At 42.2% G+C, this 72,089-nt stretch overlaps 1 long non-coding RNA gene across 1 annotated transcript; it reads right to left on the bottom strand.

Annotated features, from left to right (window-relative positions):
• Positions 1–50,936: 50,936 nt before the first annotated feature.
• Positions 50,937–52,022, bottom strand: LOC128127011 (uncharacterized). Its single transcript, XR_008224998.1, has 3 exons — positions 51,605–52,022; positions 51,455–51,510; positions 50,937–51,181 (listed from the first exon to the last, which is right to left on the bottom strand). It is a non-coding gene; the product is annotated as an uncharacterized LOC128127011 (long non-coding RNA).
• Positions 52,023–72,089: the final 20,067 nt, after the last annotated feature.

Here is a 72,089-nt window from a genome sequence, read left to right as displayed (position 1 = left end):
CCCATAACCATCAAACAAGCTCTAATGGAGTCGGACTGGATATCCGCAATGTAAGAGGAACTTTCAGAATTTGAAAGAAACAAAGTGTGGTACCTCGTTCCGAAGCCAAAAGGTCACATTGTTTGTTGGTACAAGATGGGTGTACAAGAATAAATTGGATGAATCCGGTACTAACGTCAGAAACAAAGCAAGACTAGTCGCTAAGGGGTATAGTCACCTTGAAGTTGCAGAATATTATGAAACCGTAACAACCCAAATTTTGAGTCCAAAAATTTCATTTTAATTAACTGATTATAAAAACATTCATAACGAAAGTACGTAACTATATATCATTTCGTAAATCAATGTATCATGTCTGTTTATGATGTGCTGCTACCGCGCCAGCTCCTTCCCATTCGCTGAAGAGTTAACTAAAACCAAAACTGTAAACTGTAAGCACGAAGCTTAGTGAGTTCCCCCCACCGTACAACATACCATAAAATATACTGTCAGGCAATTCTAGGGTGCCTGACTTACCTAGGTCAGAAAATTCTGGGGTGTTTGACGTACCCAGGTCAACCCATTCTCGGGTGCTTGACGTACCCTTCGGTCTATTTCACGCGACAACCAGGGACTATTTCACCCCTACTACTACCACATAAACACATAGCATAACATAATGTACTGTTAGACAATTTTAGGGTGTCTGACTTACCTAGGTCAGGCCATTCTGGGGTGCTTGACGTACCCGTCGGTCTATTTCTCCCAACTATCGGGGTCTATTTCACTGCCTACTACTACCACATAAACACATATCATGCTAGGATATAAACATATCAAGTAATAGTAATCCTAGGTGAATATCAAAAAGACAATCACTTAACACACGAATCCTACTGGTGGGCCAACATTGTGGCCTTAGACCCACCGCTATTGGAAGGTAACTCACCTCGTAAGGCTGAGTGCTAGAAAACTACTCGGCAACTATCTGACTGCTGCTCCGGTAACTCCCCGGCTGCAGTTCATATAGAAACACTTAGTCAAACACTGCTAACTAATCTTTGGGTAAAATGACTATTTTACCCCTGTTCAAAGTTAAAGTAAAAGTCGTCTTCCCATTGTCCTGACTCGCCGAGTTGGGTCACCAACTCGTCGAGTCCCTATCCTTTCATTGCCCTTATCCACGTCCCTACTCGTCGAGTTTAGCAATGACTCGACGAGTTCTCTGTTTGTACGAACACTGAATGGTCCTTCAACCGGCTCGCCGAGTCGTATGAACAGCTCGTCGAGTTCCTTGAAGATTGCCTTGGACTTATCGAGTCTCAGGGTCAGCTCGTCGAGTCCTATGAACTCCAGGTCTACAGCTTAGTCCCATACATTGGATCACTCCCTTGGACCCTCTAAAAACCCTTATAGCGCTCAACTGGGTTCCTCCAAACCCTAACAGAAAAGGGGAGTCTCGCTCGGACTTGCCGAGTCCTAAGAACGACTCGTCGAGTCGAGTATGTCCAAGTCTCATTTCTCGATTTCAAGCGCTCAACTCTTGACTAAAAGATAGATCTAAGCTCCTTCAATTGTTCTAGCATGTAAAGTTACAAAGTTTACGTGCATGCATGGGACTTTGAGCTCAAAAGGACATAAAATAAGCCCTCATGATGCATGGGACCTTACATGGGTGCAAAAGCAGCCCCTAATTGCCTTGTAACTCCCTTAATGACCTAATTCTGAAGCCTCAACCCCCAACCATGATTGCAATCATGGTTGGTCACCAAAACTGGCTTATAAAAGCCCTAAATCTCCCCAAAAAGGGATCTATCAAGTGATAGAGCAAGATAATAGCAAGGTCCACCAAACTGGTTTCCTCAAGTATCCACTTGCTTCCTCAAGTCTTTCACCTTCCTCCTTAAGGTCACAACTACCAAGTGATGGGTTTTGGCCATATGAACACTCCTATGTGCACATGCAAACCCTAATGCTTGGATATAGGTTTCTCTAATTAAACATGCTTTGAATCCAAGACTTCTAATGACTAATTAGGTATAAGAACAATACAAAATCAGATCTAGAAGTTTACCTTTGAATCTCTTGTTTGATCTTGTTGTCTTGGAGCTCTAGATTCATAATTGTCACTCCTCTAATGGCTTACAAACACCAACTAGCAAGGAGGATGATTTGAGAGAGAGGAGAGGGATTAGAAATCGGCAAGGGTTTCTTTGCTTTTGCAGAAATGCCAATTTCCCTTGCCCTAGGGGTCTATTTGTACTTGTAAGGCTCCTAGGGTTTCACCCTTAAACCCTAGTTGGACAATCTTTCCTTAAAGCAATCCAAATCCTTTCCATGATAAGCCTTGGACGAATTTGAGGCTATCCCAAGCCAGATAATTCGTCCAACCTCTATCCAAGAAGGATTTACAGCCCAAATTGTAACTATCAAACAATTGACAGTTTATACCCTCTTATTTAATTAATTTCTTCAAGTCACCAAATTAATACTAACTAATCTATGACTTATATATTAATCAAATAACAATATTATTATTCCTTATATTATTCTCATTATATATTAATAATATTTATTCTCTCATAATAAATCATCCTATCAAGTTGCTATGGTGAAGGCAACCCAAAAGGACCATGCACAATCGGGTCAAATACTTGCCTAATATAGTTGCAGCCTTAAACACTATTCCAACAAGCTCCCACTTGGATAATTCTAGTAACTATATGCACAAGTACAATTCGATTTGCAATCGTAGCTCTCAAAGACACTGTCAAACAGACACTGTCAAACTCTGATCTAATCAATCTTGTCCTTTAGATAAGGGATCGTACAGTCCTTTGTTAGATATCATTCTGACAATTCTATGGAATAATTAGTCTAGCATTTTGGTTTCTCGATCTCCGATTTATTTGACATAAAACTTAATCGAACACATCAATTCAGTTCTGACCGGGCCTGGCACATAAGTCAAATCAAGTCATCGAGCGGCCGAGATATCGCTTTTACCCTCTTAGGATAAAAGTTACAGATAAACTTCGACTTATATGCATTTACTTATTCATTAATCAACTATACACAACAATGCGTTTTATAACATCGAGTTACTGATGCGTTTTCGCATTATCAATGTACAACCAATTAACAAATAACAAACCATATATCTAGGTTTTAAGACTATATGATATTATCGTCTTGCGATCACCCTTTTATATCATATTCGATAAGGTGATTCCAGCAAGCGCGGGTTTGTTCCAATGCTCAAAACCAGTTCATAAGCACTCATGAATGTTGTAGCAAACCTTTGCTATGTCTATAACCATTTAGACAATCTACACACCAATTCATGACAATCTTCATTCATATCTACTTCCAAAATATGAACGATTGTGGACAATTTGCATAATTTGATTATTCTTAATAAACTCAATTATTCTGGAAGTCAAAACATGCAAAATGAAACAATAGTTAAACAATTAACATAAGACAGTAACATTACTCATAAATAATACTCCTTTATTTAATCAATGTTAATTACATTTATCTATGTAACACCGTAAATTTCAAGACAAAATTTTCATTTTAAATAATCATTTTATTCTTAGAACACTTGTTAAAAATCTCATTCATAATCAAATTACAAAACATAGCTCCATTTTCACTTGCATAGAAAACCAGGATCCTCCAAAATATGACTCTTGCTCTGGTGTGTACAATCAAGCCGGTGCCGTACCGTGATACTGAAAGAAACCTGAAAACAACAGAACACAAAACACTGTAAGCACGAAGCTTAGTGAGTTCCCCAAAATACCACACGCATAACACATATAAGCCACTCGAGGCTATAACTCTATGGGTCCGTGCACCCAAACTCTGTGAACCCTCAGGTTCTAACTCTGTGAACCTTCCGGTTCTAACTCTAGGAACCCTTCGGTTCCAACTCTGCAACATGCACAGCATAAATCACATAGAAATAATGCAGTACAACACATAACATACATAGCATACAAATACTCTGTCACATAACTCTGGTTACCTACTCAAGGTAAAGTATAGTGAGAAGACTCACCTGGCAAGCAAAAAGCAGATATCTCCATACTCGGATCTCGAACTCGCCACTGCCTAACACGTAAGGCAAAACTCTCATGACTATAACTCTCGAGACTAGAATCAATCCTCTCAATGCACCCTCTTAAGGGTAAAAGACTATTTTACCCCTCTCTTGGCCCAAAGGCCACATCGCTGACCAAACCCTAAAAGTCAACGGTCAACCCTCGGTCAAAATCAAAGTCCTCAGTCAAAGTCAACCCCTGACTGACCCTACTCGCCGAGTCAACTCTATGACTCGCCGAGTTTCTATAATCAGATCTTCACTCAATCCGCGACCTAACTCGCCGAGTCACTCCGAGACTCGCCGAGTCCAACAACTCTGAGTCCACTCGCACACAACTCACCGAGTCATCCCTTGACTCACCGATTCTCGACTCAACCAGGGAATATCGGGACTCTTCGACAAGACTCGCCGAGTCCAAGAACAGACTCGCCGAGTCCAAGACTATCATCAACCTACTCGCCGAGTTGTTCATACAACTCGCCGAGTTCCAGGCCATCTTCATCCAACTCGTCGAGTACACCCATGTGACTCGCCGAGTACCACCGGTCTGAATCCATTCAGAAGCATTCCAGGCCATGCAATTGCTCCAAAACATAGATCTAGCCTCCTACCACTCATCCATCACGTAAAGTGGCAAACTTTACGTGAATCCAAAGAGATCTAGGCCATTTGCACATTGGGCTAGGGTTTGGGACATTAAAGCTTCACTAAACACTCCAACACAGGGACTTTCATGCTCTCTGATTCTTCTCCCTTCCAGATCTGAGGTAGCAACCTCAGATCTAACCTCTAGACTTCCCATTACATCCATAGACAAGTTCCCACAAACCCCAAAATGAAGAAACACATAATAACAGCCCAAGAACGAGATATTACCTCCAAGAGATGCCCCAACTACAATGTAATTCGAATCCAAGCAAAGCCCCTTGCTCCAAGCCTTCAATCTCCCAAAATTCCTTCAACAATTACTTCTCCAAGCTCCAATCCACTCAACAATGGTGCTTCTCCGCGATTTAGGGTTTTCTGGGGCTCAAGGGGTGATAAGGAGGCTGGGAGGAAAACATAATGTTCTTTATATAAGGCTCAACCCCGAGAATTAGGGTTTTCTCCAATCAGCGCCTACTCGTCGAGTCCTCCTCACTGACTCGCCGAGTCGGCTACTTAGCACGCGACCCAGTCGCGACTCTACTCGCCGAGTCCATCCATGGACTCGCCGAGTCACTCTTTCACAACTTACTCTTTTAGCCCTTCAACTCTACTCTTGATATTTCGGGATGTTACAATTCTCCCCCACTTAAATTATGCTTCGTCCTCGAAGCCTATGGCAGCTCAACTCCAAAATACTCCCACGGCGCGCCACCTGGCCCTAACTGGACCAGGTTCATCAAAGCATAACCATCGAACTCGAACTCACTTCCTCTTTCCTTGCGGTGTCCTGACCACCGTCTCAAACCAGGCACCGGCTGTACCCTCTGATAATCACACTCAACAATCGAGAATTACCCGAGATGTATCACTGCTCCAAATATCAACAACCGATCGACCCATAAGGGCTAGAAAGCCATGAACCATCGGATCCCCGATCCGAATCCCACTTTATCCATTCCGGAACGACTGAGAGACCCATTCTCACTCTCAGAGCAACTCTCACGAGTTCTCCTCTTGCAATCACATACACATGCTGAACTAGCTCCAACACCCTCAGGTTGGAAAACTCGATACACTAATGATATCCTCAAACATCCCCCCAGGATGAACCACTGATACATACCCAATACTCTGATCAGAATCACACTGAGAGTCCAGGATTCTCTCCCTGGATCCCTTCCGAGCCTCCTGGCACTACACCTGCGGAATCCCTCCCGCGTCCTCAACAGACATCCCATCATGATGTCATTCCATACCACTGTAACAAACACCGCATTCAACCCTCATACTCTAAATCATCCATTCGCACTACTACCTTCACTTCCGTGAACCAACACTTCCCCCCCCCCCCCCCCCGGGGTTACATACCTTTCTCTGCCCTTACCTAGGGAAATCCACTTGACAACCTTGCCACTACTCCATGTATCGCACATGCTCTGGATCTGCTCGCAAGGACTCTCGGGTCCATGCGTTACCTCTCCTCAGCAAATGAGGGTCCGACACCTCCTCCTATACAACAGCTCAAAGGGCGGCATACCAATGCACTAATGATGGCTGTTAATATAGGACAACTCGACCAAGGATAATTACGTGCCGCAGCTTCCTCCGAAATCTAATACACATGCCCGAAGCATGACTTCGAGCGTCTGAATCGCTCACTCGCTCTGAAGTGTCCTCAGACAACCTCCTGATAAGCTCTAGCTCATTTCTCATATCCCTCTTCGAGACTGAGCACCAAGTCAGCTTTTGACTCCACAGCTGAGCCTCCAAAGGTCTCCCATAACATGATCCAAACATCTCACTAACCTTTTCCCCGTGACCACTATCACTGCCCAGTGACACGCAAGTCACGAAATCCTCTTTTCCTCATGCGAGAAAATACAATCCAACCGAGGATCGCCTAAACTCTAATCTCTGGTTTCTGCTGCGCATATCCCTTGCGCACCTCACCGCATCTCCCGATAGAGACGGTGACCCCAGTCTCGCCCCCGGTTCAACACCCAGGCTCCAGAACTCAATACTAGGGATACTCAAGCCCAAAACTCTTCCACATCATACACTGATCGGAGATCACTCCATCATCACATTCTCTTGCCATCTAGTGAGTACTACGGCTCCCCGCAGTATCACAACACCCTCTAACTAGTGAGTACTACGGCTCCCCGCAGTATCACAACACCCTCTGACTAGTGAGTACTACGGCTCCCCGCAGTATCACAACACCCTCTGACTAGTGAGTACTACGACTCCCCGCAGTATCACAACACTCTCTAACTAGTGAGTACTACGGCTCCCCGCAGTATCACAACACCCTCTGACTCCACTAGTTCATGCTCCGCAGACTATCACAGGTAGCTACCCATACTCGGCTCGAATACACATTCCAGACTCTGGAAGCAATCGACATATCAAAATGCCCACCCTTGCGAAGTTCCATTCTCTTAATAATCTCCCTGGATGCCCATACTCGAAGGGCTCCCACTAGATCCGTAGATACCTGATACACCACAAATCGTTTCAACTCAAGATTTACGAGTAACTCCGAAATAAAGGTATCATACCCGGATACCTCAGAATATCCCAACAGAACATCACAAGATCCTGCCACAACCACTGATTCCCTTACTCCCAATACCATACACTCACGACAATACATTTCCTTTGAATCCCATAATAATTTCTGATATCACACGATGCGCAACTTCAGTGCATCCAAACACTCAATTGGAATACAAGGAAGGCGCTAACCCTTCAGAACACACTGATGATCCTCCGAAACCCTTTCCACTACCACTCAAAATTCAAGCAAGAATACACATCCTAGCCCGGGAATTGGCTACTCGATAATCGGCTACCCATATCTCAACCCATAAGTTCTCAACTGCCCATACCATCATTACGAGCCTTCCACTTGAGACGACTCTGACCACCATCAGATTCCTGATCGTTGACCACCCGCCGTGGAGACACCCATCCTTCTCTTAGACATATATCACATGCATTATCTCGCCCTGCACCTTCCTTAATCACCCATGACCCTGATCTCATGAATTCAAGCCGCAGGTTCTGCATCCAACCCCTAACCGCTCTTGCACCAATCTCTGGTTCTCTCAATAAACCACCCAGTTCTCCCCCACTTAGGGTTCGAACCATCACTATCTGACACATCAACAACCTCACGAACTATTTCCACCAGCAATAACGCACCTGCCCCTGGAAAGTGCTACGCAACACCCGATAATCCCCTTTAAGGAAATTAATCGATCTCATAACTCTGATCCTCAGATGAACTCCTCAAGAACTTTTCGCCACGACTGCCTCTAGTCGTTCCAAATCTCGTACCAATCAAGTACCAAACAACTCAACTGCTCAATAACATCCCTGGCTCATAGACCGAACCACAAAATCATTGTACCCCTCACCTCAACTCATCAAACATCGCTCCAACACCGGGATCATCCCAAAAACAGGGACCCACTCCCATATTCAACACCCAACATAGATAGAAAACTCTCTGCACTGTTAAACTCGACTGAACTCCCCACTGATACCACTATAATACATCCTACTATACTCAAATAGGTGTAGTGTGGTCCTCGACTATCTCAGTCCCAACTGACTATCTGCTCATGACAAATCACTGCCTCGCGGCACACATGCTACCTGATACTCTGGAAGAAATCATCATCAACAACGACCTGCAGGGTTTACCCCCAAACCCAAACTAAAACATCAGGCCTTTCATGTTCCGCACACGAACATAAATAGCACCACTCACATAGAAGGTGACCTCTCCTCTATCGACTGATTGCCCAACTCAGACCAAAATTCTCCTCTCCCTCTAACTCCTTACCAAAATACTCTGATAGGCTCTCGCCTTCCCTCTCGAGGGACGCCTCTCCAAATTCAATCATGGCCTACAGGCCTAAAACCCATAGCGTTCGATCTCTACCTCATACATCGTGATCGGATAACCAGAGAATCACAAGCATCATTCACTACGAACCATGGTACTCATCCCATGACATCTCTTCTCAATATGCTCCGGTGTATGGTACCCGAACCATAGCATCACTCCTCCATCTGCTCCGATGTATGATACTCGAACCATAACATCACTCCTCAATCTGCTCCGATGTATGGTACTCAACCATATCATCACTCCTCAATCTGCTCCGATGTATGGTACTCAACCATAACATCACTCTTCAATCCGCTCCAATGTATGGTACTCGAACCATAACATCACTCCTCAATCTGCTCTGATGTATGGTACTCGAACCATACATCACTCCTTAATGCGCTCATTAGAATCTTCAGAATACTCCCTGTATCAAGTATGGGTCCTCTGCTTTCAGTAGTACGGGCCCATACTACCTTCCACATCTACCCATACTTTCCACACGGACTATCCCGTAGCTCCTAAGTAGCTGCTCGACCTTCTCGTTCACCAATTCCATCGCGCGCTCGCTCCCCAGCGAAATTCTCTACCCTGCCAGTGCACTCATCTGGCTAAGGTTACTCCCTAGGCTCTTCTCAGATTCCCACACTTCTCTACCATCAGCTGCTGAAGAGCTCCTAATGATGCCAGCCATCTACCTCCTGAATATCGTCATATTCGCTTGGTAGCTGACTCCCATCATCGAGAGTTCCACAAAGCACGAAGCAAGCAGCATTCGAGCATCGAAGAATATATATGACTCACTCTGGGTGATAACTACGCTTGCTCTGCTCATCCTCGGAAGTACCACCGAACTCTGCAACTCTTCCCCTCGCGGGCTCTAACTCTTCTTTCTCCAAGTACTACAGTACTCATCTAGGTATCTTCCCTAGATTACTCCACTACTCAAATCCCCTAAAGGATTCCAATCAAATATTCTCACTCATCACATACTCAAAAGCACAACGCATATTACAGCAATTCCTAGGCTAAGGCATCACAAATCAGGCCACTCTACTCCTAAGATATGGAATACCTAGCCTGTCTCTAGCATGCAATAATATCTCATAAAGTGCATCATAAATATCTCATAACACAAAAGTAAGGGTATTTTGGGAAATCACCGTTCGGGCTCTGGCTGATTGTACACACTGTTCTTTCTCGTTTTCTCTTTGAACTCTTATTCGCTTTAGAAAATTATTTCTTTGAAAACTTTTCTTACTTCCTCAGTTTGAGTCCAGAATTACCCGAAGGCGCATCCGAATCCCTCAAACCAAGGCTCTGATACCAACTTGTAACACCGTAAATTTCCAGACAAAATTTTCATTTTAAATAATCATTTTATTCTTAGAACACTTGTTAAAAATCTCATTCATAATCAAATTACAAAACATAGCTCCATTTTCACTTGCATAGAAAACCAGGATCCTCCAAAATATGACTCTTGCTCTGGTGTGTACAATCAAGCCGGTGCCGTACCGTGATACTGAAAGAAACCTGAAAACAACAGAACACAAAACACTGTAAGCACGAAGCTTAGTGAGTTCCCCAAAATACCACACGCATAACACATATAAGCCACTCGAGGCTATAACTCTATGGGTCCGTGCACCCAAACTCTGTGAACCCTCAGGTTCTAACTCTGTGAACCTTCCGGTTCTAACTCTAGGAACCCTTCGGTTCCAACTCTGCAACATGCACAGCATAAATCACATAGAAATAATGCAGTACAACACATAACATACATAGCATACAAATACTCTGTCACATAACTCTGGTTACCTACTCAAGGTAAAGTATAGTGAGAAGACTCACCTGGCAAGCAAAAAGCAGATATCTCCATACTCGGATCTCGAACTCGCCACTGCCTAACACGTAAGGCAAAACTCTCATGACTATAACTCTCGAGACTAGAATCAATCCTCTCAATGCACCCTCTTAAGGGAAAAAGACTATTTTACCCCTCTCTTGGCCCAAAGGCCACATCGCTGACCAAACCCTAAAAGTCAACGGTCAACCCTTGGTCAAAATCAAAGTCCTCAGTCAAAGTCAACCCCTGACTGACCCTACTCGCCGAGTCAACTCTATGACTCGCCGAGTTTCTATAATCAGATCTTCACTCAATCCGCGACCTAACTCGCCGAGTCACTCCGAGACTCGCCGAGTCCAACAACTCTGAGTCCACTCGCACACAACTCACCGAGTCATCCCTTGACTCACCGATTCTCGACTCAACCAGGGAATATCGGGACTCTTCGACAAGACTCGCCGAGTCCAAGAACAGACTCGCCGAGTCCAAGACTATCATCAACCTACTCGCCGAGTTGTTCATACAACTCGCTGAGTTCCAGGCCATCTTCATCCAACTCGTCGAGTACACCCATGTGACTCGCCGAGTACCACCGGTCTGAATCCATTCAGAAGCATTCCAGGCCATGCAATTGCTCCAAAACATAGATCTAGCCTCCTACCACTCATCCATCACGTAAAGTGGCAAACTTTACGTGAATCCAAAGAGATCTAGGCCATTTGCACATTGGGCTAGGGTTTGGGACATTAAAGCTTCACTAAACACTCCAACACAGGGACTTTCATGCTCTCTGATTCTTCTCCCTTCCAGATCTGAGGTAGCAACCTCAGATCTAACCTCTAGACTTCCCATTACATCCATAGACAAGTTCCCACAAACCCCAAAATGAAGAAACACATAATAACAGCCCAAGAACGAGATATTACCTCCAAGAGATGCCCCAACTACAATGTAATTCGAATCCAAGCAAAGCCCCTTGCTCCAAGCCTTCAATCTCCCAAAATTCCTTCAACAATTACTTCTCCAAGCTCCAATCCACTCAACAATGGTGCTTCTCCGCGATTTAGGGTTTTCTGGGGCTCAAGGGGTGATAAGAAGGCTGGGAGGAAAACATAATGTTCTTTATATAAGGCTCAACCCCGAGAATTAGGGTTTTCTCCAATCAGCGCCTACTCGTCGAGTCCTCCTCACTGACTCGCCGAGTCGGCTACTTAGCACGCGACCCAGTCGCGACTCTACTCGCCGAGTCCATCCATGGACTCGCCGAGTCACTCTTTCACAACTTACTCTTTTAGCCCTTCAACTCTACTCTTGATATTTCGGGATGTTACAATCTATTACACGTTTCTACTACTATCTAATCTATGCTAATATCATCCTTCAGCCCAATACTCCTAGCATGCTGCAAGTGCTTAAACATACTCAATCCCTTCGTAAGCGGATCTGTTGGGTTATGTTCTGATGATATCCTCTTCACTACGAGTTGTCCTTCTTCTACACGATGTCTAATAAAGTGATATTTTATGTTGATATGTCGAGATCTACCATGATCCCTTGGTTCCTTGGTCAAGGCAACCGCTCCTTCATTATCTCAGAAAATCTCCATAGGCACCTTTATGGCAGGTACAACTCCAAGATCACCAATGAAGTTCTTCAACCATATTGCCTCCTTTGAAGCTTCGCTCGCTGCATTGTACTCTGATTCGCATGATAAATCAGCTACGGTTTCCTGCTTGGAACTTTTCCAAGTCACTGCTCCTCCATTCAGGGTAAAGACCCAGCCCGACTGCGAACGGTAGTTGTCCCTGTTGTTCTGAAAGCTGGCGTCACTATACCCTCGCACCTTCAAGTCATCACTCCCTCCGAGGACTAAAAACCATTCCTGCGTCCTCCGAAAGTACTTAAGGATATTCTTCACCGCAATCCAATGGGCTCTGCTGGGGTTCCCTTGATATCTACTAACCATGCTCAAAGTAAAGGCTACATCAGGGCGAGTACAAGTCATAGCGTACATGATTGAGCCAACTGCAGAAGCGTATGGTACTCGACTCATTTTTGCTATTTCAGCTTCGGTACTTGGACTCTGAGTCTTACTCAACTTGGCATTAGTTTGTATCGGTAATTCTCCCTTCTTTGAGTTTTCCATACTAAAACGTTTTAGTACCTTCTCTAAGTAAGTGTTCTGACTAAGTCCTATTAGTCTCTTACTTCTTTCTCTTACTATCCTTATTCCCAGAATATAAGAAGCCTCTCCGAGGTCCTTCATAGCGAAGCACTTCCCGAGCCAGGACTTAACCTCCCGCAGAGTCGGGATGTCGTTTCCTTTGAGTAGTATTTCATCGACATACAAAACGAGAAAGCTAACTATGCTCCCACTGGCTTTGACATATACACATAATTCATCTTCGCTTCGTACAAATCCAAACTCTTTGACTTTCTCATCGAAGCAAAGATTCCATCTGCGAGATGCTTGCTTAAGTCCATAAATGGACTTCTCAAGCTTACACACTCTATTCGGATGCTTCGGATCCACAAACCCCTCTGGCAGAGCCATGTAAACATCCTCAGACAACTTCCCGTTGAGGAAAGCGGTCTTGACATCCATTTGCCAAATCTCATAATCATGAAATGCAGCAATAGCTAGCATCACTCTAATAGACTTTATCTTCGCAACTGGCGAGAAGGTCTCGTCATAGTCAACTCCAGGAGTTTGAGTAAAGCCCTTCGCGACCAATCGCGCTTTATATGTGTGTACGTTTCCATCTACGTTGGTCTTCTTCTTGAAGATCCATTTGCACCCAACGGTCTTACGTCCGGGCACATTATCAACCAAATTCCAAACTTGGTTATCGTACATGGATTGGATCTCGCTATCCATTGCCTCTTTCTATTTCGCAGACTCCGGGCCTATCATGGCTTCCTTATAGCTATTAGTTTCATCAAGGTTTATTAGTGTACCATCACTAATATACGTGTCCCCTTCGGTAGTAATATGAAAACCATAAAACTGGGGTTGAACTCTAACTCTTTCGGAATGTCTAAGAGGTAAGGACTCGTCAATTGGTTCAACCGGAGTTTCCTCCTCGGGTTGAGTGCCAGCGATAGAGGTTCCTTCATCTATCGACTCGTGAATCTCTTCAAGCTCGATTTGCCTCCCACTGTCTCCTTGGCTTATGAGTTCTCGCTCTCGGAAAACTCCTCTCCTCGCAACAAAGACAACATTGTCCTTCGGTCTATAGAAGAGATATCCAAAGGATTTCTACGGGTAGCCGATGAAAATACATCGCTCACTACGAGGTTCGAGTTTGTCGTGAGTATCTCGTCTTACGAAAGCCTCACAACCCCAAACCTTGATATGTGCCAACGAGGGAGCTTTCCCTGTCCACATCTCGTGAGGTGTTTTGGCAACCTTCTTAGTAGGGACTCGGTTAAGGATATGGGCGGCAGTCTCTAAGGCATACCCCCAAAAAGAGATAGGTGGTGAAGCACGACTCATCATAGAGCGAACCATGTCCAACAAGGTTCGATTACGCCTTTCTGCCACATCATTCAATTGTGGTGTCCTAGGAGGCGTCAATTGTGAAACTATTCCACACTCCTTGAGATAATCGTGGAATTCAAGACTTAGTTACTCTCCTCCTCGATCGGATCGAAGCATCTTGATTTTCCTGCCCAATTGATTCTCCACTTCATTCTTGAACTCTTTGAACTTTTCAAAAGTTTTTGACTTTTGCTTGATTAAATAGATATACCCATATATACTATAGTCATCAGTAAAAGTCACGTAGAAGCGGTTCCCATCCTTCGTGGTTGATCTAAACGGTCCACATACATCGGTATGTATTAGGTCCAATAGACCCTCACCCTTTTCGCAAGAACCAGTGAAGGGTGACTTAGTCATCTCTCCATGAAAACAAGACTCGCACGTGTCATCTTCCCTATGGTTGAATGATTCCAACACTCCATCCTTTTGGAGTTGGGCTATGCACTTCTTGTTGACATGTCCAAGACGACAATGCCACAAGGATGCTCTATCCATACTATTGGAAGAATCTATGCTCAAAACATCATTTCCTAAGTTATCAACAATCATAACAGTTTCATAAATTCCATTACATGGTATAGCTTCAAAATAAAAGACAACATTTAGATAAGCCAAAATAGAAACATTCTCATTAATAAAAGAAAATCTAAAACCTTGTCTAAGCAAACCATGAAATGAAATGATGTTTCTAGCCATTTCTGGCAAATAGCAACAATTGTTCAAATCTAAACTTAAACCATTCCTAAGCACTAAACAATACACTCCAATCTTGGTCACAGGCGACGATCTTCTGTTCCCTATGATTAGATTAATCCTTCCATGCTCCACATCCCTATTTCTTCTTAATCCCTGCATATTAGAACAAATGTGGTAACCACAACCGGTATCAAGAACCCAAGAAATAGCATGCGATTAATCGTTAGATTTAATTGTGTATATAGCTGCGAAAGATGGCTTGATCTTTCCTTCCTTGATGGCTTGCAGGTACTCTGGGCAGTTTCTCTTCCAATGTCCTATCGTGTGGCAGTGGTGGCACTCTGCCTCCTTTGGGTTAGGGCAGGGCTTAGCAGGATCAACTTTGGTCCCACTAGAAGAGGCACCATCTCGGGCTTTAACCTTGCGATAGTTCTTAGACGAAGCCTTCCTCTTCTTTCCCTTTCCTTGTCCAATAGCCAACACAGGAGCAACGGGTGGATTGGGAGTTCGTGCAACCGACTTCTCCTTGAAGTTGCTCTCAACAACCCTCAAGAGACTTTGGAGTTTGCTTAGGGTGACCTCCTCTTTGTTCATGTGGTAGGTCATCCTAAATTGATTGTAACTTGGAGGAAAAGAGTGAAGCACCATGTCGATCGCCAAGTCTTCCCCAAAGTCAACATTCAACTTGCAAAGACGGTCGACATACCTTTGCATCTTTTGCAGGTGCATGGTAAGAGACTCTCCATGACCCATCTTAGCGGAAATCATGTTAGTGAAAATATCATAACGCTCTTGTCTCGCGTTTTGGTGGTATCTCTCCAATAAGTCTTGATGCATCTCGTACGGGTACATGTCCTCATAGGACTTTTGGAATTCGGAGTTCATAGTAGCTATCATGATGCAATGTACCTTCTTTGCATCACGCTCATGAGTTTCAAAAGCGGTTATTTCAGCCGGAGTAGCGATTTCATGGTTGATTTTCTCGAGCTTCTCATCGAGGACATACTCCTTATCCTCATAGCAAGAAATAGTGCGAATGTATCTTATCCACTCGCTAAAGTTCGTCCCATCGAAAGTGACCTTTTGACAAAGGCTCATCAATGTGAACGAACTAGCAGCAACGTTGTTTGCATTCGACATCTACAAATAGAAAGGACAAAGATAGATTAGAATATTAATCCCTAATTATCACCCAATAATAAAATTAGGGCTAGGATCCAACAACAATATTTACATATTAGAAAAGGGATGCCGTAATCTAACATGCAAACAATTTGAAGGTAAGTGGATGACGATTCACTAATTCTACACCATGAAAACCTAACTTTAAGTTCTAAATGAATTTGAGAAATCCTTGGTTTAGATGAGATTCATTGAAACATTTCAATGTCATGTTTAAATCTCGATATGCCCCTCTTGTTTGTGACTGGGATACCGAGGATCACAAAGCGGGTGTGAATTACCATGCAAATTCACATGGTGGCTTCATTGCAACGATCACCTATTCGGTGTGCCGGTAAACCACACACGCTCCATCGAACTATGATAAACAATGAATCACCCTTTGCCACCTTTGCTTAGAACCAATTAGTGTGCCGGTAAACCATACACGCTCCACTAACTTCTTAGCAAGGTGCAAAGTGTAATTTCATGGGATTGCATCAATTCACTTTTCCTAAAGTAACTAAGATTAGGAAATTTTTGAAAAATATGTAGTTACTTTGTATTTCATATTATACTTTTAATGAGAGGATGAGGTTGCCCTATCCTACCCGTTCGGCTAACGACCCTCCACCAATCATGCAAGCGGTGGGTGGGAGTGTACACCCATTAAGCGCCATTTTATAGGTCGCGACCTTATACCCACCTTATAGATCGGCTTCTTGAATGTGGCCTACTAACGGTAAGACTAGCATTTTAGTTATACATATATATATATATATATATATATATATATATATATATATATATATATATATATATATATATATATATATATATTAATCTTGTAATATTATATTAGTATAGGGTTGTATTTTAACCTTGTAAAATTCTAGGGTTTGAAATTTAAATTGTCTAAATTAAAACTTTTAATCACAAACATAAATTTCATAACTTGAGGACAAGTTTTAAACATTTAAAGCATGGAGGATCAAATAACAAATAATCTTAATTAACAATTAATTCCATAATTATCCATATTTGATTTATTTAAGATTTCTTGCATAATAATTTACCAATTTAATCAAAATAATTAATTAATTATCACATAAGGAAATTAAATATTTTATTAATTGATAAATATCTTTAATTAGATCAAGATTATAGTCATATATATCAAAAAATCGGATTAGGGTTGATCTAATATGATAAAGGCAAGTTTCCATAAGATAAATATCAAAAAATCCCGAATTTGGCCCTTCCTGACGCTCGGACTCGCCGAGTGCACCATGGGACTCGCCGAGTCAGGCCAACTCGCCGAGTCCATGACTCAGAAACATAAAATTTGAATTTTTCAAGAAAGATTCAAACAAACAAGCAACAATTTAATAGAAACCAATCTAGGCTCTGATGCCACTGATGGGTTTTGGCCATATGAACACTCCTATGTGCACATGCAAACCCTAATGCTTGGATCTAGGTTTCTCTAATTAAACATGCTTTGAATCCAAGACTTCTAATGACTAATTAGGTATAAGAACAATACAAAATCAGATCTAGAAGTTTACCTTTGAATCTCTTGTTTGATCTTGTTGTCTTGGAGCTCTAGAGTCACAATTGTCACTCATCTATGGCTTACAAACACCAACTAGCAAGGTGGATGATTTGAGAGAGAGGAGAGGGATCAGAAATTGGCCAGGGTTTCTTTTCTTTTGTAGAGATGCCGATTTCACTCATCTAAGGCTCCTTGGGTTTCACCCTTAAACCCTAGTTGGATAATCTTCCTTGAAAGCAATCCAAATCCTTTCCATGATAAGCCTTGGACGAATTTGAGGCTATCCCAAGTCCTAGAATTCGTCCAACCTCTATCCAAGAAGGATTTACAGCCCAAAGTGTAACTATCAAACAATTGACAGTTTATACCCTCTTATTTAATTAATCTCTTTAAGTCACCAAATTAATACTAATTAATCTATGACTTATATATTTATCAAATAACAATATTATTATTCCTTATATTATTCTCATGATATATTAATAATATTTATTCTCTCAAAATAAATCATCCTATCAAGTTGCTATGGTGAAGGCAACCCAAAAGGACCATGCACAATGGGGTCAAATACTTGCCTAATATAGTTGCAGCCTTAGACACTATTCCAACAGCAAGATCCACCAAAATGCCTCAGTTCTTCTCAAAAATGGCTAGGGTTTGCTATGGGGAGTTCTGGAAGCATTAGGGACGAAAAGGGAGGCTGAATAAGTGGTTTAAATAGGGTGCAAACCCTTAAACTAGGGTTTTGTCCAAAAATCGCCTACTCGCCCAGTCCGGTCTCCGAATCGTCGAGTACGGCATTAAACTCCTGCGTCCAAGATGCTCCGACTAAACGAGTTGGACCTCAACTCGCCGAGTCCAAGGCCAAAATGCAAGGTACTTGAATGAAATAGATACCAGGAACTAGGTGCTACAAATCTCCCTCGCTTATTTTAGACTTCATCCTCAAAGTCTGCTGTTCGATCCTGAAAGAGTTCTGGATAATGCTCCATCATCTTGTCTACCGGCTCCCAGGTCCATTCCGAGCCCTTCTGGTGCTGCCATTGCACCTTCACCAGCTCGACCTTCTTGTTCCTCATATCCTTCGATTTCCGGTCGAGGATCGCCACAGGCCGCTCAATGTAGTTCAGGCTGTCATCCACCTAAATATCCTTTAGGGGCACCACTGCCGATTCGTCCACCAGGCCTTTTCGTAGCTGGGAGACGTGGAAGGTGCTATGAATCTAACTGAGTTCGGCTGGCAGCTTTAGCCGATACACCACCTTGCCCACCCGGGTTATGATCTTGAAAGGTCCAATATACCTGGGGCCCAACTTGACCCGCTTCTTGAATTGGATGACGCATTACCAAGGCGACACTTTTAGGAGAACTATATCCCCGACCTGGAACTCCAGGTCTAAACGATGCTTGTCGGCATAACTTTTCTGCCGAATTTGTACAGTCTGAAGTCTGCTCCTGGCCTACTGAATCCTTTTTATCGTCTTGAGCACTACTTCGGTGCTCCCCATGACCCTCTAGATAACCTCGCTCCAGGATATCGGGGTCCTGCACTTCCTCCCATATAACATTTCAAATGGTGGACGATCGATACTCGCGTGGTAGCTATTGTTGTAGGAGAAATCAACAAACGGAAGGTATGTATCCCAACTACCAACAAAATCTAACACACACGCCCGCATCATATCTTCCAGAGTCTGGATGGTCCGCTTGCTCTGGCCATTCGTCTGCGGGTGAAAGGCGGTGCTGAAATGCAGACGAGTACCCAACTCGTCGTGGAATTTCTTCCAAAACCTAGAAGTGAACCGAACATCCCTGTCAGAAATCACGGAGACCGGCACCCCGTATCGAGCCACCACCTCTCGAATATAGATATCGACCAGCTTCTCGGCCGATATGCTCTCCTGGATCAGTATAAAATAGGCACTCTTGGTCAACCGATCCACGATGACCCATATGGAATCCACTCCCCACATGGTCCTGGGAAGCTTGGTGATGAAATCCATAGTAATATCTTCCCATTTCCACAGGGGAATATCCAACGGCTGCATCTTGTTGTGTGGCCTCTGGTGCTCGGTCGTGACCTTCCTGCAGGTCAAGCACCGCTCCACATAACATACTACATCCTGCTTCATGTAGGGCCACCAATAATCAAGACGAAGATCCCTATACATCTTCATCGCCCTGGGATGAATGGAGAATCGGGATTCGTGCGCCTCCTCCATCAGAACCTGGCACACACCTCCGTGGTATGGAACCCACACCCTGTGGTGTAGTGTCAGTAATCCCCTACTGTCATAGTCGAAGGAGGAAACCTAACCCACTATACGCTCACTCTTCCGATGTTCCTCCTTAATAGCCTCCTGTTGGGCCTCTCATATCTGCTCCAACAATGGGGTCACTATTGTCATCCGCATCCAGATATCTCTGATCGGCGCTGCCTTGCGGCTAAGCACATCGGCCACCACGTTGGCCTTCCCCGGGTGGTAAAGGATCTCACATTCATAATCCTTCACCACGTCCAACCACCGACGTTGCCACTTGTTAAGATTCGGCTGATCCATGAGTTACCTCAGGCTCTTGTGGTCCGTGTAAATGGTACAACGAACCACATAAAGGTAATGATGCCAAATATTGAGGGCAAAAACAATAGCCCCCAACTCCAAATCACATGTCAGATAATTTTCCTCGTGAGGTTTCAGCTGCCTCGAAGCGTATGCAATAACGTGCCCTCCTTGCATCAAAACTGCGCCCAAACACGCAATAGACGCATCGCAGTATACCGCAAAATCCTCTACGCCCTTAGGCAGGGCTAGGATCGGCGCCTTGAACAATCTCTGTCTCAGAGTCTCGAATGCAGCTTGCTGCTCGGGTCTCAAATGGAAAACTACGGCCTTCTTCGTAAGCCGAGTCAAAGGCACGACTATCTTGTAGAAATCCTGGATGAATCTCCGATAATAGCTGACTAATCCTAGGAAACTCCGAATCTCATATGGACAAGGTGCGCAAGAAAACTGCACCTCGCGCAACCAGAACTCACACTTGGAGAACTTGGCATACAAGCTCTCCCTCTTCAGAGTATCCAAAACCTCTTACAGGTGCTCTGCATGTTGCTCCTGCATCTTAGAATAAACCAAGTTATCATCAATAAATACTATCACAGACCGATCCAACATTCGTCTACATACGTGGTTCATGAGATCCATGAATGCCACAGGAGCATTGGTGAGCCCGAAGGGCATCACCACGATCTCATAATGGCCATAGCGAGTCCGAAATGCAGTCTTCTGCACATCCTCCTCTTTGACCCTCATCTGATGGTAACACGAGCATAAATCGATCTTGGAAAACCAAGATGCTCCTTAAAGCTGGTCAAAGAGGTTGTCAATCCTCGAGAGTGGGTAACGGTTCTTCACCATTACCTTGTTTAGCTCCCAGTAGTCTATGCACATGCGATGTGACCCGTCCTTCTTCTTGAAAAACAGAATTGGGGCTCCCCAAGGCGAACTACTCGGCCTGATAAAACCCTTGTCTAGCAACTCCTGCAGCTGCGTAGACAACTCCTGCATCTCGGGAGGAGCCAACTGATACAGTGCTTTGGCAATCGGAGCCGCACCAGGAACCAAGTCGATCCTGAACTCCATCTGTCGCTCCGGAGGTATCCCAGGAAGCTCCTCCGGGAACACATTTGAATAGTCTCGCAAAACCGGAACATCGTTCACTATCGCCTTACCTGCCTCTTGGGTGTCCACGACATAGGCGACATACCCAGCGCAACCCTATTGAAGGTAGCACCTCACCCTCGCTACTGAACACAATGTGGGCCCACGCTGTGGCCTCTTGCCGTGGATCACCAACTCTCCCCCACTTGGAGTCCTGACTTGCACCAGTTGTTGTATGCAGTCTATCACCACCTCATTAGGGCTCAACTAATCCATGCCTATAATCACGTTGTTCCCACGCAACAGAATGGGAACTAGGTCTACCAGGTAGCGTTCCTCGAACAACCTCAGCACACAATCTCTGAAAACTACTGATGCTCGCACCGATCAATCATCGGCAATCTCTACCTCTAAAGGGCAATCCAGCATGCCTGAAGACTCCGAAAACCTCTTGCTAAGTGCAAGAGAAACAAAAGATCGAGTGTCACCTGAATCAAACAACACCGACACTGGGATACCATTCACATGGAATGACCCTAACATACATACGCAAAACACACATCAATATCACAAGCATTAAATAAATAAATCAGGGGAATGAATCATACCCATCACTACATCGGCTGCAGCGCGTGCCTCCTCTGCCGTCAACTGGAAGGCCCGACTCCTTACCACTGGAGCCTCTTGTTGATACATAAAAGTGACCCTCTTGAACTCAACTACCACAATGGTTTAGCACCCGCAGCCAATTCAGCACCCTGAGTCAGTTCTTCTTCAGCAACCGCAATCAATCTGTAGTCTACTTAATTACTTTTTTTATTTTTATGTAATACACTCTATTATCCAGCATGCCTTGCACGACTTCTTATAGAGTTGTAGTTTAGTTCTAAGACTCTATAAATAGAGGCTCATTCTGCTGTATTAAATACTATTTCTTACTCTTGCAATTCTCACTGTTATCTCTACTTACTCTTATCACTCGATCACTGATGACTTGTGAATTATTCTGAATATATTTCTCCAAGTTATCTTCTTCGTTTCTCTACCTTTCTACTCTTCTTACTCTAAATTGTTACTACAACATATCAAACTATAACCTCTCTCCGGAGCAAGTCTTTAAGACTTAATCACTAAATTTGATCTTCCTTATTAACTCGGAGTGAATGCATTCCTTGTTACGAATCTACTTAAGTGTATTCTTGATATAACAATTGTTGTCATTTATATTTCTTTACTTTCCGCAACTAACTATCTAACTGTCTAACTATATTATTGTTGAGCTTTTTATACTTTGAGATTAATTATTCTGCAATATACTTGTTCTAACGTTTCTTCAAGTGTGTCTCCAAGTTTTTCTATCAACAATTCGTATTAGAGCCAAAGTGGTTGGTTTTTGAATATCGGAACTCTGATTTTTCATAAGGCCTTCTATACCACTAAAGCTCATTTTAAAAAAAAATATTAAAAAAAAATCAAAAAAAAATCTGAAATGGCACAATCGTTATCTCTGAATGTCTCCAACAGTGTTGGTGGCTCTAACCGAGCTCCAATACTGGTAGCAAATGAATATCATCACTGGTTACAAAGAATGGAGAGGTACTTAAGAAGACTGGGAAGAGATGTATAGCGATCCGTAAAAGAAGGACCACATGTTCCAATCGTTACACCAGTCCAAACTGACGGCGCTGCAACCAGGCTAGGAAGAGGTCAACCAGCCATGAGCCGTCGCACCAAGGATGATCTCGACAAAATGGAAAATGATGTTGTTGCTTTTTATGAAATTTCCTGTGACGTTGCTCCTGACAACTTTGATATTATCATGAACTGCAAGTCAGCAAAAAAGATCTGGGATGTACTCAAGAACCTGTACGAAGGCTCAGAACATGCACAAGACAAGAAGCTCACTACAACACTCAATGACTTCAACAACTTTAAAGCTCATACGGGTGAAAGTTTGGAAGACTCCTTCAAGAGGTTCAACCTGATATTCACTAAGTTATCCAATGCGGGCACCATCCGTAGTAACTATGAAACCAATCTCCAGTTTCTTAATGGTTTAAGAAGATATTGGACTACGGCTAAGATGATAGTTCAAGGCGGCAGGAAGATTCCACTGTACTCAAAGATTGTGCTGACTTCGGAGGACCGCTTGCTCTCATAGCACAAGCCCCACCACAGTCACCCTACTCTTCATCGTATGACACTCCACTACAGTCATACGAAGTGGATTCTTAGTATGATGATGAAGAAGATTTTCAGAAGGGTATTGCTCTGGTTAGCCAACAGTTCAACTGTATACCACCTCCTTCCTTCCACAAGAATCAACAGTTCAATAAACCTCCATTCAACCGTAACTTCGGTTCTCATAACACCCATTCTCGATATCCCAAAGGCTCTAAGAACAATCAACCAAAGGAGGTACCGCAGTCTCCTCAGAACATTGACTCCGGTACTCAATCAGAAGACAAGACTAATATTGTGATTTTTCTTAAAGGCAACAAAGAAAATCACTTGGCAAAAGATTGTAAGGTCAATATAGTCAAAGACAGAGCATTCTACCTTAGAATGGCTCAAGAGCTGGAAGAAAAGGAAAAGGCAAGGGCATATGTGGCCCATATCAAAAGAGACCATCAAGTTTCGTCATCTGGAGACGAAGAAGAGACCATCAGCAATGTTAAAGGAAAAGGTAAAATCTGCATGCTGGCCACTGCGGATGATGATGGGTTTACAATGTTGAACAAAAAATACTGCTACATGGCAAAGGATAGGACTCTAAGCATCGTCGAATAGGTAAAACTCACGATCCAAACTTTAAATTATAGTATGCATGACTGTTAACCCTACATAGATGATCTTAATGACACTTGTGCTGCCGTCCTTACAGACTATAACAAAGCCTTAGATGAGAAGAACATTGCGACCCAAGAGATGTTCCATGTGAGAGGACGACTGGATAACAAGAGACTTAAGATGACTATGTTAGAGAAGGATTTAGAGTTAGAAAAAGATGCTAGAATGTTAAGCGAAACCCTATTAGAGATAGCTTTGAACCAGAGAGATTTAGCTCAGAGAGAAAAATTACGCTTAAATCTCTTAATTGAAAAATTGTTTAATGAAAGTAAGGCTATTGAAAATTTGGTAAACAATGGAACCGTGGACAATACATATAATTGGGGTTGGTCAAATGGATATCCTACCACAATGGATTCCTCACCCCGGTTCAACAAAGATAGATTGTATGTCCCTGTCAATGACAAGACTTTTCCCAAAGATATCAAAACTCACTTCGGTAGACTGCACAATTTAAGCAATAATTGTGTCATTGAGGAAATTGTGTCTGAAGCTTCTGGTCACACATATGATCAAATTCCTATCAGTGGCATCATCCATTCAAATTCTCAAACTTCATCCATAATTGATGAAGAAATTTTTGTTGAAGGCCCCGAAGTCTCAAAGGACTTTCTATCTTTGTCCTCATACCACAGTGTCTCACATTGTAGTCAGATGTCCCAGAAGTGTCCCACCAAAGTTCCTTCTAAGACCTACTCTACGGTAGTTAAATCGTCTCTACCGAAGTCATCAGTTCAAGGAACCACAACTCTTCAGCCAATATTTCATGAATTACCCATAGAAAATTTTGAAGTAGGTCAATGCTCTCAAATTCCAGAATCCTCAAGTTCTGATGATTGAAGCCCATGTTTTCAAAATCATTCAAAAAATTCTAGGAAACCGCAGTTGAATAACAATGACTGCGGTTCACCAAAATCTTTGGCAAAAAGGGCTTTCAAAAAATAAATTAGATCTCGAAGCACAAACAGACGAAGTTTTTCAAAAAATAAGAAACATGTGAGAATTTAAAAATCTAATAGCCTAGAAAAATTTGTTTTCACAAACTACATTTCAAAAAACTCTTCTTTCATGAAAACAAGCAAAAAAGAAAGTCTCGTTTCAAAACTCATTCCTACTGCTTCTGACACAACCCAAAAAGGTGTCAAACTTGTAAGAAACTATGTTTTTCAAGTCTATTCCTCAAATGACCCTAATTGGAAAGGAATTTTACCCACTCTTACACTTTTAAAATCACATCAAACTTTCAACAAATGGAAGGGTATCTTACCAAATCCACTTAAAGTGACTCAAAGATTTACACGTGCTAAACCTTGTTGAAAACAAACTTTTCAGAAACCAAACAACATGCATGTCAGACTTTTCAGAAGTTACCTACCTCGGACCGGTACCAAGTCCAATTCACTCTATAAACCACTGACCAAGCAAAATGTCAGATTCAATGACAAAATTTCTCTTTGTAAATGTCAGTGTAGTTGTCAAAAGGTTTAATCTCATGTCAAATCAAATCAAAGTCAGAAAACCTCGTATTTTTTCAAAAACTCACAACAATCTAAATCTGAACAAACACCCATGACTAGGTCTAAAAGTTGACAAGAGAGTTGTCCATGCAACCTCAGACTATGCATCATTTAGAAATACATGAATTGTCCCTGGCTCCAAACTTGTTTGGATGCCTAAACTAACCGTGTAATTCTCAGGCTTTGTGCAAGGAGGAACAAGAAGAAGAATTGTTAATTGACAGTGCCTGCTCCTTGCACATGACCGGAAGTTTAGAGTACCTTCGGGATTTCAGGACTATACGCAATGGTGAAAATGTCACGTTTGGCAACATTTCAAATGGTGTCATCCGTGGTTACGGTGTTCTCACTACAGGGAACTTTTCCATTCAGAAGGTTGCTTATGAAGAAAGCCTTAAACACAATGTAGTTAGTGTTGGCCAACTATGTAAAGTAGGACATCGTGTTGAATTTGATGATCAGTTTTGTTACGTAATGACAAGTGATAGGAGCTCGTGTCTGATAAAATCACGATCCGAAGGTACCATGTACCCTTTGGATGTCTCTCTAATCATTGGCAGACCACAGCTGTGCTTCCTGTCCAAAGTTGTATCCGATGTCAGCTGGCTATGGCATCACAAGCTAGCTCATCTTAACTTCCGGTACATCAACAACCTGGTCACCGGAGAACTAGTCAGTGGTCTCCCTATTCTCAAATTCTGCAGCGACACTCTCTGTCCAGCTTGAAAATGCGGAAAAAAATCAAAAGCAAGTCACCCTCTGATAATGGACTCTTCTATTTCTGAACCATTGGAGCTGTTACACATTGATCTCTATGGTCCCTCAACCGTAGCCAGTCTCCACCACAAAAAGTATATAGTGGTTGTTGTTGACGACTATACACGCTTCACATGGGTCTTCTTTCTTAAACTCAAATCAGAGACATCGCAGATCTTCATCAACTTCATCAAAGAAATCGAACTTTAGATCAAGCTTCTAGTTAGACGCATCCGCAGTGATAATGGAACCGATTTCACTAATCATATTCTCAAAAGTTTCTTGGTTTCCAAAGGCATCTCTCATAACTTCTCAGCACCCTATACACCACAACAAAATGGTGTAGTAGAAATAAGGAACCGCACACTAGTAGAAGCAGCTAGTATCATGCTTAACTTCGCCCAACTTCCCCTCTACTTCTGGGCTGAAGCAGTAGCAACCGCATGCTTTGTTCAAAACCGGAGTATCATGTGCAAACGTCTCAATAAAACACCATATGAGGGTCTCAACAACCGCAAACCAAATGTTTGCTTCTTTTATATTTTTGGATGTAGATGCTTCGTGATCAACAATAGAGACCAACTCAACAAGTTTGCACCAAAGTCCGACGAAGGTATCTTTCTTGGTTATTCCACTAACAAGGTTGCCTATCGTGTGCTCATCAGACGTAGAAGGCTGATCATTGCAAGCTTTGATGTGAAATTTGATGATTCTCACATCCGCAACGCCCCTCTGTCCACCGAAACCACCGCAATCATGGAGTGTGACATTCCTGCCTCTTCAGGACCTTTAAATCTACTTGAAGTCAATTATGACAATCTTTTTTATTCTATTGAAATGGCAAAACTATTCGAAGTTCTTGTGTCACCTAAAGCTCAAGAACAACATGCTGATGTTTCTGGACCATCTCTATCTGAAGTATCTCTCAATACTTCCACCTCTCCAGTTGAGGGGGAAAGCTCTACACCGGATCTAGTCGCAACCGTTGAGGTTCCAGTACTTAATGTTGTTGAAATTCCTGTCCGCAGAGAAGCATTACCATCAAACTCACCTTCCGATTCAGATGATGAATTCATAGAGAATATTGACACTAGAACCGATCCAAGGATTTTCACTCTCCCATCTGCAGTCCAGGGGGAACCTTCTCAGGTTCCAGAGGAACTCCCGTCCGCAACCCAGGGGGAACCTCAACCTCTCCCGGTTACTCGACAAAATCCTGCTCCAATAGATCAAGATGATTCACTAATATGTTCTCAAATCCAGGGGGGACAGCCATCTCCAACCGCAGATTCCTCTGACATCCAAGATATCCCTTCTACCGTAGTTGTTGATCATTTGCTGCCACGTCTTCATGTATGGACGAAAGACCACCCACCAGGTCAAATTATTGGCAACCCATCCGCAGGTATCCAGACTCGGTCTTCCAAGGACTTATCTGATCACTGCTACTATGCAGCATTTATGTCCTCGGTAGAACCTAGAACGATCAAATAAGCACTGCTTGAACCAGACTGGATAACCGCAATGCAAAAAGAACTGGATGAATTTGAAAGAAACAAAGTTTGGCAACTTGTGCCCTCCCACAAAGTCATAATATTGTTGGTACAAGATGGGTTTTCAAAAACAAGCTAGATGAATCTGGCCCATTCATTAGAAACAAGGCAAGGCTTGTTGCCAAGGGCTATAGTCAATTGGAAGTCATTGACTACGATGAAACGTATGCTCCGGTAGCACGCATGGAAGCCATCCGGATCTTTCTAGCATACGCAGCCCACAAAAACGTCAAGGTACACCAGATGGACGTTAAGAGTACTTTTCTCAATGGGGAACTAAAGGAAGAGGTTTGTCTTCAACAACCTCCAGGATTTGAAAATGTTGAATTTCCAGATCACTGCTACAAGCTTGAAAAAGCAGTCTACGGTTTGAAACAAGCCCCAATAGCTTGGTATGAGACACTCTCTGAATTCCTTGTCTCATCCGGGTACAAGAGAGGAGTGATTGATCCCACACTATTCAGAAAAGCAAATGGTGACCACCTTATGATGGTACAAATATATGTGGATGATATCATCTTCGGGTCATCTGATCAAGCGATGGTGGATGAATTTGCTAAGCTCATGACCAACAAGTTCAAAATGAGCATGAAAAGAGAGATTAACTTCTTTCTAGGTCTTTAAGTAAAACAAGTATCACTAGGAATATTCATTCATCAAGAGAAATACACCATTGAACTTCTGAAGAAATATTCAATGGACAACTGTTCTTCTGCTAAGATCCCTGTGGCCTTCGGTTATAGTATCTCTGTTGATCCCTCCGGTGAATCGGTAGATCACAAGACTTATAGAGGTATCATTGGTTCGCTGATGTATCTTACCGCAAGCCGAACTGACATTGTCTTCGCAACTGGTGTGTGTGCAAGATACCAGGCTGATCCGAAAGTATCACACATGACCGCAGCCAAACAAATTCTTCGGTATCTTAAAGGAAGGAAAAATCTTGGTCTATGGTATCCCGCAGGCAATGACTCCAGTCTTCAAGCCTTCACAGATGTTGATCATGCCGGATGCATGCTTGATCGAAAAAGCACATCTGGTGGATGCCAATTTTTAGGAGGAAGACTTGTTAGCTGGTCCTCGAAAAAACAAACTTATGTATCTCTATCTACTGTAGAAGCCGAGTATGTGGCCTCAGCCAGCTGCTGTTCCCAAGTCCTTTGGATGAAGACACAATTGCTAGACTACGGGTACAGAATGTTGTGGATACCAATTTACTGTGACTCTGAAAGTGTTATAGCGATCTCTCATAATCCTAATCAGCACTCCAAGACAAAACATATTGACTTACGGTATCATTTCATAAAAGATCATATTCTTAAAGGTAATATTGAACTCATCTTTGTTCCTACTCATGAAGAGATTTCTGATGTTTTTACAAAAGCACTTGACTCTACAAAAATCAATGCATTCTTACAGATGTTGGCTACCGCAGACCATTATTGGTCTCCGTTGCGGTTCTAACTGAGAATTACAAATGATAGATGGTTTTGGTACCGTAGTCTAGGTACCGCAATCATGTGTCATACATATCTCTCATGGGTTCTAATGTTCTCTTATTTCTAACTTTTGTACAAGCGTTTTTCTCACAGTTCCTCACTGCAGTCTTTCCTTTGTTCATCAACGATGAAGATTCTCAACCGCAATGATGTTTCCATCTGCGACTGTCATAATAATTTCCCATTTGTTTCATTAACTCTCGAATCTTTGTGTGCTATTTAATGATCTATCATTAAATAAAATTAAACATTCCCCTTAGAAACTGTCACATTCTCTTTGTGAATATTCCCCGTATCAGACCTATTTTAGGGATGATGACAAAAAGAACGATTTTCCAATAAACTCATCCTTAATTTGTCCTTTCCTCTCCCTACCACGTCCCATCAGTTACAACTTTCACTCTCATCACCCCCGCGTTTACCTGACGTATTGACATGCGTCTGATCTACATTGATAAGTTAAAAACTAACTTGGAGATCGATTTGATCTATGAAACAGGTAAAGAAATAAACGAGTAAATAGCAAGAACACAATAATGGATCAAACGATGTTGAATGATTAATAAACAATCCTCAAAAGAGCTCAATAAAGAACTACAACTGTAGAGGATTAAAGGTTTACAAGAACGATAAAGAAATCTGCAATGCTATGGTAATTCTGTAAATCGTATTCTAGATCGTTAACCTAATATGCATGCAAGCATATTATTATATAGTAAACCCTACAAGCTCACGGTTGGACAGGCCCAAACCGGAGTGCAAAACTGGACTATAAACCGAGCCCAATGACGCAACACAAAAATAAAGTCCTATGCTACCCAACAATCTCCCCCTTTGCGTCAATTGGAGCGAGATCATTACTTCTTGCTTGGGCCAGCAGCAGCAGGAACTTTCTTCTTTACAATCTGAAACAGACGCGAGATAAGGGCAAGTATTGTTTGTCTGAATCGGATGTACCACTGAATCATGTCGTCAAAGTATTTGATATCATCCGCTGCATTTTCTTTACACCGATGGATGATCCCCAACACATGCTCTAGACAAGCAGTGGTATAAAGATGTTTATCCGCTAAGGCAAAGAGACATTTCTGTCCTTCAGCCCTAGTGAACATGACCGAATTACGCCTTGGGTCAGTCTTTCCCATCTTCATCTGGTTCAGATCACTGGCTGAGCCAACAGGAGATATCTTCGGTTTCTTCTTGAAGACATTGGCAATCTCCTGATCCATTAGGGCTACCTCCATGATATAACATACCAACATCCTTTTGAGATGGTCTATGATCGGACCATATTCAGCTTCATTCGTCAAAAGGATGTTGTGCAGAACAATCCAGTCATGGGGATTGAGATTCGGTAGATCTGCTAAAGATATGAGATGTTCGGTTTTTGTAGATCCTCTGATCACCCTGAACCGAACATTGATGAATCTCCCTTCAGAATAAGGCTTCAGAACCCGAACGTTGACTATCTTCTGAGCGCTCCAGGTCTGATACTGTGGTTGAGCAGCCTTCAGATAGAACTTGATTAATTCCCGATCAACCTCCGGATGAGGATGAGGGACTTCGGCAACACAGGCAAAGGCGTGAAAGATGAACGCCTTTCGGGTTAAGGGCATGTCGAACTGCGAGTCGACATAATTGTAGCAGTCGAAGGAGATCACCGGTTCGAGCCATAGGATGCTTGGAGTATCGATAGCCTCCTTAATCATTCTCTCTCGAGTCCAAGCAGGGAAAAGAGTCTTCCTGCTCTTGAGGAGATCGTGGGCTTCTTTTTGTCTGCGTTCAGCTTCTTCAGCTTCTCGCGCCACAAGAATGTTGTCATTATCAACATTGCGACTATTTTTGCGTTTCAGCAATTCAGCAATGGTTTCTTTATCATCTTCATCTTCTTCCTCAGCTATCTTCTTTCCTTTATCCTACACACCTGAACCCGAAGTTTGACCCGTAGGAGGAGGTTCGGTTGTGTAAGCAGCTTTTGAGGAAGGAGGTGGTTTCGATCCGGACTTCACTTCTCCCCCTTGTTTCGGAGTGGACACGAAACTAGGTAGCCCTTCTATTTTACTGAGTAGGTCCTGGGCAGGAGCAAGTTTTTCAGCAAGGGTTCGCCTCACCGAATGGTTCAGGATCGGATCGTGTGCTTCCAGGATGTTGGATATGGCAGAGTGTACATCCGAAACACATGTCTTGATGACCTCCCGTTCGGATCGAAGAGCGTCAAATTGTTGCTGAGAGTTGGAAAGTTGAGCGCTCTTAACCTTGAGGGCGGTGGTTTTGCTTGCGAGAACGTCCATCAACGAGTTTTCTGTGGCCAGATCCTCTTGGAGTTTAGAGAGGCGCTCGTCGATGGAGGCACGAAGGGCCGAGTTGTCGTCATTGATTGATTGGCGAAGGGTGGCAAACGACTTTAACTCCGTGGAGACGAACGTGGCCAACTGTTGAACAATTGGTTCCAACGTTATCTTTGTAGCATCGGCACTCTCGTGTAAAGATTTTAACAGGGTAGAGGCGTCAGAGAATAGTTTATCGACTTTTTCGTTCGCTGCCTCACAAGCTTTCGTCGAGGCATCTATGGCGGCAGTGGCAGAAGCGACTGAATCTTGCTGAGCCCTAGAGAAGGCATCAACAATCTTCTGAAGAGCAGCTTCAGAGAGAGATGACTGAAAATTGGAGGAGGAAGCAATGAGCAAATCGACCTTCTCATGCAACTCCTTAAGGTGCTTCTTTGTTACTGGAGCATCCTCATCATCGTCGCTTTGCACCTGAAATGGACTGAAATAGACCGAATCAAATTGCATGTTCTCCCCGCCAAGGAAGGGGTTATCTCCGTCAGAGGCATGACCGACAGATGGTGGTGATGGTGAAGCTGGTGGTGGTTCGGTTGTATGGGTGGGTTATGGAGGGGTTGTTTCGGGTGTAGGTGTAGGTGAAGGTTCGATTGGTTGTTGGGTTTCGGTTGTGTGTATGGGTTCGGTTACTGGTGGTGGTTCGGTTGCATCGGTATGAACCCCCGTATCAGATACATTGGTTGTAACCTTTGCAGTGGCTGTTGTGAAAATGGGTGGTGGTATAGGGATAGAGGTTTGAGGAATGTTGGTAGTGGGGGTTATGGTGGGAATGGAAGTGGGAATTGTTTGAGTAGGAGAGGGAATTGGAGAGTTATGGATTTCCATGTCAGGGGTAGGTGATCTGGGTGGGGTGTTGCCTCTTGGAGGGGTGTGCCCTCTTTGAGAGCCGTCCGAATCCGTACTCTCACCTTCCGACTCACCAGAAGAGGAAGCGATAATGAGCTTTCGCTTGGGTTGAGTCTTGCGCCTCTTCTGCTGGGGGGACTGAGCAGGTTTAGTAGCTTTCCTCTTTTTGGGAGAAGGGCCTTTAGCCCCCTTCGCCACTTGCTTTCCTTTTTCTGCCTTTTTGCCTCTTGAAACACGCTTATCGGCATCATGTATAGACTTGAGCATCTCTTGTGTGAGCTCCCTCGGTCCAGACTGCTTGATCTCCATGATAGTCCGGATGATCCTGCTGTCACCTGGAACATCACCGTACATGGTCTCCGGGATGGAGCCAATGAAAGAGAACCTCGATGCATCTGAGACGATAATCTTCGTGGTATGGAATGTACCAATCGAAGACATCGATGCACCGGCAGCAGTGGGAACATCGTGCTTATTCATCGCCCATTTAGTAACGATGGTCCAGAACCTGGCATACGACACCTCAGAATGTCGTGAAGAGGAGGATAAACTCTGGATGAGTTGTTGCCAGAGAACCAACCCATAATCAAGATTGACTCCATTGTAAACCCCGTACATGATAGAGAGAAAGAGCCGAGTGGAGCCGTCTGAACCTGAGCTCCGTTCTGAAAGACCCTTGAAGAGGACAGTGAACATACCATTCCACTGTGGCGGCAATCATGACTTTTTAAACTTTGCGACGGAGGTGAGCACCTCCGTGTACCCCATATTGTAGAACATATTGTAGACGTGCCCAATCGGAATCGTCTTCGGATTAACCCTAGAAGGGTCAGCAGCAAACCCAAGCAATGAGCCAAATCGATGCCTGGAAATCGAGGCTTTGTGATCAGCAACCTCGAAGAAGATTCTATCGACTGCTTTGTCATAATGTGCAGTCGCATAGATCTGCGATAATATCTCCATGGGCACTGTTTCCACCCGTGAAAGTGCAGGAGCGATAGAAGAATACTTCAGTCACTCGATAATCGGGAACATGTAGGAATCGTACGCCTGAGGGGTTAAGTCGATCACCAAACACTGTTGAGGGCGAATGGGAAGGACGTGAGAAGTAGCGTGAACGGACGATGATTCTGCCATTGTTGAAGTGGGGAAGAAGATGAATCAGGGAATTTTTGCTCTCTTGGAAATTTGGATGCGGTAAAGAGGTAAAAGGGAGATAAGGTCGCCTTTTATAGTGGTTTGCAGGAGAGAGAAAAATCTGTTCAAATCTTCTATCGAAATACGAAAGGTTTTCTCCGAAATTTGACTGATGCGTGACAGTTAAGGAATGCGATGATCACGCATGAGAGAGAATGTCAGATTCCTTGTAACACGCTGCCCAACAAGCGTCGTTTCTGAAGAAACCGTTTCAAATCCACACGCGCCTTTATGTGCCAGAGTGGAATCGCTTCAAATTCGCACACGCGTCCACAGTGTCAGTTAAAGAATGGACGTTTCAATTTCGCATGCGTCCCCGATTTACCGCCGTTTGAAATTCAATCCATTAGACTCCCCCCTGAGTCAGCAACCCTTCATCTTATCCTTGTAACGGCATCTTTTCAATGATACGCCCACGTGGATTAATTTTGACCGCGTCACCTACCGAAATTGCCACGTGAGCATAGGCTAGAAATATTCTTACCGATTCCAGCCTAGCTACGGGAGCGAACGTTTCTTCATAATCAATCCCTTCCTCCTGACAATATCCCTTCACGACCAGACGAGCTTTGTTTCGAATTACGTTTCCTTCCTTGTCCATTTTGTTCCTAAAGACCCATTTAAGACCAACGACCGAGGCATCTGGAGGAGTTGGAATAAGACGCCAGACTTTGTTCCTCTCGAATTCGTTTAGTTCATCTTGCATGGCTTGAACCCAATCGGAGTTATCAAGAGCAGTATTAACTGTCTTTGGTTCAACTTTTGATACGAATGAGTTGAACATGTAGAATTCGACTTTTGAAAACAAGGAAGTCTGTTTTGCCTTGAGTTGTGATCGAGTCAGAACCTTTTCAGATACATCACCAACAACTTGAGAGACAGGATGATCGCTGGTCCATTTGGTGAGAGGTGGGTAGTTTGTATCAAAGGTTGGATCTAATTCAGCGTTTATCATTTCTTCTGGTTTGGACTGGCTTTCATAGTCGTAAGTCATATCAGCATGCTCCCCCTCGATAGATGAGCTTTCAGGAATGTTTTGAGCTTCAGAGGTCTCTTGAGGTGTGGAGCTTTTGGGCGTTGATGCACCTTCGGATGGTGTGGCACTTTCGGTTTGTGAAGTGCTTTCAGTTGGAAAATTGCCACGTGGATTAATTTTTACCGCCGTTTGAAATTCAATCCATTAGACTCCCCCCTGAGTCAGCAACCCTGAGTCAGCAACCCTTCATCTTATCGAGGTCTGATACCAATTGATAAGTTAAAAACTAACTTGGAGATCGATTAGATCTATGAAACAGGTAAAGAAATAAACGAGTAAACAGCAAGAACACAATAATGGATCAAACGATGTTGAATGATTAATAAACAATCCTCAGAAGAGCTCGATAAAGAACTACAACTGTAGAGGATTAACGGTTTACAAGAACGATAAAGAAATCTGCAAAGCTATGGTAATTCTGTAAATCGTATTCTAGATCGTTAACCTAATATGCATGCAAGCATATTATTATATAGTAAACCCTACAAGCTCACGGTTGGACAGGCCCAAACCGGAGTGCAAAACTGGACTATAAACCGAGCCCAATGACGCAACACAAAAATAAAGTCCTACGCTACCCAACATACATTAAATGCAAACCCCTTTTGGAAATCCCTCAAAATCTTTTTAAACCCGTTTTACTTTCGTGTGGCTGAGATTTAATCCACAAAATCATTGATTCCCCCCAAAAACCCCATTCGACTTCTCACCCTCTTGTACCTTTTTACCTAGCGTTAAAACTTTTTTCATCCCCTTTATAAACCTGTATTCTTCCCCAATAATTGTAACAGCCCGGATTTCCAGGTATCTTTTATGCTTATATTTTTTTGGAGTTTTGTGAGGGGACTCGGCGAGTTGGAGCTCAAACTCGCCGAGTAGGATCGCGGTTCAGGACGCGGGTTCGTGCCCGGACTCGGCGAGTCCAAGGAATGGACTCAGCGAGTCCGCGCTGTTTAGTGAAACCCTAATTTCTCGGGTTTGGAGCCTATTTAAAGGGCCTTATGGCCTTCATTTGTGCTCACCAGTCCCTTGAGAGAAACCCTAGTGAGCTTGAGCGTTTGGAGTAAGTCAAGGAGCCATTATTGACCTTGGAGGTGTTATCAAGCAAGGAAAAGGAAGCAATAGCCAAAGGGGGGAAACAAGAGGAGCCACTTTCTGAAGATTTGAGGTCCAAAACATCACGTTTGAGGTATTATTTTCGAGCCATTCTCTATTATGTTGATGTTCATGTTGATTTAGGAATTATTGAGCCCTTTTGTGGCTAGATCTAGTGCTTCCTTGGTCCCTTAAGCGAGTTAGGTTATGGATCTGGACCCTTGGAGGTCCAGAGTGTCCCTTTGTCCAAGCTTTTTATGAATCCATGGCGGTTTTGGATTGGGGTCTTTGTGCTTGAGGTCAAAACACTATTTATGAGGCATGGGGTGTGTTATGAGCACCAAGACATGAACTTTACGTGATGAATGTGCTTGGGAGGGCCATATCTATGAGTTGTTGGAGCGGATCTGACCTCAGAAGTGAGATTGAGTTGGTGCATGGCATGGACTCGCCGAGTCCGAAGAACAGACTCGGCGAGTAGCATGAAGTTTGTCCTTGACCACTCAACGAGTGGTCTTGTCGAGTTAAGGGTCGACTCAGTGAGTCAGGGAGAGTTAGAGAGGGTTGACAGATGGACTGAGTCGAGCTGGGACTCGCCGAGTTGATCTTGAGACTCGGCGAGTTCAGTCGTGGTGGCCCCGCGATTCATGCCAGGTGGAACTCGTCGAGTCAGGGGAGTACTCGACGTGTCAAAAGAGAATCCTAGAAGAGTTGGTGAATACGTATAGACTCACCGAGTCGCCCTAGTGCACTCGCCGAGTCCGGTCAAAATTGACCGTTGACCGTTGACCGTTGACCAGAGTTGACCAGTGTTGACTTGATAGGGGTAGTCAACCTTAGTGGTAAAAGTGTTAATTAGAGATGTATGATGTTATAGGAGGATTATAGCTCGGAGGATCGAGCACGAGTGATTTCCAGGATTCGCGGGTTATCGAGATATACGAGGTGAGTCTTCTCACTATACTTTACCTTGAGTGGGTAATCAGAGTTATGTGTCAGAGTATGTGTATGTTATGTGTATGCTATGTGTTGTACTGCATGATGTCTATGTGATTTATGCTGTGCATGTTTATAGAGTTGGAACCGGAAGGTTCCCAGAGTTAGAACCTGAGGGTTCAAAGAGTTTGGGTGCACGGACCCATAGAGTTATAGCCTCGAGTGGCTAATATATGTTTATGTGGTATTTTGGGGAACTCACTAAGCTTTGTGCTTACAATGTTAGTGTTGTTTGTTTCAGGTACTAGTGATGACCTTGGGAAGGCGTCGGCTTGATCTGTACACACGCAAGGGATTTTTATGTGATATGATCTTGGGATTTTGTATGATGTGAATTGAAGATTTAAACTTGATGTTTTATGAAAATTAAATGGAAAATGTTTTTATATTCTGCGTAAAATTATTTTGAAATTCATGGTGTTACAAGTTGGTATCAAAGCCTTGGTTTGAGGGATTCGAGTACACCTTCGGGCGTATTTGAACTCAAACTGAGGATTTGAGAAGTATTTTCAAAAAGAGTAAAATATTTTGATAAGAAACGCAGAGCAGAGTTGTGTGTACGATCATTCCGCGCCCGAACGGTGATTTTCCAAAATACCCTCATGTTATGTGCTATTGATATTGATATGATGTATTCGCATGCTAGAGTAGGCTAAGTATTCCTATTAGGACTAGAGTGGCCTGATTTGTGATGCCTTAGCCTAGGAAGTGGTGAGCTGCTATGAGATGCTTGAGAGTGAGTAGGTAGCAGCGAGAGGCTTATGAGGGATCTATTAGAGAATAGCCTGTGCATGATAGTGTACTTGGAAGTTGGGATCCGAAGAGGAGGACTTGGGGTGTATTCTGAGACGGTGCGGACAGTAGTATTGGGCCCGTACTACTGAAAGCACCGGAGCGGTGTACAGCCCAAGTAAGAATCTTTGGAATACCAAGGATCAAGGAGGAATGAGTTGTCGAGTGTGAGTATGCTCGAAGGGGTTCTAATTTTTCGTATGTTGTATTTCAGAGGTAGATCATAGTGAGGACACGTTTGATGCCTGAGAGTAGTGATACCAGTGATGAGGAGATCCGCCGGATCATCCATGAGGAGGTGGCTGCGGTCATCAGGGCAAAGATACCAGAGATGTTCGGGTCTATTAAGACCATGCTGATTGAGACCTTTGATGAGCGTTATGCCGCTCTTTCTGAGGCTGCTGTTGCAGCGGCCACCGCAGCTATTGCTGCCGCAAGGCCGCAAGGTGGTGATGCGTTGCTGTTCCGGGAGTTCAGCAACACAAAACCACCAGAGTTTGATGGGACCCAGGACCCGGTGGAAGCTATGAGGTGGATTTCTGATATAGAGGGGTGTTTCTTCACTTGCTCATCTTCTGAGCATTTGAAGTTTCGGTTCGCGCTGAACCAGCTTCGCTTGGGAGTGAAGGGCTGGTGGAAGTTTGTGACGGTGCATTTTACGCCTGCTGAGCTTGCGGCAGTGACCTGGGAGAGGTTCACTATCATGTTCCAAGATGAGTACGTTCCCCAGGTGGAGAGGGAGCATTTGGCACAGGATTTTCTAACCCTCAAGCAGGGTACTGAGTCAGTTACAGCGATCACCAGGATGTTCCATGAGAGGGCGATGTTCTGCCCTAAGCACGTGTCCACTGAGCAGGCACGTATGAGCCGATATTTGAGTATTTTGAGGCGAGACATTCGGGAGTTCGCGGCGAACTCCTCATACCGGATATTTGCTGAGCTTCAGGCAAATGCCCGGAAGAGGGAGATTGAGCTGGAGACTCAGGCCAGGGAGGAGGCGGAGTCTCAGGGGAGGGATCGCCGACCGCCACAGTCTCAGCCGGCAGCCAAGCGGGCCAAGCCTGCTGATCCCAAACCAGGGAGCCAGAAGGGCCGCACTTGTGGGAAGTATGGCAAGGGTCACGATGGAGTGTGTAGAGCAGGATCTTGCTACAAATGTGGCAAGGAGGGGCATATGGCCAAGGATTGCCCCAAGGGGTTTGCAGTATGCTTCCACTGCAATCAGACCGGACACCGGAAGGCAGAGTGTCCGCAGTTGCGAGGGTCATCTCAGGGAGCACCTCAGGGATCTGCTCCTGCCGCCATCAGAGCTACAGAGAGTCGGCCAGTGAAGGCCGAGGCGCTGAGGGCACGAGGGAGAGCCTTTCAGCTGACCGCGGAGGAGGTCCGCGCAGCGCCCAATGTGGTGGCTGGTATGTATTCTTTCATGTATTTATTTTGATGTTGAGATATTATGCTTATGTTATGTTATGCGTAGGTACTTTTCTTGTGAATTCTGTACCTGCCTTGGTGTTATTTGACTCGGGTGCAAGTCGGTCTTTTGTATCTTTGGCTTTTAGTCAGCATATCAGTGTTAGTCGTGAGGCGTTGAGTACGCCTCTGAGATTTTCCATAGCTGATGAGAGGGTGATATATACCACGGAGGTTCTCCGAGGTTGCGTAGTCGAGATTTTCGGTGTTGAGTTCCCGATTAATTTGGTTCCTATTGCAATGGGTGATGTCTGTGTCATTGTGGGCATGGATTGGTTGAGCAGATTCGGTGCGGTTATCAACTGTGAGCGAAAGCTGGTGACCATACGAGACCTTAGTGGGGGAGTTCTTTTGGTGTACGGCAAGGGTACACGTTCAGGATCAGCGTTTTGTTCGGCCGCTAGAGCGAGGCAGTGTCTACAGTAGGGCTGTAAGGGTTTTGTGGCGTATGTGATGGATACACGGGTAGATTCCGAGAGGCCGAGTTCAGTTGAGGAGGTTCCGGTGGTGCGTGAGTTCCCGGATGTGTTTCCCGAGGAGTTGCCGGGTGTGCCTCCTGTGAGGCAAGTGGAGTTCAGTATCGATTTGGTTCCGGGGGCCGCGCCTATCGCCAAGGTGCCCTATCGCCTTGCACCTCCAGAGATATAAGAGTTATCCTCGCAGCTTCAAGAGCTGCTGGGGAAGGGGTTTATTCGGCCGAGCAGCTCGCCGTGGGGAGCGCCTATCCTGTTCGTCAAAAAGAAGGATGGTTCACACCGGATGTGTATTGATTACCGGGAGTTGAACAAGTTGACGGTCAAGAACCGTTACCCGTTGCCGAGGATCGACGATTTACTCGATTAGTTGCAGGGAGCATCTTGGTTTTCCAAGATCGATTTGAGGTCTGGATATCATCAGGTGAGGGTGCGGGATGAGGACGTCCAGAAGACAGCGTTTAGGACGCGTCATGGGCATTACAAGTTTGTGGTGATGCCTTTCGGGCTCACCAATGCCCCGGCAGTGTTCATGGATCTCATGAACCGAGTGTGTAGGCCGATGCTGGATCGGTCGGTGATTCTATTTAACGATGACATTCTGGTATATTCAAGATCTAGAGAGCAGCGTGAGGTGCATTTGAGAGAGGTTCTCGGGGTTCTGAGATCGGAGAGGCTTTATGCCAAATTCTCCAAGTGTGATTTCTGGTTGCGGGAGGTCCGGTTCTTAGGACATCTCGTTAACCAGGAAGGGATATTGGTCGATCCGGCCAAGGTTGTGGTGGTGATGAGTTGGGAGGTGCCGAAGTCACCCTCCGAGATCAGGAGTTTCCTAGGGTTGGCAGGGTATTATCGGAGGTTTATTAAGGATTTCTCCAAGATCACAGTGCCACTCACCAGATTGACCCGGAAGGGTGTTGCTTTTTCATGGGGCCCCGAACAGCAGGCCTCCTTTGCGACACTTCGCCAGAGGTTGTGCGAAGCCCCGGTGTTAGCTCTCCCAGAAGGGATGGAGGACTTTGTGGTATACTGTGATGCATCGATTTTGGGATTGGGAGCGGTGTTGATGCAGAGGGGGCATGTGAAAGCGTATGCATCGAGGCAGCTGAAGCCTCATGAGACGAGATATCCCACCCATGATCTAGAGTTGGGGGCAGTGGTGTTCGCCCTCAAGATTTGGCGTCACTACTTGTATGGGGTTCGGTGTACGATATACACGGACCATAAGAGTTTGAAGTATTTGATGGATCAGCCCAACCTAAATATGCGTCAGAGAAGGTGGTTGGATGTGGTCAAGGATTATGATTGTGAGATCCTGTACCACCCAGGCAAGGCTAATGTGGTAGCCGATGCATTGAGCCGCAGGGCGGAGAGCACTCCGCTGCGGGAGGTATGTTTGAGATTGACCATGATAGCTCTAGTATCGGACGCCATTCGTGGGGCACAGGCCGAGGCTGTGCGACCTGAGATGCAGAAGAGGTAACGGGTTGTTGGTTTGGTTTCAGAGTTCGTTAGCGATGGTCGGGGGCTTATGACATTTCAGGGGCGTATCTGGGTGCCGTTTGTAGGAGGAACGCGTGCCATTTTGATGGAGGAGGCTCATCGGTCGAAATTTTCGATCCATCCGGGGGCCACTAATATGTATTTGGATCTGAGAAAAGAGTATTGGTGGCCCTGTATGAAGAGGGATGTCGCGTGGTTTGTTGAGAGGTGCTTGACCTGCCGGAGGGTTAAGGCCGAGCACCAGAGGCCGCATGGTAAGTTGCAGCCATTGGAGGTTCCCGAATGGAAATGGGAACATATCACTATGGATTTCATCACCAACTTGCCAAGGACTGCCAGAGGAGTTGATGCAATTTGGGTGATTGTGGACAGATTGACGAAGAGCGCTCACTTCCTTGCTATCAGCGAGAGTTCTTCAGCAGAGAAATTGGCGGAGGTGTATGTGAGGGAAGTGGTATCTCGGCATGGGGTGCCGATCTCGATTGTTTCAGACCGTGATGTGCGTTTCACTTCCAGATTTTGGAAGAAGTTTCATGAGGAGTTGGGTACTAGACTGCATTTTAGTACCGCATACCATCCCCAGACAGACGGTCAGAGTGAGCGGACGATTCAGACGCTCGAGGACATGCTCCGAGCATGTGTGTTGGATTTTGGGGGTAGCTGGGATGCATATTTGCCCTTGGCAGAGTTTTCCTACAACAACAGCCATCATTCGAGAATTGGTATGCCACCCTTTGAGCTGTTGTATGGAAGGAGGTGTCGGACCCCCATTTGTTGGGGAGAGGTTGGTCAGCGGGTGATGGGCAGTACAGAGATCGTGCTTTAGACGACAGAGCAGATTCAGCAGGTCAGACAGAGGTTGTTGACCGCTCAGAGCCGACAGAAGAGTTATGCAGACAGACGCCGGTCCGAGCTTGAGTTTCAGGTTGGCGACCTTGTACTCCTGAAGGTCTCTCCTTGGAAAGGAGTGATTCGATTCAGGAAGAGGGGCAAGTTGGGGCCCCGATATATTGGTCCTTTCCGAGTGATCGCGAGGGTAGGCCGGGTAGCCTATCGTTTGGATTTGCCAGCAGAGTTGGGGCAGATTCACGACACTTTTCATGTGTCGCAGCTGAGGAAGTGTATAGCCGATGAGTCGGCAGTGGTTCCATTGGAGGATATTCAGGTGGATGCAAGCCTGAATTATGCCGAGAGACCAGTGGCCGTCAGAGATCGGAAGATCAAGGTTTAGAGGAACAAGGAGGTACCCCTGGTGTTGGTTCAGTGGCAGCATCGAAAGGGATCGGAGATGACCTGGGAGACGGAGCGTGAGATGCGTGAGCAGCATCCAGAGCTATTTGCAAAGCGAGACTTCGAGGGCGAAGTCTAGTTCTAGTGGGGGAGAATTGTAACAGCCCGGATTTCCAGGTATCTTTTATGCTTATATTTTTTTGGAGTTTTTTGAGGGGACTCGGCGAGTTGGAGCTCAAACTCGCCGAGTAGGATCGCGGTTCAGGACGCGGGTTCGCGCCCGGACTCGGCGAGTCCAAGGAATGGACTCAGCGAGTCCGCGCTGTTTAATGAAACCCTAATTTCTCGGGTTTGGAGCCTATTTAAAGGGCCTTATGGCCGTCATTTGTGCTCACCAGTCCCTTGAGAGAAACCCTAGTGAGCTTGAGCGTTTGGAGTAAGTCAAGGAGCCATTATTAACCTTGGAGGTGTTATCTAGCAAGGAAAAGTAAGCAATAGCCAAGGGAGAAACAAGAGGAGCCACTTTCTGAAGATTTGAGGTCCAGAACATCACGTTTGAGGTACTATTTTCGAGCCATTCTCTATTATGTTGATGTTCATGTTGATGTAGGGCTTATTAAGCCCTTTTGTGGCAAGATCTAGTGCTTCCTTGGTCCCTTAAGCGAGTTAGGTTATGGATCTGGACCCTTGGAGGTCCAGAGTGTCCCTTTGTCCAAGCTTTTTATGAATCCATGGGGGTTTTGGATTGGGGTCTTTGTGCTTGAGGTCAAAACACCATTTATGAGGCATGGGGTGTGCTATGAGCACCAAGACATGAACTTTACGTGATGAATGTGCTTGGGAGGGCCAGATCAATGAGTTGTTGGAGCGGATCTGACCTCAGAAGTGAGATTGATTTGGTGCATGGCATGGACTCGACGAGTCCGAAGAACAGACTCGGCGAGTAGCATGAAGTTTGTCCTTGACCACTCAGCGAGTGGTCTTGTCGAGTTAAGGGTCGACTCAGTGAGTCAGGGAGAGTTAGAGAGGGTTGACAGATGGACTGAGTCGAGCAAGGACTCGTCGAGTTGTTCTTGAGACTCGGCGAGTTGAGTCGTGGTGGCCCCTTGATTCATGCCAGGTGGAACTCGTCGAGTCAGGGGAGTACTCGACGTGTCAAAAGAGAATCCTAGAAGAGTTGGTGAATACGTATAGACTCGCCGAGTCGCCCTAGTGCACTCACCGAGTCCGGTCAAAATTGACCGTTGACCGTTGACCGTTGACCAGAGTTGACCAGTGTTGACTTGATAGGGGTAGTCAAGCTTAGTGGTAAAAGTGTTAATTAGAGATGTATGATGTTATAGGAGGATTATAGCTCGGAGGATCGAGCACGAGAGTTTTCCAGGATTCGCGGGTTATCGATATATACGAGGTGAGTCTTCTCACTATGCTTTTCCTTGAGTAGGTAATTAGAGTTATGTGTCAGAGTATGTGTATGTTATGTGTATGCTATGTGTTGTACTGCATGATGTCTATGTGATTTATGCTGTGCATGCTTATAGAGTTGGAACCGGAAGGTTCCCAGAGTTACAACCTGAGGGTTCACAGAGTTTGGGTGCACGGACCCATAGAGTTATAGCCTCGAGTGGCTAATATGTGTTTATGTGGTATTTTGGGGAACTCACTAAGCTTTGTGCTAACAGTGTTAGTGTTGTTTGTTTCAGGTACTATGATGACCGTGGGAAGGCGCCGGCTTGATCTATACACACGCAAGGGATTTTTATGTGATATGATCTTGGGATTTTGTATGATGTGAATTGAAGATTTAAACTTGATGTTTTATGAAAATTAAATGGAAAATGTTTTTATATTCTGCGAAAAATTATTTTGAAATTCACGGTGTTACAATAATCCTTTACGCTCTCAGATTATCGATTGCTCTCTCTCAACTCTCAAAACCCCCATAACTCTCAAGAACTCCATTTTCTTCTCTCATAATGGCGAAATCAAGTGCATCTAAGAAGCAATCCAAGGCTTCAGGTTCTGTGAATACAACTGGTTCCGACTTTCCAACGTTAGCTTCAAGCAATTTCAGAGCAGTTTTTGAAGATCACCCATCATATAATGCCCCAACCAAGCTGATGATCAAGTTTCTCAAGAACCATATTCTATTTGGTCCATTTGATGCTTTCACAGACGTTGTTCTTGTTTCTACACTCTTCAAACGTGCCTTTTCTGCATATCGTCCATTGGAGAACCCCCAAGAAGTGCATCTCAACCTCATCAATGATTCTTTGGTCATCTTGACCAAAGAGAAGTTCTTGTCTGCCATCAATCTTCTAATTCACCGCTCCATCAAGATTTTCACACCATCACTATCTGACATCACCACCGCACTCTACCAGATGGGGTATCAGAAACCAATCTGAGGGATTGGTAAGTTTAAAAAGAACCAGCTGCCTGTGGTTTGGCAGTTTGTGTGCCACTTCGTCATTCGCTGCTTATCCGGCAGAACCGGAGGCATTGACAACATGGGTTTGAAGTTGCGTGAATTGTTGTGGAGCATCTACACAGGCTAAGATGTCAACTATGGTCAGATTCTTTGGGATGATTTCCTCCAATATATCCCCAAAGAGCACCCAACGGAGAAGCCAACAGAGCTCACATTTGCACGCTTCTGGTCATTATGCATCTCAGACATACATGCGGATGTTGGCATTTACATGGGCAGTGACATCAACTTCTTTGTCACTAAGGATCTAAAAAGGTACAATCCCTTTTCTGATCAAACTTTATTTGGACCTATCTGCAGGCTTCCCACCCACATTCTTACTTTTCTTGGTATTGAGACTGCTGATGTCTCAGACCACATAGAGGCTACGGAGCGTATTATCCATACTCTTCTACAGCACCTCTTCCATCCGCAACCATTATCCCTGAGGGTACCACAGTCCCCTCTACTACTACACTATCTAACCTTTCTCAAAGAAGAAAAATAGTGGCATCCAAGAAGAAACAAAGCACACCTAGGAAGGATGTTCCAAAACAAACCGCACCCTTAAAGAAACATAAAACCAAACCCACCACTGTATCGAGTAGTTATTCTGAGGAAGATAGACAAGCAATATCTATCCTCAAGAAAAGTAAAACAACCGAAACCACTAGCCATATGCGTGACTGGACAGAGGCTGAAGCCTCTTAAAAGGCTCCGGTAGTCCTTGGGATGGCCACACATCCATTCAATATCACAATCGAATACCACTCAAGCTCATCATGTGATACTGTTTCATCATCATGATCATTTGAACGTGGAGACAGCCCCCCAGTTATACCTTAAGCAGATAAATCTGGAGATCACCCTAAGGTCTCCAGGGCTTCCCGATTGCATGTCTTTTCTTCCGAGGAGTTAGCCTCCCTCCTCTTGAACATATCCCAAACACTTCAAATACCAATCCATACGCAGGGCACTTCTTTCGCCCATGCCAGAATTGGGCTGAGGCCAGACTTGACTACGAGTCAAGGAGACCGAGGAAGCCCAGGAAATCCTACTCTGCTTCCATCCTTTACAGGTGGTTTAGGCACAGTGAGCACAAATGTGCAAGGATCCGTGAACCCAAGGTACACCTTGGTGCGCACTCAAAGAATTGACGGAGATGACTCGAGTGATTCTTGGAGTCGGTATCAACCAACTACTGATACCAAAATCAAGAAATATGTTGCCTTTCGAAGGGCCTTCCAAGCCTGCAAGGAGCAACAGATCAAGCAACAACAACAAAAAGAATAGTAGATCCAGTATGTGGCTAAGTATTGCGCAAATGCCATCAGCAATGCCCGTACCATTGCCACAATCCAAAAGGTTCAAAACTGGATGGAACAGATGGCAGAAACTATGTTGAAAGCTCAAGCTTCAGGCGCAGCCGCACTTACCTCCAAAGTTCGTCCTGCTCCAACTCCTATTCCATCTCCCACAGTCAACCCATCTCAAGACAAAGGGCCTGCAATTGAACCCAGCTTAGCCCCTACCTTCGGTCTTGGTGATGACGACATCCAAGAGGTCAACAACCCAAATTCTTCAGACTACGACCTAATGATGTTTGAAGAAGAAGAGGAGTCCAGTGGTTCTCTGCATTCAACATCCAAGCCTAAAGAGAAGAATAAGAAGAAGAAGGATGTTGTCACCCGGAAGGAGTTCATGAGCCTTCAAGCCAAAGTAGATCAAATTTTGGCTGCGGTTAAACCTACTCAACCTCAATCAGAAGATGCTCCAGGACCGCAGTCCTTGATTGAGAGAATTGGACGACTGGAGAAAAGGGAGCATATGGCCGCTGAGCGCATCTCTCTCAAAGTAGAAATGGGTATTTAGTCCCTTGACAACAACCGCAGGGCTGACCATAAGGACTTCATGGCTGTCGCGGAACGCCTCATTACTGAGGTGACCACAATCAAACAGGATCTTCAAGCAGCCATTGTGGATCAAGCTGCACAATCTCAGAAACTGATAGATGAGACTCATACTGCTTATGAGTCCACTATCTCTGTTCTTCATGCAACTATCAACCGAATGCAGAAATCCCTTACCTCCAATTTCCATGGCCCTGAGATCCTCCAGCTTACCAAAGACATACACAAGCTGCTCTTCAACTCCTTCACTCCAAACAATTCCCCTTTAGCCGAGTCTATAAAAGCTCACTTTCAAGAAGTCTGTGCCAAGGTGGACGGACTTAAGAAATGGCTTGAGCAAGCACCTCCGTTGCATCCCTCAAGAGGGGGAAGTGAAGATGAAGTCCACCACTCTGATACGTCCATTCATCAGAGTCCCCCCATCAACACTGAAAAAATCCCCACACCGCAACCCACACCACCACCATCTCAACATACTCAATCTCCTCCTACTTCACCTCCAAAAGATACTCCCAAAACGCCTAGGACTCCTCCTCACCTCAAAAATCTTGAGGAGAACATGTCATCCGCAAGCTCCACAGACTCCCCTGCCACAGCTCTGAGAAAGCATGATTGGAAGGCGGCCAAGCTTGCCGAACTTATCTGGAGAGAATGCGGATTCGACACTATGATAGATGTGTCCTTGATTAACTCATGGGTCAATCCACTCCATAGGCTACTGGATGAAGACTACACTCCACATCTCACATATGCTGAACCCCCTACTGATGGATATTGGGATATCCCAATCACTCCCAATGCCAAATATTTTGCAGTATTTGAGTCATTTGACTGCAGCCTCCCTGATCACAAACGACTGCCAATGGTGTTTGAAAGACTCAACCGCTTTTATGCTAAGCATGGCTCCTCCATTGAGAACATTTGGTCTAACGATAGACCATCCGCAGTCAAGAACTACAAGATGCGGATGTTCATGAAGGCTGATTTCGTTCAGTTACATCCGCACTCAGGCAGACTTCCCAAGCATGAATCCGAAATAAATCTTCCTTTTTGTCAGGGTGTTCCGGAACAAGGCAGAAAAGCACCCTTAGATGCAAATAGCGCTTGAAAAAGCCAAATCTTTTCTGAAGGATACAGTCTGTGACTTTGCCATGATAGATGCATATATCTACCCCACCATCATCAAGAAGTTTCATCTCCCTCCACTTGAACCTGTGCCAATGCCTACCGAAGGCTTCGAAGAAAGATCACTAGGCGCAACTAACTTTCCTAAACTTGGAATCATATTCAAACGGAAGACTAACAACGTCAAATACTTCATTCCGGTGAATGCCATGCACCGCCTACCCAAGAAACAACTTGACATCTGCAAGACCGCAGTTAAAAAATCAAAGCATACTACTGCAGAAGTCAAATTTGAAATTTCAAGAAGAATCATATGGCTTGAAAATGTCAGGAAGTTCTGGTGGATTCTGATCAAGTTCCTCAGACTTGATAGCTGAACCGGAGTTAAAGAGGTCACTTAGGGGGAAATTGTTGAAACATAAAAGTGACCCTCTTGAACTCAGCTACCGCAACCATCTCCCTACCGCAACGGTTCAGCACCCGCAGCTAATTCAGCACCCGGAGTCAGTTCTTCTTCAGCAACCGCAATCAATCCGCAGTCTACTTAATTACTTTTCTTATCTTTATGTAATACACTCTATTATCCAGCATGCGTTGCACGGCTGCTTAATGAGTTGTAGTTTAGTTCTAAGACTCTATAAATAGAGACTCATTCTGCTGTATTAAATACGGCTTCTTACTCTTGCAATTCTCACTATTATCTCTACTTACTCTTATCACTCGATCACTGATGACTTGTGAAGTATTCTGAATATATTTCTCCAAGTTATCTTCTTCATTTCACTATCTTTCTACTCTTCTTACCCAAAATTCTTACTGAAACATATCAGACTATAACCAATCTCCGGAGTAAGTCTTTAAGACTTAATCACTAAGTTTGATCTTCCTTATTAACTCGGAGTAAATGCATTCCTTGTTATGAATCAACTGAAGTGTATTCTTGATATAACAATTGCTGTCATTTATATTTCTGTACTTTCCGCAACTAACTATCTAACTATCTAACTATATTATTTTTTACCTTTTAGATCCTTTGAGATTAACTATTCCGCAATATACTTGTTCTAACGTTTGTTCAAGTGTGTCTCCAAGTTTTTCTCTCAACACCTCTACCTTGCCCTGCCAGCCATCCATGATGCGCAGGGTCGTTGGGGCTGGCGCCTTCACTGGAGCTGCTGTTGCTATCAACTCGGGGCAATTGGCCTTCTTGTGGCCCTTCTAGTTGCAGTGGAAACACAGCAACTATGATTTCTGAAAAGTGGCTGCAGGGGCGGTAAAATCCCTTCTGAAGTGTCCCGTCTTGCCGCACTTGTAGCAGCCAGACGATCCCATCTTGCATGCTCCCTCATGTGACCTGCCGCATTTCCTGCAGCGGCTCGGTCCCGACTGGCCTTTCGGCATGCCATCTAACACCTTGGGCTTTTTCCCCGAAGCCCTAGTCACATGTCCCTCCTCCGCCTTCCTCTTACCAATGTGCTCCAGATTGATTTCTCTCTCCCTTGCCCAAGAAATCATAGAATCCATGGTGGGACAAGCTGAGAAGCTGACATGATCCCGAATTTCGGCTCACATCATGTCGTGGTAGCGGGTCCTCCTCATATCCTCGTCTCCCGCATACTGGGGCACCAATAAAGCCCTCTATGGAAACTTGGCGGTGATCTCTGCCATTGTCTCAGTCGTCTGCCTCATGTCGAGGAACTCTCGGGCCAGTCGTTGGAGTTCCACAGCGGGTGCGAACTCAGCCCTATACAGGGTCACGAAATCCGGACATGTCATAGCCTCAATAACCGAGGCTCCTAGAGAGTCACCAACCGACTCCCACCAATCTATGGCCCTGTCCCTAAAACATCCTGCTGTAAATCGCACCTTCGACCCCTCGGGGCAGAAACTGGTCAACTGTGCAGACTCAATGTCTACAATCCATCGTATGGCAGCAATGGGGTCCTTCGCCCCATGGAAATCCGGTGCACCACTGCCCATGAAGTCCTTAAAGGACAATGTGTGTGATCCTGACTGGGTGGTAGCCATGTCACTCATGAACGCCTTAAGGCGGTCCTCCATCAGCTCGATAATTCATTCCTTGATCGTCCCAAAGATGATCGGGGTCGCATCAAGGATGCCTCTAGTGATCTCGTACACGATGAACTCGCGTAGCCTCTCATCCACTGGTTCGGATGCTGAATCCGAACCCGATCCCTCTCCTGAGCTGCCAATAGCTAGCCTTGGACGTAGTACCACCATTCTGCAATACATAATGGCAACCGTTAGTGATACTGGCACATCTAGAGGGATCACACCCATCACGAGTTCCTTGGTCTTGCCTCATCCTTCCTCGATTCAAGTACGGATCCTTTGCTTTCAGTAGTACGAGCCCATACTACCTTCCAAATCTATCCGTAGTTTCCTCAAGAACCGCCTCGACTCCACCAAGTCACTACTACTGCTACTGATCTCTACAACTCTCATCTTAGGCGTACCCTAGGAAAAATCTCAGACTCCACCCAAACCGGTCCCCAGCTGCTGAAGTCCTCATTGTAATGCCAGTTAGCCATCACCTAAATAACATCACATGCAATGAGTCTCATATGATCCTTTGAGTAAAAGACCTGTCCCTACGACGACTAGACTCAAACGAGAGCTACGCAATAGGGCCAAATCCAGCACTCTGAGATTATTCAACCCTAATCACATGTGACGCGACGTACTCACCTAATGGCTAACTCCCATCCACTACAAGAAAAAAGGCCTTTTACGACGCTCATTGCGCGTCGTAAATGGCTCAGACGACGCGCAAATGCGTGTCAAGGAAGGCCATGTCATAAAGATAGACGACGCGCATTTGCGCGTCGTCTAGAGACGACGCGCATTTACGACGCACATTTACGACACGCATTTACGACGCGCGATTACGACACGCAATGCGTATCAAGGAAGGCCCTGTCATAAAGGAAGATGACACGCATTCGCGTGTCGTAACCTTACGACGCGCGTGTTAATGACACGCAATGCGTATCAAGAAAGCCCCTGTCAAGAAAGGCCATGTCATAAATGAAGATGACACACATTTTTGCGTATCGTAATTTTAAATGTTTTAAAAAAAATATTATTTATAGATTTACTAATTTTTCATATTAAATAATACATTAGAAATCTCATAATAATAAATAAAATACCATAAATAACAAATATAATTCATTTCACTAATATGTCAAATACAAATAATTATTCCAATAGTGAGTAAATGTTATAAAAAAATGAACTCATTTATATACAATTGCATTAATTATCTAGCTTACTATGTGCCAACAAACTTCTATCTTTTTCCTTCTCTGCATAAACTTCATTAGCAGCATCCTAAAGAACCTCTATCTTTTTCATCAGCAACATCCTCAAAAACTTCTATCTTTTTCCTTCTCTGCATAAACTTCTATCTCACACTCAATGTAGTTTTAAACATCAGGTTTAAAAAATCAACTTTAAGGTTGCCTTGTTAAAGAGAATGACTAGAATAGATTTCCCTTTTTCACAAGGCATGTACTTGCTTGCACATATATATGGAATCATTCTAACAAAAAAAAATTGTTCATGTCAACTACTCCAAGGACTATTACGTAATTTAACATGAAGAATTTTGTCCAGATAAAAGGATTGACTTTAAACTTTATAAAAATCATTTAAATGAACTTACCTGACCATGAAGCGTGTTGATCCAGGATCTCCTTGCCTTCCTGCTCTGCCACGAAGCTTTGTAAAGCAAGAAATAAATTAAAAAAGTGAGTCTGAAAGTATATGCTAAATTTATGTAAAACCTTAAAACACAATATTGATGTAAAGTTACCTGATTATCAATTCTTCGGGACTCATGCAAAGATGTCCCAATGACATGGAGACCACCAAGTCGTTTGACTTCCAATCCTTCATGAAAGCAATGAATCTCATAGTCCTTTAGAACCGATAAATAGGCAATTGCAATGCAAGGACCCAGGGCCGGTCCAAAGAAATATGTTGCCCGGGGCAATAAGACATAATGATGCCCTAATTATATATTTTCAGAAACTAATATCATAATTCATAAAATTTACCCTAGTTCACTGTTTTTCAATCATAACTCAGAAAAAAAAAACACTAATAATTTTAGAAAGTAAGAAAATTAATATAAAAAATCATAATATTTACCTCAGTACTTTGATAGGTAACAGTGAGAATGCAATGACATGCAATGACATGTAGACTACTGATCCACCTTTAAAGAATGCTTTAGGTACCTAGCTATCATCCAGAAAACAACAAAACAGACAAAAATTTACACTAATCCCATCACAAACAAAACTAGCTGCTATTATCACAAATAACAAATATAATATACTCCAGACAGTATTAAAATGTAGCAGCATCCAAACATATTATAAGATGAAAAAGTTAATAAGACGAAGAAGTAAGAAGTTCTGAAATAAAGAGAGAATATTATCTATAGTGTAATATTCCAAATGGACTTGAAAAGTTCTTGTATCTTGACCATCTACCATTATCAAACCTGTCATTTTTATACCAAATTAAATTCAATACCAAATTTTAGCTTGACCATCCATCATTATTCCGTCCCCTGAGAATTGGGGACAAAAATAGCCTCAGGGGTATTTTGGGAAAGTTCCAATTTAATTAAGTTTTTGTAATAAAATATGATTGTAGTTCGTGAATTGCCATAATATCACCTCCATTGTTGGCGTAATTCAGGAAAAAGCCCACAGGGGCATTTTAGGAAAATGCTTTTATTATTTTTGTTTCCCGGTTTTAGACTATGAGTCAAACTCTTTTTCTTTTAGTATAAATATGCTACATTATAGGTATTTAGAAAGAAGTTTTTCAGCAATAAAAGTTTTCTTTTCCACCAAGCAAAATAAAAAATCCCATCTTTTTCTTCCCCTGTTATCACCTGTTGCCAGCCATGTAGTTTTTTTTTTCCTTTTTTTCTTCCTGTTCTATTTTGTTTTCTGTTCTTAGGCAACAAGGTTGCAGCAAGGTATCAGGTAGATACCTTATATCCATAACGTTCAGGTTCTTTGAGAATATCTTCTTTCAGTCGAGCTTCCATTCTCTCCACTCTTTCACAGTAAATTCCCTACATTAAACCACTTGACACTTGAGTATATTTAAATAATAAACATTAAAAATGAGAGAGGATTATTATTATATATCGTATACTCGAGCATGTTTTTGTAGGGTCTTTCAACCTCACGAAGCAGAAAGGGCTTTCCATTAATGTAAATAACAGGTTCTTCTCTCATGTTGTGCCAAAAGACGGGTCTAACCTTCATAATATTCATTCCATCATTCAAAATTCTAAGCTTCTTATTTAGACTACATCTTGAGCTTTGTAAAGATGTCAAAAGGTGAGTCAACGAAAAGATCATAAACTTATAACAATGATAGAAGGTTATTAAGCAACTTTTTTTGTTAAATGGTAAATCTAATATAGTCCACTTAAAGTCTCAAACAGGAGTTGAACCCTTCATCAAAAGAAGGAAGGGCAAAACTTGACAAAAAAATGGAGATCAGACAAAGTAGTTACCTGTATAGGAGCATTGAAACTTAAATAAATCAAAAAATTGTCATCGAATATTTGGTGGGAAACTATTAAATTAGTGGACTTTACCTACAAGCTAAACAAATAGTGATGGTAAATTAAATAATACTTGAAGAAAAAAATATGTATTAGAGAAACAGACCAATCAACCTTCATAAGTGCATATAACAATCGCCACCATATTCTGGGTGTTGTGTCCCCCATCGCCACCACCTATTTCCATTGCCACTGTATCTGTCCCACCACCACCACCTTTTCCTATCAACATATAAAACCCACAAAATTGTAAGTAAAAACTGAAGAAAAAAAATGTAAATCAAGATGCCATAAGACCAAAGATAGCAGATCCAAAAATATAGAATTAACACAAAGTAAGATCAAAAGGGTAAGCCGAAGAAGTGTTATGAACTCAACACACAAATTATCAATCTTTTAATGAAACAATGGCAGCCTATAAATGGTATTCCAGTTCATAACAAGAACAACGCGAAATGAGGAATTTAACAATAAGAATAGCTATTCGAGATGCTATGGTCTCCCAAAAGAAAAAAAAAAACTTCTAATATTCTGCCTGCCTCTCACTGAGAGGGACTCTTCCTTAAAAAGACTCCATAACAGAGGATCTGTCTTATTACCCAAATTACCCCTGCTGTCCCACCAACCTAGTACTACCATCGTGGGTATTTCTGGTCCCCACAGACGTGGGAATCTTTTTGTGTCTCCTTCTCTGATAGGTGAACTGCAATGGGGGGTGCACTACAAGAAGTTAGCTATTCCAGCAGGCAGCAACGTCAGATGCCTGCCTAGACTAACCAAGGCTGAGGTAGCGACTAAAAAACAAAATGTCGAAGCTTGAAAATTGAACATTAACTAATAATTCAAAATCTATTTATTTGTATCAAGAAAGTTTCAAATTGTGAAACTTCTTGCAATATTGTAAGCATCCATTTTTCTAGATTGGGTTTAATTCGGATTTGTAGCTAACTGTAGTTGAACGTATGTACTGCTTCAGGAAAAAATGTAAAATATATGAGTATGAAGAACTATGGGATTCATGCTTGTATATGTATGTGATATGAGTAAGATTACCACACATGGATGGGGTAATCCCAAAAGAGATTGATATTGCAATTCCACAGAGGGCAACAGAATCAATGCCTCTGCTGGTTGAATAAAAACACGTACATGATTCACTGAGCATGTTCATATACATACATATCTATAGAGTTTTATGAAATAAGAGACTAAGGATGTGATTTTATTTTGATGATACACTTGTAGAAGAACTGGCAGCAAATGAACCCTACATGATAGTTTTGGATTTATGTTGGGCAGGAACTTAACTTAAAGGGGTACAAGAAACAGGATAAAGATGGATGAAAAAGAAGAGGATAAATATGGGATAAGTTAAGAAAACTGAGTAACTCGTTTCTTGACCATACCTGTACTAAATAGCCAACAACCAAAAAGCCCTAGAATGAAAATGGATAGAACAACTAATCATCTTACCTTTGCCTTCCCCATACCTGAACAAGTTAAAACAAAAAATCAAGTTAAAACAAAACTAGATATAATGATTCCTCTTTTGGTATAACACCAGATGATCCACCCTTAAAGGCAGCACCTTTTCTGAAATCCACCCTCATACCATTAGAGAGAGGTTCTTCACAATACAAATTATCCATGTCAGCTTCCTTTTTGTTTCACCACCAATGCCATCACAAACAATGTTGATGTTTTTCAGTTCAGGTGGGACCAAATTACCCTCGGTCTTTGGCTTCTTCTCGTTTTGGTCAACTTTAATATCAGGCCTATTAACTGTCTTCACTTTTTTATGCACAGAACCACAACTACTATCCTACCATTTTTCTTTTTCAGTCAAATACAAGAGTTCATAAGGAAGAGGGGATAAAAGTAGACCTCCAAGAACCGGAAATGATGTCATCATCTATTTCAGAATCAAAAATTCAAAATTAAAATCTTACCCACATAAAAAGATGATCAAGATTCAAGAAAATATTAGGAGCTTTACCAACCTCAAGAATACTAGTGGGTGATGCCTCATGAGGGCTGCCATTAGGCAAGTGACAAAAATCATCACTGTCTACAGGACTAGCTTCCAATGATGATGAAGGGGAGACATCAAGGCCAAGTCAACTGTAGATGGCGATGGAGTTGAGGTAGGGTTTGTGGAGGCTTCGCAATCGGCAATAAATTGTTTAATCAGAGAGCAATGGAAAGGAACTGGGGTAATAACCCCCAAATTAGAAGCAGCTGAATTTCGGAGGGGGGGGGGGGGGGAGAGGTGAGCGGAGGTCGTCGGTGGGAAGTGAAGCGGTGGAGGTTTGAGAATCCAAGAAAATCCAAGAAATTTGTCAAGAAACGTATACATGTACTCAGGTTAATAAGACACGAGAGTACCTTTGGCGGGAGCGTTGATAAATAAAACCCTAGACGAAGGATTTCTGGCTTATGTAGCTGATAACGCGGGTTTATGAGTTTTTTTGGTGGGTATTCTTTTTATTAGTGGATTCATCTTACTCGATCTCACATACTGATATTGATTTCCTGCTTCTACTCCTAGAACTTGAATGATAGCTCTTCTTCCTCCTCCTTGACCTGGAATCATATGAATCAGCTGAATCATTGATGAGAAGAACTTGAAGATAAAATATGGAAACATAGGTGGAGGAGAACAAGGGAAACCAGATGCAATAATTATGAAGGCCAAGACCGCCTAAGAAGTGATCGATGCCAAAAAAAAAATACAGGGGAAACAAAAATCGCTAAAATCGCATGAGAGAATCCTTGAATTTTAGGGAAAATACCACTGGTTGTTTGGGATTTTTCTTAGTAGCAAGATTTTTGAGGCTTGTTGTAATGAAGATGTAATGAAGTCGGTTGTTGTGATTCTTTAGGCTTCAAAATTGATAGATTTTTTTTCGATTCTTTCAAGTTTGAATCAGAAAAAGAGAAAGAGTTAGGGAAATCAAGAGTGCAATGCTCGTCCTTGTTAGGTTGAAGATGAAAGATAGATAGAAGATAGAAAAAAAAGGCGGGTTTTCAAAATTTTGGGGATTTCATTTCCCCCCTTGTCTACTAAGAGCGCGTTTCATTAAAATTATAAAGCGACAGGTACAGACGACGCGCGTTTAAGATAAAGCGCCCTCCGTGTTTTTAATTTTTTTTCTTGAGACACTAAATTAAGGGCACGCAATAAAGCGTGACGTAAATCCTTAAATTTTTTGGAGAGATGACACTATTTTAAGGGCACGTCCTTTTGCGTATCGTTAATTATCGCGTGTCGTAAAAAGCGCATCATTAAAGGTCTTTTTTCTTGTAGTGATCATTCAGAGTCCCTCAAAGGCACATAGCAAGCAGCATTCGGACGCAGGAAACTACTCAAGCAAACCTATCCTCATAACGAGAAACTGTACTAGCATACAATGCTAAGCTCATACTATCAGGCATAATGTAAACATGCTATCCTATTTCTGTCTACTCAATACTAGAATGCAATTCTCACAAGTTGAAAACACATAAATCAGGCACATAAGGCATCATTCGTAGATCCTTAGTCCTATTCTAGCATGTTGTTCTGCTGAAGCTAATAAACATAACATAAACTTCTATGGGTACTTTGGGGAATACTTACTTGAGCTCGGCCGGTCGCATAGATCACACACTTCATTCTTTTTCAAGACTCCTTTAATTTGTCCTTTAGAAAACCATTTACTTGTAAAAGCTTTTATTCCCTCGATTTCAGTCCAGAGACCCCCCAAGGGTGTGTCTGAATCCCTCAAACCAGGGCTCTGATACCAACTTGTAACATCCCAAATTTCAAGTCTAAATATTTCATTTTAATTAACTGATTATAAAAACATTCATCAGGAAACTACGTAACGATAAATCATTTCGTAAATCAATGTATCATGTCTGACAATCCTAATCAAGCGCGAAAAATCAATGCGTGTGTGTATGATGTGCTACTACCGTGCCAGCTCCATCCCCTTCACTGAAGAGGTACCTGAAACGAAAACTGTAAACTGTAAACACGAAGCTTAGTGAGTTCCCCCCATCGTACCACATACCATACAATATACTGTCAAGCAATTCTGGGGCGCCTGACTTATCCAGGTCAAACCATTCTGGGGTGTTTGACGTACCCAGGTCAAGCCATTCTGTCGTGCTCGACGTACCGTCAGTCTATTTCACCCGACTACCGGGGACTATTTCACCCCCTACTACTACCACATAAACACATAACATAACATAATGTATTGTCAGAAAATTCTCGGGTGTCTGACTTACCTAGGTCAAGCCATTCTGGGGTGCTTGACGTACCCGTCAGTCTATTTCACCCTACTACTGGTGACTATTTCACCCCTACTACTCCCACATAAACACATATCATGCTAGAATATAAACATATCAGGTAATACTAATCCTAGGTGAATATCACAAAGACAATAATCTAACATACGACTCCTACTGGTGGGCCGGCATTGTGGCCTTAGACCCACCGCTACTGGAAGGTAACTCACCTCGTAAGGCTGACTGCTGGAAAACTGCTCGGTAACTGTTTGACTGCTGCTCTGGTAACTCTTCGGCTACAGTTCCCATAGAAATACTTAGTCAAACACTATTAGCTAATCTTTGGGTAAAATGACTATTTATCCCTGGTCAAAGTCAAAGTCAAAGTCCTCTTCCCGTTGTCCAGACTCACCGAGTTGGGTCGCCAACTCGTCGAGTTCCTATCCTTTCATTTCCCTTATCCACGTCCCTACTCGTCGAGTTTATGAATGACTCGATGAGTTCTCTTTCTGTACGAAATCTGAATGATCTGTCAACCGGCTCGCCGAGTCATATGAACAACTCGTCGAGTTCCTTGAAGATTGCCTTGGACTCGCCGAGTCTCAAGAACAGCTCGCCGAGTCCTATGAACTCCAGGTCTGCAGCTAAGTCCCATACGTTGGGTCACTCCCTTAGACCCTCTAAAAACCCTTCTAGCGCTCAACAGGGTTCCTTCAAACCCTAACAGAAAAAGGGAGTCTCGCCTCGGACTCGCCGAGTCCTAAGAACGACTCGTCGAGTCGAGTATGTCCACGTCTCATTTCTTGATTTCCAGCATACAACTCTTGACCAAAAGATAGATCTAAGCTCCTACAATCGTTCTAGCACGTAAAGTTACAAGCTTTACGTGCATGCATGGGACTTTTAGCTCAAAAGGAAATAAAATAAGCCCTCGTGATGCATGGGATCTTACATGGGTGCAAAAGCATCCCTTAACTGCCTTGTATCTACCTTAATGACCTAATTCTGAAGCCTCAACCCCCAACCATGCTTGCAATCATGGTTGGTCACCAAAAATGGCTTATAAAAGCCCTAAATCTCCCCAAAAAGGGATCTATCAAGTGAAAGAGCAAGATAACAACTTTATACCTCCAATGAACTGTAGATGATGCACAAACTTGGGTTTCCCTGGTCTCCACTTGTTTCCTCAAGTCTTTCACCTTCCTCCTTAAGTTCACAGCTAGCAAGATCCACCAAAATGCCTTAGTTCTTCTAAAAAACGGCTACGGTTTGCTATGGGAAGTTCTGGATGCTTTAGGGACGAAAAGGGAGGTTGAATAAGTGGTTTAAATAGGGTGCAAATCCTCAAACTAGGTGTTTGTCCAGACAACGCCTACTCGCCGAGTCCGGCCTCCGACTCGTCAAGTAGGTCATTAAACTCCTGCTTCCAAGACGCTCCGACTCGACGAGTTGGACCTCAACTCGCTGAGTTCAAGGCCAAAATGCAAGGTACTTGAATAAAATACATACTAGGAACCAGGTGCTACAAAAACATATGCCCCCATAGCCAGGATGGAGACAATTCTACGGGCTGCTCTCAAATCCAGGGGGAACTGCCATCTCCAACCACAGAGTCTTCTGATATTCAATACGTTCCCTCCACCGCATCCGCTGATCATCTGCAACCTCGTCTTCGTGTATGGACGAAGAAGCACCGACCGGGACAAATCATTGGAAACTCGTCCACAAGTATCCAAACTCGATCCTTAAAAGATTTATCAGACCACTGTCACTATGCAGCGTTTATGTCCTCGGTCGAGCCCAAAACCATCAAAAAAGATTTAATGGAGTCCTACTGGATATCCAAAATGCAAGAGTAAGTGGAAAAATTTGAAAGAAACAAAGTGTGCCAACTCGTTCTGAAGCCAAAAGGTCACACTGTTGTTGGTAGAAGATGCGTGTACAAGAATAAATTAGATGAATGTAGTGTCGTCGTCAGAAACAAAGTGAGACTAGTCGCTAAAGGGTATAGTCAACTTGAAGGTGTAGATTATGATTAAAATACGTCCCCATAGCCAGGATGGAGGCAACATGCATCTTCTTAGCACATTCTGCTCACAAGAACATCGAAATACATCAAATGGATGTAATGAGTGCCTTCCCTAATGGTGCACTGAAAGATGAGGTTTATCTTCAACAACATCTGGGCTTCGAATGTCATGAGTTACCAGATCACTGTTACAAGATTGAGAAAGCAGTTTATGGTCTAAAGCAAGCTCCAAGGGCGTGGTATGAGACTCTCTCAGAATTTCTTGTCTCGTTCGGATAAAAAAAGTGATTGATCTAACTTTATGTAAAAAAGCAAACGGAAATCACCTTATGCTTGTACAAATATATGTGGATGATATCATCTCTGGATTAACTGATCAGGGGATGGTGGATGATTTTGTAAAGCTGATAACAACCAAGTTCCAAATGAGCATGAATAGAGAGATGAATTTCTTTCTTGAACTTCAAGTGAAACAGGTCCCTCAAGGGATATTCATCTGTTAGGAGAAATACACCTCTAAACTGCTAAAGAAGTACTTAATGGACAATTGTTCCTCTGCTAAGGTCCCTATGGCCTTTGGATATCAGACTTCTGCTGATCCTTCCAGAGAATCAGTTGACCACAAAACTTATAGAGGAATGATTGGCTCGTTGATGTACCTCACCGCCAGAACTGTTGGATTAGTGTCTCAGTGCATAACTATTTTGGTATGTACTTGACCCGATGGTGCATGGTCCTTTTGGGTTGCCTTCACCAAAGCAACTTGCTAGGATGAATTATGGAGAGAGAGAGAGGATTAATTATGATTTATTAATATATTATGAGAATAATATATTAAAGGAGAAATCATATTGTTTAATTAATTGTTGGGATTAAAACCCTAATTGAGATTTGATGAACAAGATGCGGAAAATAAGAACAAACACAAATATGAAGATTATGTCGAATGATCACTCGATTTATTCAAACAAGAGGAATAAATTACACTTAAAGCATGGACTAAAGAATCTAACACTACATAAGAAACCTCACGTGGCGGCTACATTTTGCCTCACTCTTAACCCTAATTGTGAATAATACATGACTATTTATAGGGAAAAGACAAGTCTTGGGCTTTTAACCTAGAATTCATCAAAGGGGCCCATTGCCATCATCCATGGAGTGCTTTGAAACCCTACAATCTCCCCCTCAAAGTATGGAATGGATGACAATGCTTTAACTTCCAAAACAAGCATCTAGCGAATAAAAAGATCTTGCAACGAGGAATAGATGAAGCAATCCACGAATCTTGATTCTTCAATAGTCTTCAAACACGGGCTTTAGGATATATAAATCAAGCACTGAAGTAATGTCTTTAAACTTCATTTTCGAATGTAATCCCAAAGAATCTTCATGAAAACCAAACCCGCCATAAAAACCCATTTCAGAACAAAGAAACCGAATCACTTCTTGTCTTTGAAGAGCTCCCCCTCCAAGTCACAATGATCTTCAAATAAGCTAATGATATAAGCCATCAAAAAATATCATGTAAAAACCCAAACTTTAAGATTCATAACGCCACTTGATCGAGAAAATACAAGAAGTCAGAGATATAACAAGTCCTTAGCAGAGCTCGATAAAGAACTTCCGCTGTAAAGGATACTTCTCTGTAAAAGCTTTAGCAGAGCTCGATGAAGAACTTCTACTGTAAAAGCTACCTTCATAATTCTACCACAAACTTTATTAAAAATCTTCAACTTTGAAAAGTCACAAATCCAATTTCGAATGGCCATATCAAATTCTCCCCCGATTTATAATCAAATACATGATTATAAAGCCTTCAAATGGTCATGAAAATGATCTTGAATGGATAAAAAATTACTAAGCTCCCCCGTGACAAAATGATATTAACAATGAAGTATAAAATCCGAAAAAGTCGTGAAAATTTGACGTTATCACGAAAAACGACTTTCCGAACCGCCAAGACTTGATGGAATCTTTATTTTTCTGTTCACGAAAAAATATTTGCGTTAAAAAATCCAAAACTGTTCACTAGCCCTTAAATTTGTAAACAATTCTGAATATTGGGTCGAAACTGTCACTTGCTGAAAGACAAGGGCTGGAATGGAAATTCTGCATCAATATACCCTTTTATTTAAACAAAATCTGGAAATGGTCCAAAACTGCCAAGGCATGAAAAGTATAGGGACCAGATCGTCAAATGCTTGCAGTGGCAGGGACCAAGAATGAAACATTAAGTCATCTTCCCCATTTATATTCAGATGAATGAACACAACGACTGGAACATGATTTCAATCGAAACCTCAAAGATGATTCCATTCAATTCCATCATTTCCAAGCATAAAGACGCGAATCTGAGTCACCTTTGTTTCAAGAACAAGCAACCGAACCTAGGTTCGCTCCAGGTTCATTGAACCGAAACCATGTTCGGTCCAAGCACAGGTTCGCATTCGGTCCTCCCCTCTTTCTTCCAAGTGCTTTCGTTCCAAGAGCAACCAGCCGAACTTAAATTTGTTCCAGGTTCGTTTCGAGCATAAGCATTCGTACCGAGCCCTGAGTTCTGAATGTCAAGTATCACACCCAAAGCGAACCAATTTCAAAGACGAACCTAATCACTGGTTCCCTTTTTGTGGAAAACACAGTGAGATTCAAAGAAATTTTAACCCAATTCACATGTTCGTCACAGTCCCCTTGCGAATCACGGTCAAAGCAAGTTTGGTCGTTCGTCCCGTGTCCACCCCGAAACCTAGTCAATTTTGACTTTACATACTTTGACCAATAGTTCGTCTATCCTGATTAAGATTCAATATCGAATTCATTTGTTCGCATCACACAATCAATTTTGACATAAGCCCCAACCAAACACATGCTCGATTCCGAGACCCATTTCACCGTGATTCATAAGAACAACGGATGATCTTTTAGCGCTTGACCATCTGGAACACCTTTAATTCAATTCAGTTAAATTACAAACTTGATTTCATTCCTTTGAGTTCTAGTTCAAATTGTGAAGCCCATCACCAACACAGAAGATAACAAACAACGAGCCTCAAAGTATCGATTAAATTTCAGATCAACAATCACTTTGTTCTTCATCAGTCTTTCAAAGAACAGTTTTAAACACCATACCAAAATCATCATTCTCATGGTAACAATATCGAAATAATCATCAATTTCTTACAGTTAATAAATTAACCTCGAAACTAATTGAATAGAGGATGAATCTAAGGGCTCGAAAAAGGGAAAAAAATCATGTGATAAGAAAATCGAATAACCCAAATCCCGTCATCAAACATGAACCAAATCAAAGATTGAAGGAAACAGTTGGATCTCAACATATAATCGATTTTCAATCAAAAATCAATTGAATGAATCCAAGAATAACAATCTTCTGATTTCAAGATTGCATTATCAATGATATGCGTGAATCAAGAAGAACTGGAATGAACAGGAAATAGGTTTGGGCTTATAAAGTAGACATGAAGTGCTTAATGGACTAGATCCAATGTAAGAATGTGATAGAAAAATAAAAACGACCCACAATCAGCTAGAAGATAATGAATGAAATAAGAATCGGAATAAAAATACCACATAAACAGTAGATGAACAAAAGTATCCATGAACAGTAACTTGAACAGATCTTTGATTCCAAAATGCCAAAACACCAATAATCTTCAATATATGTGCAGAAAATCACCAAATCAAGAATCGATTCTTCAAAAATCAATAGATCTTCAAAGACCCGCTCTGATACCACTTGTTGGGATTAAAACCCTAATTGAGATTTGATGAACAAGATGCGGAAAATAAGAACAAACACAAATATGAAGATTATGTCGAATGATCACTCGATTTATTCAAACAAGAGGAATAAATTATACTTAAAGCATGGACTAAAGAATCTAACACTATATAAGAAACCTCACGTGGCGGCTACATTTTGCCTCACTCTTAACCCTAATTGTGAATAATACATGACTATTTATAGGGAAAAGACAAGTCTTGGGCTTTTAACCTAGAATTCATCAAAGGGGCCCATTGCCATCATCCATGGAGTGCTTTGAAACCCTACATTAATATTAGTCAATAATTGATTAAGAATTAATTTTGTGGCTAAAAGACATTAATTAAGCTTAAGGGACTAGAACTGTCAATTGTATGATAGTTAAATGTTGGGCTAATGGAATCAATATTAGAGGGGTGGACGAATTCTATGGGGAAACCCATTAGAAATTTTCCTAGGCCTCTAAGGAGGGAGTCCATGGGTTGCTTAGGGCGTAAGCAGTCAAATTAGGGTTTCCTTGTTAGATAACCCTAATAGCCTCACTATTTAAGGATCCCTAGGGCACCAAAAACGTGGCCAACTACCTCGTTAGGGTTTCTACACGTTTTTGAGTGCCTCCTCTCTTCTCATTCTTCATCCTCTTTCTCTTGGTGTTTGTGAGCCATTAGAGGAGTGACACTTGTCACTCTAAGCTTTCTAAAGCCATTACAAGGAGGTTTTGAGATTGTTATTGCTACATAACAATCAAGGTATGATCTAAACCATAATTCATATATTAATATTGATTATCACATGCTAGATCTAGGGTTTAAAGTCTTTGATGAATGCATGTATAATAGAGAAACCTAGATCCAAGCATTAGAGTTTGCATGAGCACATAGGATGTTCTTATGGCTAAAACCCATCAGTGGTATCAGAGCCTTGATTGGTTTCTTTTGTATTGATGCCTTGTTTATTTGTTCAAGCTTTGAAAATCGCTTTTTGTGCCCCTCACTGATGAGCTCGGCGAGTTCCATAGTGGACTCGGCGAGTAGCTTCAACTCGACGAGTTCGAGCGTCAGTTAGAGCAGATTTCAGGATTTCTTACTATTTTGCTTGAGGATACTTGCCATAATTGCCTTGGGTCATTAATATTTGAATTTTTTCATATATTTGAGTATATCCTTGACCAAACAAAAGATAATTACCATTTGATTGAATGATAATTTCTTTTATATGATAATAATTGATTATTTGAATTAAATTGGTAAATTGTGTTGCAAGTAATATTGACTAGTTCAAATTTAGAAAATCATTAAATTAATTGTTTAATTTAAATTATTTGCTATTTGATCCTTTGTGTTTTGAAAACTTTCAAAACTTGCCCTCAAGTTTTGGAATTTAAATTTTGAATAAAAGGTTTGATTTGAAATATTTAAATTCTAAACCCTAATGAATTGAAATGTTTCAAAACTTGCCCTCAAGTTATGGAATTTAAATTTTAATTAAAAAGTTTAATTTTAAATGTTAAATTCTAGCACCCAATGTTTTGAAAAAGTTCAAATTGCACCCTTATGGTTTTGTTAAATTAATTAAGTGTATAATTAAAAGAGAGTTAATGAGTCCATAGTGATATGGTTTACATTTAATTAAATTAAAAGTATGATTTATTAAATTAGACCACCTAGTATTTTAAAAGTGTAAAATACACCCTTATATTATATATAACATTAAAATTCTAATATTATATATGTATAACTTAAACTGCTATTCTTACAATTAGTAGGCCTCATTCACGAAGCTGGTCTATAAGGGGTGTTTAAGGAAATTGCCTATAAAATGGCGATTGAATGGGTATCCACTCTTACCCACCACACTCTTGACTAGTGGAGGGTCGTTAGCCGAACGGGTAGGATAGGGTAAACCCTTTCCATTAAAAGTATAATGAAGTATTAAGTAACTACATGTCTTATACAAAATTCCCAATCTTAGTTACTTTAGGCAAAAGTGAATTGATGCAACTCCATGAAATTACACTTTGTGCCCTTGCGAAGACGTTAGTGGAGCGTACGTGGTTAACCGGCACACTAAATGGTTCTAAGTAAAGGTAGCAAAGGGTGACTCAATGTTTGTTATAGTTCGATGGAGCGTGTGTGGTTAACTGACACATCGAATAGTTAATTGTAACAATGAGGGCATCATGTATGTTTGCATGGTTATTCACACCCTGTTTTGTGATCCTCGGCATCCCAGTCACAAATTGAGGGGAATATCGAGATTTAAACATGCCATTGAAAAGTTTAATGAATCTCAAAGGATCTAGGAGTTTTTCAATACGTTTAAAACTTAATCTCTTTTTGTTTTTAATGGTGGAAAATTAGTGAATCGTCATTCACTTACCTTCAAATGTTCTGCAATTTGGGTTATGACATCCCTCTCCCAAGTTGTAGAGTATTGTGTTGGGTCCTAGACTTAATATCTCATTTGGGTGATTTATTAAGGACTTAATCAATCAACTAACTTGAATTTTTCTCCCGTTTTGTAGATGTCAAAGTATGACAACTATGGTCTTTCCAAATCCGTGGAACAAGCTTTTCACATGAAGATGATATTCCACGATTCGATCGAGGAACACGAGATCATGCTTCACTTCCTCCACCTATTCCTATTGTTCTCCCTAACCCTCAAGTTCAAAGGATTGACGAGTTCAAACTCACTCAATACCTTTTGGCAAGTAAACATGAAGAAGGAAAGTCAGTATATGCACACGTCCTAGAGATGAAGTCACACATTGATAGGTTAAAAATGTTGGGATCTGTTGTCTGTGAGGAGATGGCTATTAACTGGGTTCTTCAGTCACTTCCTGAATCATATAGTGAGTTCGTAAGAGAGTACTATAAGATGAACCACGACGTAACCCTCATCGATCTCACCTATATGCTGGTTGCTGCTGAATCAGCAATGATTTGGCGCACTGGAAAAGAAAAGGTGATTGGTGGATCTGCCTTCCAGGCCTCTATGGATATAGGCAATGGCAACGAAAGGCATGTCGTGGTCGAAAATTTTGATCATAAGAGAAAGGGAAAGTCTGAAGTAGTTCTGTGTACTGTTCCAAAAGAGTCAATTTGCTTTTATTGCCAAGAGAAGGGGCATTGGAGACGAAGCTGCCCAGTCTACCTGAGAGATCTAAGAGATGGGAGAGTCAAGACATATGTCTCTACTTCACATAAACTCCACTATCTAACTCCATTAAGTTCCTATTCGTTGACTCTTAATACATAATGTGATAAGATTACATTTGAATGTTTTGTAGAATCAAAGAAAAGAGAGGAAGCTTAATGGAAGAGCAAGATGAGTCTGATCACGAAGAAATGGATCACGATCGCATGGATTCGAAGATCAGATTTTGAGCTTATAAAGTTATGATAGAGTTGTTAGAAATATTTGATTACATAGTTTTTCAGTTGATTTTACATTGTAAGGATATGTTTTCCGCTGCTTTTATGAATAAAATAAAATTTTGACTTATCTTATTTATGTATATCATTGCAATGAAATCGTTGTGAAAAATTGATGTTTGTGTATTTCTATAAATGAATGTGATTCTTAGTTATGTTATTTATGGTAGTGTAAAAAATTTTCTAAGTAAGGAAAGATTCCCGTCACCCAAGTTTCAATTGGACAAAAACTTGTAATCATATGATTTGAATCATGTGATGTATGGAAATCATGGTACTTAGGAAATTAAGACTAATTCCTTGATCACACAAGTATGTCAGTCAAGTGAATGACTAAAGGACTAGAACACAATGATGTGCACTAGTCAAGTCCACCACAAATAACAATGAGACTATTCGTCATGATTTACCAAAAGGTCTAGTAAATGTGGTTATACTTACAAGATTAGGTGTAATTCTGAATCATTGAAAGGTTTAATGAATGGCAGAACGAATAAGAAGAATCAATGAAGGCAGAAAGATAAAAAGTTTCTCAAATCTAGGAAGAAGGGAGAGTACTTTTGTATCGGATTTTGTGATCATCTTAATGATTAAGTAACATATCACAATTGATCCTCTAAGGACATCTTAGTGCACTAGTATGGCTAAGAAGAGGAATCAGAAATTGTTGAAATGGTTAAATCAAAAAGATAAGTCACACTTCATTCCAAACTCAAGTCTTAGAATCGTACTCGAAGGTTGTGGATTGAGTGACACACACTCATCAAATGTGAAGTAGAAAATTGTTTTTCTTACTCTTTCACGTTTGAAATTGGAAAGTTGTGATGTCTGGTAGAAGACAAGGACCAACTAAGACCAAATGTGTGCAATGTTTTGCCTTGATATAGACACACACTAACTCTTGGATATTTGTTTACCAAGAAATGTTTCTTGATAAGAAAATCTAATATGTCAAGAGGTTAGTGGGAGTCTGAAGATATTGAAAAGATTCAAGAACTAATCAAGAGTAAACCTATTAAACACTAGCACACGACTTGAGGTGTGTAACCTATCCTGTTGACAAAATTCTATTTTCTATGCCGATCGTGTTGAGTGATTATGCATATGAGTTCTACGAGTTCTCATTAGAATGCATAAGGAAAACACCTTGTTCTATGAAAGTACATTGATTGGCATAGGTGAGCTGCTAGATAACTTGGAAGCAATGGTGGGACCCTTGATGGCAAGAAATTAAGAATAAATAAGTTCTGTCCATAAGAGTTTGAATTTGCCACAAACATTATCTTTCGATTATGGTAATGGAAAATTCACATGGATAGGAGCACATACACCATAAATTCTAAGTTTCATAAGGTTTCTCTCCTTTATGAAAATGATTGTGTGGAAACGCTTTCACTAAGTAAGATTTTAAGGAGATAGCAACTATATAAATTGCATTCTCAAATTCTATTATGATTACGACATCCCTTTTTCATAGTTCGAATTGTGAGATTTGGCAATTAGTATGAACATTTGGGACTTAGTAAAATAAGTTATGAACACACATGTGAGTTGTCTAAGGAAAGGTGTGTGATTTTGAGAAGCTTAGATAAAGGCTTATCGAAGCATATCGTATTAGAAACAATGAACTTTGGAAATCAATAAGTATTGATTCCTAGAAGTTTAGCTAGTTCCTAAATACGTGTCAAAGCTAGTGGGAGCATAAATGTTATGCTGGAATGGATATAATCATCATGTTAGTGGGAGCATGATTATTATTTAGTATTGCAAGTTGGCAAAATTAATTATAGAAAAACAAAAGTTTCACTTTGCAATGTTGTAGGGGTTGAAAAGTTGTTTTTGCTATAATTAAGGGAGAGAATGTTATACTTTGTTTCTAATCTAAAAGCTTAGATCGAGAAATTTTAATTGAATTTAGTCAAGGGTATATTTATTATTGCATTCTCAAAGTTCGATTATGATTACAACATCACTCTTCGTAGTTCGAATTTTTTAGAGCACGACAAATAGAATATATTATGACGATATTATAGTAAGAAACTGGTAAAGTATCACATTTTTCATTATGAATTATATCCCATACACTTCGGGTATAGGATCAAGTGCATATGCTATAAAATTCGATAGTTCTTAAATTTTCCAAATGCCTAAGGCATTTAGAGGGAAAAAGCAAATAGAACCGGTTTTGACTAAAATAATTAAATAATTGCCAAGGACAATCTAAGGTTCGCCAAGGGTTGATCGCTTGTGGACAGTTAGAAGTATAGTCATGGATGGACGATATTGACATAATTATGAATAGATAAGATTCTATTTAGAATAAGTTGTCATATGGCATATATGGAAGTGTTTCCATATTGGGAGTTGGATATCGAGAATCAATGTTTAGATTAGAAACTTTTATGCAAGAAGGATGTTCAAAGGAATGTACTTTGAATACGAGACTTCATGACTATGGAATTGTCTTGTAACAATCTGCAATAAAGTATTTTGTAATTACGTTGGCCGAGTCTTGGTGACTTTTGTGTCATGATATTATGAAAGGGCTGTTGCATAAAATGTTAGAATCTAGCATCTTCTATAAGTGACAAGAATTTGATATTCTTATACTTATGATAAGGATTGGGAGTTGTGAAATGAGTATGATTAGAAATGTGTTCATTTGATCTATTTCACAAAGTAAGGATCATAGGTAAATATAGTGTGCATGCTAAGAGCATGGGACAATTGTTGTAATAATTCAAGTAAGAAGTTGATTACTCGAAACAACAAATAATGAATAATCAATATGGTGATTAAATAAAATGTTTTATTTATACCCAAAGTTTGGGGCCATATGGGATTAGTATTATTCTTATGTTTCACTTTGCATGTTTTAAATTCCCGAATAATAAGATTATTCAAACTCTCCACAGTCGCTCATTCTTTGGAAGTAGGAATGAAAGAAGGCTATCATGAATCTGACTGTAGATTGTCTAAAGTGTTTTAGACATAGAAAAAGTTTGCTGCAGGGTTCATGAGTACTGCTATAAGATTAGAGTATTGGATTAAACCCACGCTTACTTGGATCACTTCATGGATTTTATCACGAGTGATTGGTGAGATGATAATATCTTATATTCTTGAAACCGAGATGTCTGAGTTGTATCTTGCGAGTCGGTTACACATTGATAATATGTAAACGCACCCGTAACTTGGTGTTATAAAACATATTGTTGTGTATGATTCGGTGAGTGAGTGCAAGCAAGCATTGAATCAAAGTTTATCTATTGCTTTTATCCAAAGTGGGATAAACGCGATATTTGTGGGCCCCTCGATGATTTATTGATGACACCTAAGCACTTGGCCAAGCTGGGACTAATTTGATGTTTTCAATTGTAGTCCGTTGTCAGTCGTCGTAAATCGGAAATCGGGAAACAACACATATATAGAGAGAATGATTTAAATCCATGTCTCAGTCTATACGATTTCTAGAATGGAGGAATATATGATCCCTTATCTAAAGGACGCGCTTCTGATAGGATCAGAGTTGACAGCAGCTTTTGAAAGCTACGATTGCAGACCAGGATCTGACGTCATACGCAGAATAGTTATTAGACTTATCCAAGTAGGAGACTGTTGCATTAGTGTCTAAGTCCATAACGATTTTGGTATGTACTTGACCCGATGGTGCATGGTCCTTTTTGGGTTGCGTTTACCAAAGCAACTGATGGGTTTTAGCTATAAGAACATCCTATGTGCTCATACAAACCCTAATGCTTGGATCTAGGTTTCTCTATTGTACATGCAATTCATCCAAGACTTCAAACCCTAGATCTAGCATATGATAATCAATATAACATATGAATAAGGGTTTAGATCATACCTTGATTGTTATGTAGCAATAACAATCTCAAATCCTTCTTGTATTGACTTTAGAAAGCTTAGAGTCACAAATGTCACTCCTCTAATGGTTCACAAACACCAAGAGCAAGAGGATGAAGAGGAGAAGAGAAGGAGGTTGCCCAAAACGTGTGGAAACCCAAGACAACAAGTTCACCACGTTTTTGAGCCATAAGGGTCCTTTAAATAGAGACGCTATTAGGGTTATCTAACAAGGAAACCCTAATTTGGATGCTTAAGCCCTAAGCAACCCATTGACTCCTTCCTTAAAGGCCTAGGACGATTTCTAATGTGTTTCCCCATAGAATTCGCTCACTCCTTTAATATGGAGTCCATTAGCTCTATATTCAACTATCATACAATTGACAGTTCCAATCCCTTAAGTTTAATTAATGTCTTTTATCCACAAACTAATTTCTTATTAATTCTTGACTAATATTAATTAAACAATATGATTTCTCCTTTTATATATTATTCTCATAATATATTAATAAAACATAATTAATCCTTTCTCTCCATAATTTATCCTATCAAGTTGCTTTGATGAAGGCAACCCAAAAGGACCATGCACCATCGGGTCAAGTACATACCAAAATAGTTATGGACTTAGACTCTAATCCAACAGCAACTTGATAGGATGAATTATGTAGAGAGAGAGAGAGAGGATTAATTATGATTGACTAATATATTATGAGAATAATATATTAAATGAGAAATCATATTGTTTAAGTAATATTAGTCAATAATTGATTAAGAATTAATTTTGTGGCTAAAAGACATTAATTAAACTTAAGGGACTACAACTGTCAATTGTATGATAGTTGAATATTGGGCTAATGGACTCCATATTAGAGGGGTGGACGAATTCTATGTGGAAACTCATTTGAAATCGTCATAGGCCTCTAAGGAGGGAGTCCATGGGTTGCTTAGGGCCTAAGCACTCAAATTAGGGTTTCCTTGTTAGATAACCCTAATAGTCTCACTATTTAAGGATCCCTAGGGCACCAAAAACGTGGCCAACTAACTCGTTAGGGTTTCTACACGTTTTTGAGTGCCTCCTCTCTTTTGATTCTTCATCCTCTTGCTCTTGGTGTTCGTGAGCCATTAGAGGAGTGACACTTGTGACTCTAAGCTTTCTAAAGCCATTGCAAGGAGGTTTTGAGATTGTTATTGCTACATAACAATCAAGGTACGATCTAAACCCTAATTCGTATGTTAATATTGATTATCACATGCTAGATCTAGGGTTTAAAGTCTTGGATGAATGCATGTACAATAGAGAAACCTAGATCA

Source organism: Lactuca sativa, chromosome 7, assembly GCF_002870075.4.
Source record: "Lactuca sativa cultivar Salinas chromosome 7, Lsat_Salinas_v11, whole genome shotgun sequence".
Taxonomy (NCBI): Eukaryota; Viridiplantae; Streptophyta; class Magnoliopsida; order Asterales; family Asteraceae; genus Lactuca; species Lactuca sativa.
This window is presented reverse-complemented; position numbering and strand designations above follow the sequence as displayed.